Raw genomic sequence first — 71266 nt, 5'->3', positions numbered from 1 at the left:
TTGGGTTGGCTTAACTCCTTGTCCCCGGCTGCTAAACTGCGTTCAGAGCAGATTAAAAAGACATTAGAGATGTTCCTTGTGTTACTCTCCATATAAACAATGGCTTTTCCAGTTCAGTAGTGAGAAGCACAAGATTGGTAGAGGGGCAAGCTCTGAAGAAAGGCAATCCTCTTTTGTAGAGGACTCAGACCTCCAACTGGGCTTTGTTGTGAGCTGTGGGAGCTGGAAAGCTCCAATTTGGAGCAAAATCACATAGATTTTTACATTTCTCACACCGGATGGTGGAGGTGAAGACCCCTGGAAGCCCTATGGCTGCATTTCTCCAGTATTGTCCCCAGTTTCTATTACGACTCTGTTGAAACCTAACTTTTCCCAAATGGTCTGATTAGGAAATTCCAGGGGAAATTCCAGTTCAACAATTTTTTTTCCTGAGTAGAACTAATAAACTATATTGAGGATTTCTGTGCTACCCTGGGCAATGTGAATTGCTGTCTTAGTATGCCTCAAAGCAAACAGAACGTTATGCAGTGATTTGGAAAGTAATGAACACAGAGGGGGCGGAAAGGAAATGTGGACAAATCTTAGAGAATGAATAATATTGTTGTGGGAAGTAGCAAACCTTAACAGAAATTATGGCTAATTGAGCACCAGCTCCAATGTGACAAAGTGGCAGAAAGTCTAATGGGCCTCTTAAATGTATAAACAGGGAGGTCAGAGCGTGGAGAGAAGTAGTTTATGATACCAGTGGACACAAAAGGGGAAATTGGCCCAGTTCTGTTCTTCTCATTTAAAGAAGACTTGGAAAAATGATAGGACAGAAAAATGCCTATGAAATTATTCCTGCAGCTGAGGGGGTTAAACTAGAAGTTGGGAAAACATTTCTTCTGAGCTGATTTGATCATTCACTGGGAAAACTGCTAATGGCAGAGAGAGGTATCTCATTTCTGGACGGCTTCGTAAAAAGATAGGCTATCTTTTAGGAAATAAATGTAGACCAATTTTCCTTTAGTCAGGTTCAGAGTGGGTTTGCTTGAGGAATATATACCTGACTCTGAAAGACCTATGATGGGTTGCAAGGCAGTGTAAATGAGCAGATGGTTTCTTTAGTCTTAAATTCTAAAAATTGTGAGATGCAATCATGATGGATGAAGGAAGTTCTGAGGCAATATTCCAGTAAGATTACTTGCCATGACAATATCTGATAGATGTCACTCTGGGAAATAAAATGGTAGAAAAATAATACAAAGCTTTTGCTGAAGAATAGGGATCAGAGAACATTTTCCAAAGGATTTCCTGCTTTAAGAGTCCTTATGTGACTGGTAAGAGGTGGAACTCAAGTTCTCACTCTGCCTTGGGAATGAGATGTGGATGCCAGAGGGATTGGCAGTGTTGTTCCTGTGATACGGATCCTGATGTGGCATGGTGCTGAGCAGCCTCATTTTGGCATCAGCAAGTGGCCACTTTTAAAGCAATGTGAACATAACTTATTCTTGTCTAGCCTTTGTACCAGGCAGTTTTTGCTGGTAAACTTCCATGCCCGAATCACTGCTGGTTAAACAGTGAGTGGTGAGACAGATTGAGGTTAGACAGTAATGGGTGATGGAGATTTATCCACAGTGACCTTGAAACTCACAAATAAGCCATTACAGAAAGTCAGGAAAAGTGCTCTTGCCTTTTGTTGTGAGGACACAAATGACATTGCTTTATGTCTCTTGATAACTTGCCAATGATTTTTTATTAACATCAGCTTCACAATGAGGTCAATCAATCAATCAGTTTCCATATTTGCAGCATATTTACAAGAAATGCCTTAAAGCACTTTCCAAAAATACAGATGTGCCTGTGAAATATTTATTAAAAGGGGAGGAAAAAAAAAAAAAAAGGAAGAGGAGGGCTCAGGAGGGAGGAACCAATACAATTTTAGCATATTTATGTTTCAGATTATATATTAGTTGTAAACACATGCAGTCAATTTTTTTATATTATCACTATTCTATATTATTATATATTAAATTTTTCTGTTATATTGATATTAATATTAAATTTATATTATTTATTATAATATAGAACATATATAAACATATGGTTATGATGCAATCCTCCACTTACTCTTTCTTTTTCATCTGCTGAAAGTTCATTATGTAAATGCTGAACTGCACAAATTACACTTTCTCCTGGATTGAGAAAGCAGTGAAACTCTTTCTTTGTAAGCCTCCTGATAATGGAGTAGTAAAACAGCTATTAAATTCAAAAAATGCTATTCAAATAGATGAACCAAGGTGTCAGACTAATATGCAGTAGAAACCTTTAAGCTTTAATTATCTGCAGAGTGGTGCTATGCTTGGTCTTTAACCAAAACAAAACAGTATTCGGAGAAATCAGCCAACTGAGGCTCGCAATAATTCTGACATATATTAAAAAAAAAAAAAAAAAAAGTTGAACAGTCTTAAAGAAACGAAACAAGAAAGAAAAGGGAGAGGACTGGATTCAGACACAGTATGACTGTTTTTTATGAGGTCTTGATAGTATCTATCATCAAACATACCCAGAGTTCTGAAAAAAACAGTAAATGATAATTAAGCCATGTGCAATATTAGCAGGGAGCTGAATAATAAATTCTATGCTCACTCAACCATTGCTTAGTTTCTGTTTGAGTTTCATTTCCAGCAATTGCTAGACAGTCAAGATTGAACTCCAGACAAGAAGAGGTAGGACCTGGATTACATCAAGAATTCTGTGTTAGTCATGAGAATTACAGTGTGGTCTATTATTAGTGCATCAGAAAATAGCCTTGTGAAGTATGGCAGAGACTGAAAAGCAGAGAAATGAGACCTGAGAGGGATCTCACCATGTCAAAATTAAAGGAAAATAGCTATTTTCCCTACTGGTGAATAAATACTGCCTCGCTAATAGGAAGACTGCCATACATCCAGGTTTCTCTACATTGGATGCTGTCTCCTGTGGGTGTGCTGGCCCTGAGCTTCCACCATTCTAGTGGTGTGACTGCAGGAGCACAGTTCTCTAAACCTGGAGCAGGCTGTTGGAGAACCTGAGCTAACCCATATAGTTCTAGCTGGAACCCTCAACTCCCTTCCCTTGGAAACACCTCCTCATTTGGTCATGGATATAAGTCAAAGGCAGTCTTGGCTGCAGGGACCATGAGATGGTGGGGTTCAGGGCCCTGAGAGGAGGAACCAAGATGTAAAGAAGGACCACGGCCTTGAATTTCAGGATAACAGACTTCAACCTTCTAAGAGACTTTTCAGCCTGGAGAAGAGAAGGTTCAGGGGTGATCTTAGCGATGTGAATGCATACCTGATGGGAAGGAATGAAAATGAGTGAACTAGGCACTTCTCAGCAGAGCTCACTGACAGGAGAAGCAGTAATGGGCACAAATTATAAACCAGAAAATTCCATCTGAATACAGAAAGCCAATGTTTTACTTTCAGAGTAATTCAGTACTGGAACAGATTGCTCAAAGAGATTGTGGAGTCTCCATCCTTGAGGATATTTAAAACTCAACAGGATGTGGGCCTGGGCATCCTGATGTTGCTGACCCTACCTGAGCTCAGAGCTTGGCCTAGTTGATCTCCAGAGGTATTTTCCAACCTAAACAATTCAATGTGAATAAATATACCCTGTGTAGATTTTGCAGAGGAAGAACTTCTCAGTCCATATTACACCAGTCAGCAGCAACGATGAATTAAAAAGGTAGTTTTCTAAAGCCGTGATACTAATTGCAATGAAGTCATTAAAAAATCCTATTGATTTCAAAGGACTTTGGCTTAGTTCCAATAGTCCTTATTTAAACAACTAAATGGCCTGATTTTCGCAAATATAGGGAATGCAGCTGCTCCAGGGGACTTTGCTTGGCTTTGATCAGGCTGTAATTAGTTGTACTTGTTTAAAATGTTTCTAAAAAGTTTGAAAAATTGATTTTTTTTTTTTTCTGCTCCTCACAGTCAATAAACAGAGTAAGTCCTGTAGGGGTATGATAAACTTTCCCTAGAGCTCAGCCTTTTATATAAAATAACTTCAGACAAAATGTTATTGCAACTTACAGCTTCTAGTAGGAAAAATCATCAGCGTGGTCGAGAGATTCTTCTGCAGTCACAGAATCATTAAGGTTGGAAAAGACCTCTAAGATCGTCGTGTCCAATTATCCACCTACCACCAATATTGCCCATCATCATGGGAATAGGCCAAGGGTTTTAACATCTTGGGCTTACAAGGGTGAAATTCTGGGACAAAGTGGGTTGAATTGTGCCATCCAGCAGATGGGAATCCTGAAGACTGGGAAAAAAGCACTGGATTCCACTTTCCTACAAGAGACAGCTATGGGAGAGACTACAACTACAGTGACCAATAGTCTTGCCTTCTGCTTAGTAGGTGCAGGGTGTGTGAATGATGATATTTCTGAAGAAGACTAGCAATATAACATCCTAAGCTGACTAAAGATCTAAGATTCAGCATTCCCATTTTATTTTCTTTTTTTTTAAACAACGAAACTGTTTTCTGAAAGCTGCAATGCCAGAGGGAAAGTGATAGTAATGATTCTCTAATTAAATGTTCCTCATCAGCTATTGTCATACTGTATTAAAATCAATGAATTATGAACAATTACGCCATTGTTTTTAACAGCCTATGAATGTGTAAATGTAATCCTTAAAAGAAGGTCACCTGGGCAGTACTTCCTATTCTGCTACCAAAATGTGCATATTTTCTGGATTAATTATACTGCTTTTTTTACTGAAATTATCTATTGGTTAAATGGTTATGAGAAAAAGCAGTCCTTTGGCTCTCAGGGATATATTAATAGCACCAGCAGAGGTTCAGGTTGGATATTAGGAAGATTTTCTTCTCAGGAGTGGTGAAGGATTGGACCAGGCTGCCCATGGAGGTGGTGAAGTCACCATCCCTGGAGGTGCTCCAGAACCATGGAGATGTGGTACTAAGGGACAGGGGTCAGTGGTAGATGGTAGGTGATGATCTTAGAGGTCTTATCCAGCCTTAATGGTTCTACTACTCTATATTATTTTCAGCCATATTGTAGTTCCTACTAAGAGCCCAACTGTTTGTGGTTTTTTGTTTGTTCTTTTAAACAATTTCAGTATGTTATTATTCTATTTTTTATTATTATTTCACTTTCTAAGCCCTGTATTCTATTTCAAATGGCCATGATATCTTTAGGTGGATGTAGCTATGAAACCTTTTATAGTGTAGCTTTCTTCATCAAAAGTAATAACCACGACTTCCTATATATTTCTCCCCTTTCTGTCATAAAAGCAAGAAAAAAACTCTGATTGATGTGGATGACTATGGGGAAAGACAAAGGGAAATATCCAGCCTGGTGAAGTGCAAACTGGAAATATCAAACTAGACAGCTAGCTAATCAGATAGCTAGGTAAAAATGTATAGGGATGACTACAGAAATATACTGAGAATTATGCTTAACTCAACTTCCCTTCAACAGCAAAAAGGCACTGAAGAAGTGATGTCCCTCCTGAAGATACCTGAATATGAAATGAAAATAAGATAAATGATGGAAAGGCATATGTGCCCACTGTTACTTCTTTACTAGTGAATGTTCAGGGTATAAAGATGACTTTAAAATAATTGCTGTTAATCTGCTGTAGCAATAAGTGGAAGTACTAGCAAGTGCCAGACGAGGAGATGGTTGGTTCTTTACATGGTCAATATAGACTACAGCTGTGGTCAGAAGTCACCTGCTACAAGGGGTGTGAGTGACACTGAGCACTTCTCCTTCTGGGGCAGCCCGCTGTCATGGCAGAGCCATGCTCAGAGCCCACTCTAAACCTGTGTACAGCAGCACAGTGAGCCAGAGCAGTTTGCTGGCATAGCTTTATAAATAAATTCTAATTCTCCTCTTGTGACAGCGTGTTACTCTGTGACACGGTTCACTCTTCTCAGATGGAGAAGACAAAACTCCAGTGTTCATCATTTCCACCTCCAGTTTTAGATGTTTTTAATTTGCATGAATGTAAAAGAGGGGAAAATTCAGACCACAAACCTCACATTTTTGGCTTACAAACCTTAAGCTTGTTATGAAGGTGCAGATAAAGCTGAAGCCTACGCTTTCTTGCTTTTCTGTGCAGGAGAGGAAGTGGCTTTTCATGTAAAAGGCAATACCACAAAGAACTAACTTTTTCCATGTCTGAGTTGTACAATGTTCTTTGTAGCTAGATTCTTGGCACCCTTCAAAACATGACTAATAAAAAGACTGCACTTGAAGACGTGTGCAGGATCCAGCTACCAAAATGAAGTCACCTTCCTCGTAGCATGAGAATTTGTTATCAGAGGGCTTCCTGATTTCTCAATATGAAGTGCCATTTATTGTCTACGCCTGGCTCTCACTGTTCTTGTGCTGTGGCAATTGAGATACTGCTACATATGGCCGCTGTCATTACCTTTAACTGAAATGAAAGTCTAATCCTTGGGGTACAAACCTTCTGCTGTATGTCTCCATACTTCACTGCACCTGCTCAGATTTGCAACTGTCAGTCTCTTCTTTCGGAAGCAATTGGGAGGTCTTACAGAGTGAAGCTCTTGGACTGGGAATTGGAGTAGGCAACCTTTAGAGGTCCCTTCCAACTGAAACAGTTCTATGATTCTATGGTTTAAGAAGAAAGTTAGTGATGTTTCTGCTGTGATTGTGTACCCGAAAGCAGTAGTGTATGGAGGAAAATTTCCCGGGAAGGATGGACTTGAGAGGTGGACAGAATCTTTCCTTCTGCCCTTTCACTTCAGGAATAACTTGGGGTTGCATGCAGTTTGTGGAGGGACTGCAGATCAATCCCCTGATGCTTCTCATCCTACTTGGGTGATGCCCTCTTGGCATACAGTGTGATGGGCTGAAGGAATTGTGCTCTTTCAGCTTCTGGTTGGACACTGTCCCTTACAAGCACCACGAATAAACTGTGGGGCAGAAATGCTCTGCAGGCGCCTTCTGGCTTAACACGATTTGTGCTCTGCCACATGCAAACAGGAGTGTTGAGAAAGTGAGGGACAGAAAATCCTGCAGTCTGACACAAATGTGGGTCGTCTGTAGCCCTGCAGGCTCCCGAGCCCCACAGTTTAGATGAGGCCAAAGGGAAGATAATGTTTAAATCTTTCATCGGATTTTATGTAGCTCCTGAAAACCTATTAAATTTGACTTTAATTGCAGTAAGGCCTCATAGCACTGTCTGAAAGGGTAAAGGTACCTCTTAATGGTATAAATTAGTTAGTTTCAATTCTAAAGCACTGCTTTAATTCATTCTGCAGTGCTAGAGAGTGAAGAATAATTGTGTTGGCTCCTTGTTATCACTACTTGATGCATTCAGACCATTTATGCGCGTGCCAGTGCATCTTGGCAGTGGCTGGAGTGAATTAGCACATGCAGCAGCACTGTGAAGCAGGCTTCCAGAGGGCACTAGAAATAGGGTTTTGGCTGTCAACGTTGTTTAAATTATCTTTTAATTGATGTTTTAAAAGAGGAAATTTTGAAATGCAAATGGAAACTTTCTAAAAGCAAAAATCCCCCGAAGCCCCCCACGCTTTTCCAGGATGGCTGGATTCTTTCTTGCTCTAAACCAGCCAGATGAAACAAGGCCTTTTAAGAATGCTCTCTCCTTGTTTCCTTCTCCAGCTCTTACAGTGGTGGTGGTGTACGATGTTTTAAAGTGATTTAAGATCCACAGTGAAAGGGATTTATAGGTGCACCTCCTTTACATGGAAAAAGTACAGTCTGCCAGGACTGTAATTTTCTGCCTTACTTATGTATTTTATGCCCTTGGCTGCCCTTCAAGGATGTAAGAAAAAGTGATTTTCCACCTGTGCCTCGGGGAAGGGCTGGGAGAGCAGGTCCAGCCGTATTGCCACACCTGTTTGTGTGACAGAAAGAGCAAAAAGCCTCTTCCAGGTGCAGAGTTTGTACATATAGGTGACTTTGTATGCTCAAGCAAAGTGAAATGAAGGATTGTAGCAGTCTTGTACCTGATCTATTGCCTTATGACGCGTTACTGTTTGCTTCAGCTTTGTCTGAGTGCCATGGGTTGACCCCCTACTGTGCGTTGATGTATCACCAGCTTGTTTTGAAACTGGTCTGCCATATCATCAGGACCATTCCAGCACTGTGAAAAAGAAATGGTTGAAATCTCACATATTTGAGACATACAGTGCTAACTGGAAACATCCCGATGGACAGGCTGAGGCCAAACAACCTCAGTGCGTGCCTTGCAGACTTCACACTTCATCAGAGAATAACTTTGAGATGACGAGAACAAGCAAAACTGAGGAGGATGGGCTAATTGTTTGGGCTCTTTTCTTATCCTTGAGTTTCTATAATCAAGAGACACAACATTTTGTAAATATTTTACTTTGAGGATGTCAGATTAGTGGGATGCTTAAAGGACTGCATATCTTCCAAATGCTCTGGGTTGAGTATCACAGAATCGTAGGGGTTGGAAGGGACCTCCAGAGATCATCAAGTCCAACCCCCAATGTATGTTCATACAGCCATGGAAAGTCCACGCTCCAAGGACGTAAAGTGTGTGAAATACACCTATTTGCATGCAAGAAGTTTTCACATCAGACTTTTCTAGCTGTGTCCCAGATTTCAGATCATTGTAGATATGAGCATAGGAAAGAAGCCATCAAGCCTAGGTGAGAAGCAGAGAGAGAATGAATGTGGATTTAGGAGATAGACTACGCCCTGCATTACGGTTAGCCATGCCAGTGAGTGAGAAGTCTTTGTGCCTGTATTATCAGCAAGATCGTGCATAGCATCCCTCTCGATAAAGCATGTGTCACTGAGCACACTTTCTGTTTCAGTCTGAGTCCCCGAGCGGGACTTTGATTTCTCCAGAGTCCCTTGGTTTTGGGTGCTCTGATAATTTCACTGTTTGCTAACTTGTGTGCCCTTGATCCAAAAGATTATAAGGACTGTTTAATGTGCTGTGCATACTGTGCAGGCATTGTTTGCTTTTCTACGCTGAAAGCAGCCTTTTGTTAGGGCAGAGGGAATGTTACTTAATAGCCCACAGAAATACATACAGTAGGTGGAAAATAAGTAAATACATGAAGGAAAGCAAAGCTGCTTCAACTACTGAAGAGGCAGGACTGTTATTTAACAGGGTTGCATCATGTCCTTGAGGATACTCCCACAGGGTCTTCTGAAACTGGGTTAGCCTCTCTGCTTTAACAAAGGCTGGATGGACTCCAGTGTGGTAAGTCCCTGAGAGAGTTAACAAATGCCACACAGGCACGTCAAGGGAGAGATCATAGCATGTTCAGCTGTACTGCCTGATTCCTTTCAAGCAGGGAACACACCTGTACAATGGAGAGAGAATCAGACAGCTATACTTGCACTTCCTTCTGATACATCAATACGTTTTGTTAGGAACAGTCACTTACAATTTTTATATGACAGCTGCAGTTTCTCCTTCAGCCTTGCACACTGTGCCATTATAAATAGATTGTCATACTCCTCAGTTCTGAATTGCTCTCTGCATTCCCAGTCCCTGGGTGGACTGATTGACTTGGGAAACCTGCCATTTTGGTTGTCCTCCAGAAAAAGTGATTACTTATTTCTGCTTCCATTGCCAAACCTGTATAAGTAGGTTACCATTAAAAAGTCAATATTTAACCACAATTACCATAAAGTGGCATTTGATACGGCAGTTATTTCCTGCTGTGTTCTGTTTCTCTGTATGCAAAGAACAAATGGATGGTTTTAATTAGAGGAGGGGGCCTCCCTTGCAATATCTATGCTGCTTTAAACACAAAGTACTTTCTTTTTTCTTTAACCAGTTCAGCAGTTAAGGATTTAAAAGTGAAGCTCACAAAAAAGTATACTTGTTGTAGGGAGCTCATCAGCAAAGGGAAATATTTGAGGGTATCAAATGTTCACTGCCTAAGGGTGATGCTGAAAGAGGAATGACTGTGTGGCTGTGGGATACTTTACTGGAAGAATGGCAATGTTGATAGCTTTTGCCTTTGCTATGGCCTAATATAGAAGTATGTGTGGCAGTGTGCTGGGCTCTCCAGAATCAGGGATGCATCTTGAATACAACAAAATCTGTTGCCAGTATGGCCTGACTCATCCTCAGTGAATCAGTAAAAAGCTTCCCATTGAGGTGAATGGACTTTGATCATACATAACTCTTAAAAAAGCATTCCAGGACAATGTGCCTTGTGCTTTGCAGGGTGCTTTGGGCTGCATGGTTCTTAATAAGGCAACGTGTGCTGCATTTTAATAGCATCCTCTTAGGCATTAACCCAGATTGGAACTGCTTCTGTATCTGTTTATACACTTTACATTGAATGCTCATTGATTAAAACCCAAACACAACCTCAGGAAGAGAGGCAAGACCATTCCAGCCTGGTTCCAGACTGATGTCCCCTCCATGCTTCTTCTCTCCCTATCTAGTCCTATAAACAGCGAATTTTTGCTGCATGTGACAGTGCTCCAAAGGGAGATGTTCTTGTCTCAGCTTCCATTCTTTACTAACTCTCTTCCTAATCTGTACAACTGAACAATGAAATGCTCCATGAGAAGACAGGAGATGGGTTCGGAAAGGTGCTAAATCTCCCCTTCCTGCTATAGAAATGAAATCAATACACAAAGGATTGGGGGAAGAAACTCTACCCCTTCAGTTTCGTTTTTGAGACATGATCACCACAGGAGAGGATTTGCCCTGCTGGATTTGTTCCTCGAGGAGAGTGGAAGATGGAAGACATGTCTAATTTATAGCTGGGGCTGAGGGTGGATCAGGTTCCCCTGGGCAGCTCTCATCATGCAGAGGCTTTCCGATGAACCTGATATACGTGCGGTCTAACAGAGATGTCATAAACTTAGGTTCCTTCAGGGCTTGGTGGTACGTGTGGCTTGTTCTCACTCAGTTTGGGATCATATCTTTAAACATGGATCCTTCACATCTGCTGGAATACTTTATGAATACTTTATTAAAGCAATAGCAAAATCTTCAGAGTCTTCAGAATGCTTTTTGAAATGGGTAAATGTAATTGTTTAATCATTTTGGAGGGGGGCAGGATTTATAAAGATAGCCATACATCCAGCATCAGAAAAGGAAGCTTCTGGGATTGTTTTTTCTCCCAGTGATTAAATGAGTAGGTGCTTGAAGATTTCAATGAAGATTAACCTGAATCCCACTGAGTGTTTATCTGTACCTTCAGGTGTCTGACTAATCTGAAAATACAGCTTTGGGGGATTTGCCCAAAGCCCAACAGAAGGCAGGTTTCAGATCTGATAACAGAATATGGATTTCCTGATCCCTCATCTGCTGCTCTCTCCGTGGGCACTGATGGGCTCTGCTCTGCTGCTTCTTTTGTCCCTTTTGCAAGAGGTCCTGTGTGACATGTCTTTCAGTGTTGGATTATAGACAGTGGTCTGATGCCTTGTGACAAAAGGCAGACGAGTAAGGGGCTGAAATCATTTGTTGTAAATACCTAAAAATAGGTATAGATAAACAAAATTCTATTGATTTGATATAAATAAGAAATTAAAGCTACTTAATAGTGTGTCTAAATACTATTTTACATCAGGTCTGTGAGACGCTTTAGCAGACTCACTGTATTTAAATTTAGTAGACGCGTATCTCAGACTAATCAAAATACTGATTTAGCACTTTTAATGTTTTTCATCCAGTTAATACGAACCTTGTTAGTTGTTTTTTCCCTCCATAAATAGTTTTCCTAATGTGCAGTGCTCTTTTTTAATATTCAAGTCCTCTCTCCTGAATCTGAAGAGCAAGGTTAAATAGGATGCTTATGATATCATGTATAGATAAATAGCTCTACACTATTAAGAGCAGCTGGCTAGTAGGTACTGTAAAATCAGCAGCTTCTTGTACTTTGAACCATAGCATAATTGAACTTCAAAACATGGTATGCCATCAAATGTAGGTCTCTGATAATGTAAGTGCAGAGCTTGTTCCAAAAGCACGAAAAGTAAAAGATTACAAACCATTACACATCTACTGCATTTTTCCTGTGCTGCCTTACTGCTGAGTTGCAGCACCTTATCAGCACTTCATTCTTATTAAATCATTTCTTATTGTCAGGCACCTACAAATGACTGCAAAGCCTTCAATGCGAAGGAGGAAAGATGATGTCTGTCTCCAAGTTTCGAGGATTGTTTATAATCCAAACATTTGAAGATGTTGCTAGTTATATGGTAACCAGAACCTCTAACTCAGTGCTTTAATTAAAGGTTTCTGTTCACTGAAGCGTGGATGATAACTGATTTGAAAGCTATTGCTGTAGCTAGCGTTTATCGTCTTCTGTAGCCCACACCAGAAAACATGTAATTCAGAGTAAATATGAATGTAAAAAAAAGAAAAAAAGGCTAGCTGATGGCTGGTTGCTGTGCAAATGCAATCAACGATTGGCAGCCTGGCATGACAGGAAGAATATCTACAACTGGATGGAAAACTGCACCCACCAGGAAAGCTTGCTTCTTGTACTTCCTTCCATTTTCGTGACTCCAAATGGTTTTAATCTCCCCAAGACTCTCTTTTCATAGAAAATGCCATCTGAACAACTTTCTGTGTACTCTTCACAGTTGCTGACCTCCTCTGTGGTTTGGCAAACGTTGTCGTTAGTGGTATTGGATTTGTAGATTTGGTTATTCGTGTTAGTGAGAACCAGTGTGAGCAAATGGGTAATGAAGGGCTGGAGTTGGCAGTGCAGGGGAAGGAATTCAGTCCTGACCATCTTCCTTGTTCCTAATAACATGAGTGGAAATGTCCCAGGATGGAGACTTTTCGAAAGGCATCAGCTGCTCTGGAGTGGTAACCAAACCTCTGGGCCTTTGAGGTTTGCTCATCACTTCTTACAATCAGCGAAGAAATGCATGACTCTGTGAGGAAGGTATTTCAAGCTTATTTTCTTTAATCTTCTGGGTTTTGTGGTTGTGACTCCCCTGAGGTCATGCAGATATTTTTAAATGAATTCTCACTGCTTGAATAACAGAGAAATAATGTCTTGTTTGAACTTCTCTATTCTCCACCTTCATAACTCTGGGCGCTCCTCAAGCGAAGCTGAAGTTGCCGGGCTGTTTCAAGAGTACTTTTGTATTTGCATTAACAACAACCCTTCCCCTGTGAAGAACATTTGCAACCCTTGAAATGTTTGTTGTTCAGCTGGGCTAGCTAACAGCTGTATTGAGCAAAGCACCATGTGACAACCAGTGCATTCCTGAGCGATTATCATATACTGCCAACGACTGCTCCTTGTGTACGTTGCTGTAGTATGTGAATTGCCCAGAGCACAGAAAGGAGAAAAAAAAAGCATGCAGTCTGAGTAGAATCACAAAAGCATTAATGTTGGAATTGACCGCTAAGATCATTATGTCCAACCACAAACCCATCCCTACTATGCCCACGAACCCATGTCCCTCAGTACCACACCGCTACAGTTCTTGTCTGTTTGAAATTGTTACGGAGGGTACAAAGCAAGGAAGAGAGAGTTCTTCTTTCTCCCCACATATTGAGTCTGTACCTACTTTCTGACAGGAGAGCCTTCGGTTTGTGTAGGTGTGTGTGGTGCTGTGGAGGTATTAGAGCTTTTCTCACAGAAATGATTTGGAGAAAATTGAGCCATTTTTTTCATTGGTTAATGGACTCTGCCAAATGTTCTGTGGGAGCACTGCAGTATTAGAGGATGGAAGGAGGGATGTGTGCTGCTTCAGCATCCTCTGCTTGCTCTGGTCAGTGCCAGACTACCTTGTTTCGGTGAGTTGAAGACATTTCATTTCAGCCTGCCACGTTCCTGATACTTTTCACTTGGTTTACACTGATGGTAGTGTTAATAGTAAACCCCACCAAGGGTAGTAGCAACTTACTGTATGATATCATTGGAGAAGTGAGGTATTTTCACAACTGTGAGTTTATCCATGGTATTTAGTGGTACAGCAGTGATGGGTTGCTAGCTGGTCTAGATGATCTTGGTGGTCTTTCCAACTTAATGATTCCATGACTGTATGATGGTTCAGACTGACTGGATGGTGCTCCCTGTTTAATACAGCACTCTGCCCTGCTATGAGCTTCTTTCTTACTAATGTCAGACACACAGGGAGGAATGAATTACTGCAATTTGTTAATAAAAATAGTTTTAGCCCTTGGGATTGTCTCAGTTATGTTCTGTTTCAGTGTTGTGTGTTTTTTTTTTTTTTTTTGTACTAATAGCAGTGTTTCTTCCTGACTCCCAAACTTCTAAAACAAAAGAAATGGCTATGTAGCCATCAACTGTCATGTAGCAGCTCACAAAAAAAAAGGGAAGGAAATTATATTGATGCAGACCATTAAGATCTGTTCTGGAATTTCACCCCCCAGAGCCTTCTGTTTGCTGACTCTCTGTGGCAGCGCAGCCTGGCTATTCTCAGGTAGACAAACAATAACCTCAGATGTGGATTAAGCTGACAATTGGCTTGCTATAAAAAGTCTTCATTTAATGGTTGTAGGAGACTGAACATTTCCATCAAGTCCACAGAATATTAGAGGAAAATTGGATCTGTAATTAGATCCTTCTGATTAACTTGCGTGCAGCATGCTATCGCAGTGCCACCTAGATCCTTCCTCTTAATAAGGCTTATTGAAGAGTCAGAATAATTATGGACTTGCAAAAAAGCCTAGTTTTGCAGGATTGTCAGTATTATTTTGGTGACTCGGAATGATCTCACAGGATTCTTTTGAATGAAACTTGGTCACTAACTGCTATGATATCTTTGCAGCAATTTAAAGATTTTAAACATTTTCATGAGAGTGTTTTTGTTAGGAAATGGGAAACAAAGCTTTGTGGGCTTCGCACAGCACAGAAATACGGTGCAGGTTTTGGGTTCCTTTTGTTTTTTTTTCTCACGCTGCTTTCTACAGTGTTCAAAATATTATTTAAGAGAGTGTTTTAATTCATTGAACAGTAAGAAAGGTTTATGTTGGGAGAGAATAATTTACCCAATCTGTAAATTACATTGGGTCTAATCAACTTAAAGAAGTGTTTTTGTTCAGCAGCAATTACATCCAATCAGGTTCTCCAGGGTTCATATTCATGAGATGGAGAAACTGAGAACAGAGGTGCTTCCCTTGGTGCTTCCTGGCTCCCAAGCTCAGGAGGAAAGAAAAAGTCAAACAGCTGAATACAAAATTGCACTTTATGCATTTTGCTCAGGAAGGGATTTCAGACCCTTCCCTGACTGAAATTGTGTTGATATCAATGAGTCCATCAGCCTTTTGGCTGCCAGTCAGAGAAATGCTCTGTGGCCATCAGGGAGCAGGGTCACGTCTGTGGGAGCCTGGTGTCCCTCACGTCTTACCAGAGGCAGAGTTCCTGCCCCAGGGATGCTGCAGTTTGCGTGTATCTTCTGTCTGTACTATTTAGGGGGAAGTGTGGTGTGCTGATAGGAAGTGAATGAAATGTGCTTGCTAACTCTGCTTGGACCTGCAGTATATTTCAACTGTAACCTTCAATACCTCTTGCTATGCCCATCTCCTGTCTTTCTTTATCAGAGACTTTCAAGTTCACGTCAATTGAAGATGTAGGTGTTGGGCCTCAGGCAAATGTTCACTGGAGATTAGGAGGAGACTGTTACAAACGCAGTGTAACAGAAGTGCTTGCAAGACAGCAGCTTTTGAAAAACCTTTCCCAAGGCAGTTGCAGCAAATCTGGGGCACGCCATGCTTTCCGTCACTTGAGATTCCAGCTGCAAGGCATGTTGTTCTGTGTGGAGTTTCTTTTGCATTTCACCCACTCAAGATGCCTGTCCTGCAACTGCTGGAGGCTTGAAGTGAATTAGGGACTGCATCCAAAAAACAGGTGTGTTTTGTGGGTGAAAGCCAGTGGAGGAAAATTCCTGTCCAGAAAGAGGATGCAAGAAGAGATGATCCCAGTGTGTGCCCTAGCCAGTGCCAGGACAGAGAGATGCAAAGAGGAAGGGAGGAGTCATTTCCACAGGGTGCATCAAGATGCTGACCCAGATTCGTGGTGGTGGCTTTAACACAGAGCTGGCGGCACATGAGGGAGCTCAGCAGGAAGCAGCTTGTGCTGCACTGACATTTCATCCTATCCCGCACATGGGGAAAGGGCAGCCTCCAAGTTCCTGCAGCTTGCTGGCTGTGCTGGGGATTGTTACCCCTTCCCCCACTCTCAAGATTAGGTAAAACTCAGTAGAAATGCTGAGCAGTGGGGATCTGGCTTTGAGTGTATCCCTTTTATCCACATCCTAATTAGTTGCTAAATGACCAGTAAGTGGTTGTTGCTTAATATTAGATTTTCTGCATGATCGGTCGTGTAAAATTATCAGTGTTGTCTCATTCCCAATACAATTAATCAGTTAAATGAAAAGGTGCTGATCAAGGACCTATATGATGCAGAATGTGGTCTGACCCAGAGCTTATTGAATAAAAGCTTTGTCTGACACGTGTTAGCCTCCTCTTTTTGCTTGTGTTACAGGACCACAGCGTCCTTTCATTTTCGCTTTCCTTAGGAGTTCCAATCTCAGATCTGCAGGAAGCACAAGAGAAAAGAGGAAGGCTGGACTTGCTGCTGAAGCAGAGGATTGAACTCAAACACTCTGGGTCATATTGCTGGCTGTGCCCACTGACTGACATGGATTTATGCTTGACATTTTTGTCCCATCTTTTTCCCTCTAGAAAGCAGGAATTATTGTAAGAACTCATCAAAGCATTTGGGCACCTTAGCTACTTGATGCTCTGAGAGTGCTCTGAGAGTAACAGATGAAGTACAAAATGTGGTAGTGCCGTGCAGGCCTCAAAAATTCCATGTCCCCTCGATCACACAGCAAAGCTGCTGGGAAGGTCTTGGTCAAAGCAGGATGGCAGTTTGGATTCTTGCTCCAAAACCTTTGCTTTGCTACCCCAGAATTTGGGGAGAGACTGTCCTGCAGCTGCTCTTCGCACAGCCTCTCTTGTGTCTGTGGCTCTGACTGCACGTGTCCATGGGACAGCAATCGTTTGGTTCTCTATTATTGTGGGTTTTTTTTTAGTTTTAAGTTCTGATGAGTATGGGAGTAAATCTGATGATTGGCCAAGATTTTAGAATTCTATTACAGCTGCATTTTACTGACGTGCACTAAGCGAGATATATTTGATGGAGAATCTAACATTTTATGTAAGTGGCTAACACTGGGTAGCCAGGTTGTAGCAGCAAGAATCACTACAGCTGTCATGGGGAGGCATCTCACTGTAGGAGTGTTTGATCCCTCAGTTTTTAATGACTCACAGCTCATTGGACAGAGGGCTGTGGTCAGGAGGACCTCTGAGCATTGTCTGATGCTGAGTTACCACTTCTCACCCTTCTCCTGCCCACCTGCATATCTGCCCAAGCACCAAAACATCACCACTGCTCTGGATCGGATGAATGAGTCATGGTTGATTGTGTCCTCAGTGAAAAACTGTCAGGACCTGTAGTTATCCTTGAGGTTTGCTGGAAGTTTTTTAAAGCTGCCATGGCCTATGGATGACCATGGGGCTTCACCTGGTGGCCACAGCTATGAGGTCACGCAAGATGGACTTCATCAACTCAAGCCTCAGAGGGCAGCCATGTCTGCAGCTTGGGCTGTTTCCTTTAATTTTCCTACTTGCTGCTTCTTCAGTCTGATCTTCCTCTGACCCTTGTAGGACAATAAATGCCAGCTGAGGTGTATCTAATTCTTCCCTGTCTTCCTCAGCCTGTACTTCTTTCCTTATCTGAGCACCCAGAAATAACCTCTGCCTCTTCTCCTTTTCAAACGCTGTTCATGCAAGATTGACCTCATAGTACACACGTACAAGAGTAAAGCACTTAGCTCAAGTTTTGTCCATAGACAAAAAGAATTGAACTGCAACAAGCAGGGGTTTTCCAGAGGTGGGATTCATCTTCAGCTAGTGGGGATTTTCCAAGAGAGATGATCCAAAGCAGAAGCCGTGTGGATGTTTTACAGCATCTCTTTGGTTAGGTTGTATTGCATCAGAAGGCATTCCAGGAAAAGTGTTTTGGATTTAGAGGTGCATAATTGCATAAAGCCATGACCAAGGAGGATGGTTTTTCTTTTTCTCTCCTCTGCAATGATTTTTTTTTTTTTATTGCTTTCTTATTCAGGTGTGTTTATTATTGCTGGATGTGAGCATGAAGAAGGAGACTGAAGTACTGGTATGAAAATACCTAGTGTAAAAGCAGAGATCATGCTATGGAGGAAAAGGAAAAGGCACAGGCCAGATCCTCACTGGGAGATAAATGTGTGCAGAGCCTCTTGACTGCAAATACAGCCATTCCCTGCAAAGCTGAACCCTTCTGAGGCAAACATTCAGGCCAGGGCAGCTCAGGCAGGTACATCCCATGACTGTGAATGCATCGGGGAGGTGCTGAGGGAGCGGCAGGGCTTTTGCTCCAGTCAGTGCTCTGAGCACACAGCAGATGATATTGCAAGAGCCTCCCTGATGCAAGCACTGCACTCTTCTTGCATGTCTGGTGCATGAGGTATGAGGAAACACAGGGAAAATTCTTGTGCTTTGCAGGCAGCTTTACTTGTATCATCCAAATAAACACGAACTGCAGTGGTGCTTATAGATAAAACTCTCCCCCAGGAATGATTGGGAGCCCTTGCCACACTCCTTGTGTCCACAACAGCTGAAAACTTAAATGGGGCAGATGTGCCCTGTGGACATCACACTGGGTCTTTGCACAGCAGGGAGCTCTGCCCTCTAAGCCTGAAATGTCCCCACACTGACCAGCTGTATGCAGGAGGTGGTGGGAGGTCTGGAGGAGTGAAAAGGCTGTTCCTTTTGAGCTGTAAGCACTTAAGAAAACTTTATAATTAGCAAAAGAACAAAACCTCAGCTATGTACCCTGTTAGTTTGTGTGTGTCCATGCATGTTTGCATCTGCATACAAAAAGACGTTTTAGAAGGCTGTTCAGTTGTCTCCCATTGTCATTTCTTGTTCATTCAGAAGAGCACTGCAGTTTCTGGTGCATCAGTAACTGATAATGCAGATCACATCTGAGGGCTCACAGAAGCGTTTCTAGAAAGTCAGAGTTGTAGCCAACATTTTGACATAGTGATCTCCCAGCATGATGCTTGTGCATGGTCCATGCAAGTGATGTGTCTGGGGAGGGGGAAGTACCATCCTGGGGCCACCAACACCCAGCGAACATCAATGCCCTGAGGATAACAGATGAGTTTAGCAGTGTCAGAGCTACTTGCTTCTCTAAGGCAACAAAACATATGAGCATTTGGTCCATCAGAAATGTGGAGCTTATGTGGAGCAGGGCCTTGATCAGTAGGTTGTTACTACGGGGTCTAGTAGGAAAGGCCAAGCACATGCCCTTCTCTGGGACTGGTAAAGGGATTCTTGACACCTTCTGCCATCCCTTTGTAAGGAAGAGCATGAACCATAAGCAGACAGAATGCTCTTGGTGTCACTGAAGCTGCTCTGACACACATGACAGCAGACATTGGCCTCATTGTTACCATGGGCCTCAGTTACTCATTTTTTCAGTTTTCCACTCAGCATTACTCATACTAGTTTTTCAAATGGACTGTCTGGTGACTAAATCTGGGTTGACTGAGTCTAACATAGTTCTTTATATCTTATGCTAACCTGTGTTGCTATTATTTTTAATTTCCTGATTTATGAAAAGTATATATGTCAGAGGAGAATAAGTATTTTACTGTATATGGCGACGTCCCCTTGTAATATCAAAGCAACTTTGAGGCAGCCAATGCTAACTGTTCTGCATGCAGCTGTGTTGTATTGGATTCAGTGCTCCAGGGCTCTGTGCAGAATGACGCACCAATGGAACCGGGAGGCAAAAAAGCTTTCAAATGCACTGGAAAATTTAGCTTCCATTGTGTGTGTAGGCAGGAGCAGTCTGACACATTTGGTAACAGTTTCCCACATCTATCCCAAGCAATAATACCCTGGTCTTCTTACTTTATGGAGGGTGTGCAGTACTGTAAGGATGTCACATTACTGATGGGTTACTGTGCTCCTTCAACTGTGTAGGACCTGGAATACAAGTGTCTGGCTTGAAAGCCTTTTTGATAACTGCTGTCTGTTGTCTGTTTGGCTCTGAGATCCTGCAAATCTGGAAAACATTGTTCATAAGCACAGGAAATAAAATGAGTGGGTCCTTTGCTTTTTTAATCAACCAAGAGGTATCTTCAGAGAAACCTGAAAATAAACAGGCTGATTTGGTCAAGCAGATTTGACTCAAAAGGTTTAGTGGCCGGTATCCTGCCTGTGAATTCCAATTTCTGCATAGTTTGTTCTCTGATCTTCTCTCAAAGGAGCTGGCTAGGGGGATTATGGAGCTGTGGTACTGCACAACTGAGGAAGGTGTTCTGCAGCCCTAGGGATCTTGTTCTTCAAATCCCCTGAGATGGTTGAGACAGCTCCTTTCCGTAGGATAAGGCTGTGCTTTGTAATATCCACCTGACTGCTGTTAAACTGTGACAGCATGAAACCCCTGGGTATGTGTACTACCTTCTCCTATTGCTTGTATTTCAGCAAAACCACTCTTCCCCCTGGCAATGGTTGCATCTAATTATCTTAGAAAAGAAAATTCTGTCTGGGTCTCTGCAGGGTGTGAACTGTGTGAGAGTTGGATGATAGTCACTGAAAGAATTCAATTCAGCAGGCTTGAATGGTGGGCCCAAGAGAACCTCGTGAGAGTCAACAAATCCAAGTGCAAGGTCTTGCACCTGGGTCGTGGCAATCCTCACTGTCATTACAACCTGAGGGATGTAAGGATGGAGCACTGCCCTGCTGAAAAGGGCTTGGAGGTATAGGTGAGCTGGACATGAGCCAGCAGTGTGCTCTCACAGCACAGAAAGCCAACTGTATCCTGGGCTGTATCGAAAGAAGTGTGGCCAGGAGGTGATCCTGCCCCTCTATTTTGTTCTGGTGAGACCTCACCTGGAGTATTCCAGATGTGGAATCCTCAGTACAGGAGGGACATGGACCTGTTGGAGTGTGTCCAGAAGAAGGGTATAAAAATGACCCAAGGAATGGAACACCTCCCCTCTGAGGACAGGCTGAGAGAGTTGGGTCTGTTCAGCCTGAAGAAGAGAAGGCTCCAGGAGACCTGAGAGCAGCCTGTCAGTATCTAAAGGGAGGCTGTAAGAAAGAAGGGGACAGACTCTTTAGCAGGGTCTGTTGTGACAGGACAAGGGGAAATGGTTTCAAACTATTTAGTTTAGAGATTTAGATGATACAAGGAAGAAGGTTTTTACACTAAGGGTGGTAAGGCACTGGCACAGGTTGCCCAGACAGGTAGTGGATGCTCCATCCCTGGAGACATCCAAGGTCAGGCTGGATGGGGCTCTGAGCAACCTGGTCTGCTGTAGATGTCCCTGTTCATTGCAGGGGAGTTTGACTGGGTGGCCTTTAAAAGTTCCTTTCAACTCAAAAGATTCTATGGTTCTTTTTTTTTTTTTTGGTGCTTCACCACCTTTCCAGCTCAATTACCACCTGTGTCAGTTTGGATTTCTATGTGTGTAAACTTCATGAATCACCTCTTATTTCTGTAGTTTGATAACAAATGTTCTTCCTTTAAAGTGTTCCCTGTATTACAAATATTTGACCATGACTGGTCAGCTCTGGCCATTGCTATAGTGAATGACTACAAGTTGTGCAATGTTGTCCCTTGTTGAAGATGAGTGAGCTCATTATTGGAAATCAGAACGTGACTCTTCTCACAGGCATTTTTCATCAGCAGAGGAATAAAGTCACTGGTGCATAGGAAGGTTCCCATAAAATGAGAAAGATCAAAACGGAAGATTAGGAGCAGTTCCCTGAAACTGAGTAGGATTATCACAGCCCTTTCTCCTCAGGTAACCAACAAATGAATTGGAGAAATTACATCACGGGGTTCTGATGGTGTCTCTCAGTGTGAGGGAGTATCCCAGAAAGTGCAGGAGGCAGCAGATGTAGAAGTGCTAATGCTGTTTTACACATGACATAATTAACACATGCAAACACCTCTCAGAGAGAGCCCTGGGGTCAAGAGGCATGCAGGAATAAAAGACTGAATGAAACAATTACAGGGCTAATGAGACTGCTCGTAGCTAGTATGTTAGAAAGCACTGAGAGCACCAACAATTCTCACCTCTGGGAACAGTTAGCAGTGTTTGAACAATGTCATTGTTCCTCAGTTGTCCATCGAGAGGTTCACGAATATCAAAACTCTTGAAAGTGAACAGATTCAGCAAAAAATTCAGATTAAGTGGATCACAGGAATAACCCACAGCAGCAATTTGTTTGTGTAACATGGAGGGAATCACGGAAAGCTTGTTGTATGTGTAAATATACATATGCACGCTATGTAAATTGAAACTATTTAGTATGCATAGTTGGTCTGACCTCAGTAGGCTTTGTGGATGGAAAATCTGGAGGCATGACACTTTCAAGGAGAAAAGTTGCATTTATCACCTTTTTGCTTGCAGGCTCCATTTTACGCACTGACCTCAGCAAATGTAGCAATGAAGACAGCAATATCGAGAAGAAGTATCAAAACACTGCCTCCCAACTGCTTACCTATGCATGTTCCCAAATCCTGCACCGAGCTAGGTTTGAATTTTGCAAATCTTTTCCTTTATAATGGGCTGAACAAGCAGTCGTGTTAAAACAACCTCCTTTCCCCTTCCTCTCCCTGTTTTTTCACTGAATGTGCCCTGTTTAAAATCCTCACACCAAAGTTTGGAGGTCGAACTAAAATCTCCAAGCTCTGTTCAGTTTCCCTGGAACATGTTGCTGAAGTTGTGAGTCCCAGGGTCTGAGCAGTGCCTCGCAGACCTGACCATTCCCTGCTGCAGGAAGATGTTCCAGCCCAGATGACCAAATGCTTGGAAGCCCCCATTGCTCCACTGAGCTTGAGCTGAAGTTTTATTTAGGCAGTTTGCCAGAAGAATGTTAGTCATGAATGAAGCATCCATAAGATCACACAACTGTCTTCCTAAGCTTTTACTTAATCTATTTTGAAAGGATGTGAAATTTTATAATACAATGCAGTCTTTTGAGAAGTGCTGTGAGTGGGGGATGAGCGTGCTGTACTTGGAGCAGATGAAAAGACCTGTTGTTTATCGGTCCGTCACGCCAGTTGCATACATCCTTCACCTGATGAAGCAATTCCTTATTTTTGCATCAAACACTAATGGTTTGTGTGCGCTCCGTGTTTAATGCAGAGGACGTTGCTCATTCCTGTGGCATTTACAATTAGTGCTAATCACAGGCAGTGCAGTCAGACAAATATGTGGTATCTAAATGAAAAGCTGAAGGGGTGTTGATTGTGTTAAACCTTTAGGCCCACAAGATCTCAGGATGAGCCCTGTGCTGATCTCCTCATGATTCTCAGGAGTGATTGGCCGGCTGCAAGCAGCGTGGTGCCATGGGGCAGCTGGGACCCAAGGTCCCCATGCTTGTTTCTTACCTGGGATGAGGGCTGAGCTCATGTCTCACACTGCCAGGGGCACGCTGTAGTGTCCCAGCTCCACCATGTTGCATAGCTGGGATCCAAGGGCTGGAGGGGCCCATCAGTGGGCAAGACTGAGGTTCTTGGTCCTCACATTTTGATACGCCACTGAGGGCAGAGAGAAGCAGAGCTTGGGTTGTGCTAGGGATAGAAATGTATTCCTTTGGCAGAGCGAGCTTTGGTGATTCATTATTGGAGCCTCTGTGGATCTGAAACAATTTTTCTGCACATTTCTCAATCCCTGTTCTGCTCATCCTGCAGATAACCAGGTGACAGGCAAAGACTCTTCTGAGAAAAGAAGATGTTAGAAGTGAGCAACAGCATCGTAGCAGCAGCCAACAGAGCTGCTGCAGATAAGGGCTTGTGAGAATTTCTATTACTCTGTTGTTTGAGTGCTTAAGGTTCAGCCATTAAAATTAGTTTGGAGCTAAAAACTGACATGGAGTTACTCATCTCAGCAATGTTGGACACACTCAGAGTACACTTTTCAAGCATAGGTTCCAGTCCCTATTCTTGGCAAAATTTGTTGTAAATAGATTTCTCCACACCTGTTAGCACAGACTATGTGTGCATTTTAGAAGTATGGAGCACAGAGAGAAATTATTGAGGTGTGTATCCAGAGGGTTCTGTGTCCTCAAAATGGAAAAGCTGCAATATGACAGAGCACAAAATATAGCCTAGAGCTTCTTCCCGTACGCCAGTGAGAATGATTTTGGACATGAGGCTTGTCTGAGTTGTGACATTTGCTAGCCATGTTTGGCCATGATGCCAGAAAGAAACTTCGTTGTTTTCTTTTTTTAAGGTTGTTTTCTTTTTTAATGTAATACGAAGCATCAAACCATACTTTAAAGCACTTATATTTTTATTTTTGGAACTCATGTAGTCTGTGATCTGTGCCTCTAAGTGGGTAATAAAAGTCCAGTTCCCAACTCCTGCACTGCAGCAGCCCCTGGGCAGAGCTGCTGGATGCTGGCCATGATGCAAGGCTGCTCATGTCGGCAGGGAAATATATCTTCAGTAATGTCATGGGGAAAGTCTGTCGGGAGTGCTCCTTCCTGACGTGGTCATTCTGCACGGAGGAAGTAAAGAAATAGAGAAGATAAATCTCCCTGAACATGTGTTGTGCCTGCACAGGCACGCAGCGTTCCAGTGGCTGCTGTTGTCTATGTATACGTCTACTGCAGTGCTGCTGGAAACATCTCTTAGTGATTTTCTGTGGTGTTTCCAAAACACGTGCATGCCTGACAGCTGGGTATTGAGTGGATTTCCCCCGGCCAAGAGGTGAAGCAGAATGGGACCGAGATGTGTAAAGGAACCAGGATTTCTTCCATGAGATGAGGGGTGTAATCCCCCCTGTGGCGAGGGAGGGGGCCAAAAGGGACCAGGGAGATGCTGAGTTTTGTCTCCCAGGATGAGTAGACCCGTGTCTGCCACCCCACCTGAGAGCTGGAGTCCAGAGCCTCCTTATGGCTCCAGAAGGGCTTTGTGACCATGACTTAATTACCACTCGTCAAGGAAGAATCTCTCCCTCACAATGACATCATCGCTTTTTATTTTTACACTCCTTCGATTAAAGAAGTGAGTAACGACTCGCTCTGTTGACTTTGGCATCTCCTGGCTGATCCCCTCCGATAAGGCGGTCGGGGGCCTGCGGGTGACTCAGCGCTGCTATGGGGGCAGCCGGCTGGGTGCCTCATCCAGATGGCATGGCTGCATGGGAAGAAAGGGGGCCAGGGCCTGAGTGGAAGTTGCCTGACAGAAACCAGAGCGGGGCCACGTGCGACAGGGAGTGACAGTGCTTACTGGGCTATCTGATGGAAAAGGAGCGGTTATTTGCTTTTTCCTTGGCCAGATCAGATTAGTCGTGATTGAAAACTACTTTAATCAGACTAATAGTAAACATACTTGCTGCACTAGAAAAAAATCCTTTCGGTTTTTGATGAAATTCACTTGACTTTCCCGATGAGAGCATGAGCGATGGGCACAGGGCAGGAACATTTGCACAGCCCCATGTCCTGGTGTGGAGGTGATTGTTTTACTTGAGTTCTCCATAGAAACCCTTCTCTCCAGCTAGGTTACAGCTACTTACACTGGCTTCTGCCATGTTTTAAGCCTGAGTCACCACCTCATATATAACATACACAGTCCTGCAAGTTTACCGTATCGTTATTATTAGATCTCTGTAATTAATGGCCTTTTTTTGGAAGAGAGAGGGGGGAAGCAGTGTTCTCAAAGCATGTTTATAAAAGTGAAATTTAGCAGGGCTTTAGGAAGATGAGCAGGATTAAGAAACGGTGGTGAGAAGATGCAGGTGCTATTTATTCCATCAGCCCCAGCATTTTGATTCTGCTGCAGGATTTGCGTAGAACTGAAATTCTGATGTGTCTTGACACGCTCCTACTGGTTTGATGTTGGGGCTGGAGGCATTTGCCTTGGGTTCTTCCTTCTGGATCTGCTCCCGACCCTTTTATGTCCTAAACCTCCTGTTATTGAATCCCCTGGGATCCCTAAGCTACCACACTGCCTTTCGGATCTTGCTCAGACTGCCACTGGAGCCTGTAGAGCCACTGCTGGTGCAGTTTTGTCCTGGTGGGTGGCATGGGATACAATGGTTTTGCTGCTGAGGATGGATACTACCACTGTTTTCATCTTCAGTGGCTCTTTCCAGCCAAAGCTGAAAAGGTGGCTCATGCATCAGAGACCACTTGGGAAAGCAGAGGCCACTGCATTGAAGTGACAGAACAACATGGTGTTGCACAGGAATAACACAGTACTGACAGCAGTTCTACACCTCCCTGCACACCACATGCATGTCCATTCAGGTGCTGCTTTGAGAATGAGAAGGGGGCTGCAAATAGAGCTTGTCCATCCTGTTCCCAGTTCTGCGGCATGCTGCTGAACAGAGAAATGGGTTAAATTAGCCCAGATCACCAGCAGACACTGGAGTGAAGCTACAGCTGTGCTTCTTGAGATGACCACAGGCAGAGCCAAGCCATGTAACCCAAAACTATGGCACAAATGTCTCACCAGGGGATCTCCCTCCAATACCACGCACCTGCTATAGCAAAGTGCTTCTAGGATCTGGAGCCAGGGCAACTACTTGCTGGTAGGGATTTTATAGTCAGCTAAGCAGCAGTCATGTGGCTGCCTAATGAGAGTAGTATTTCTTGTAAACTCATTAGAAGCCAGGAGGGCTACAGGAATTGGACTGGAGTGAGAAATAGAACTGGTCAACTGTTGGCTGCGTGCCGAATTGCTTTCAGCGCGTAGCAGGCAGAAAAATGATTGTTGGTCCAAGCAATGAAACAATCTCTCAAGGAGGTGTCTGAGTAGATAGTAGGTGTGGTGATAATCCTCAGTGGGCTGGGGAAGCAAGCCCATAGTTTGTAATCTCTGCTGCTGACATCTGTTTTGTGAGTCCCTTCACTGTGGTTTCACAATCCATCAGCATGGAATCATCAGTGTGGGAAAACAAAAGTTGTAAGAAACATCTAGGACATTAATATTAACCATAAATGAACTTGGTTTTATTTTTTTGTGACTTGCTATAAAAGACAAGGGCTCCGAGATTTTCTATTGGCAACAGTTAGTCTAATTCAAATGTGGGCAATCTACATTCTATGTAAGTGTGGGCATTTTGTATAAAATCTGTACTTCTGGCCAAGTAGTTTGCTGTACTCAGAAACAGACATAGAGGAGCCAGCTTCCTCATCTCTCTAGACTGCATTTGGTTGTTTCACTTGTACCAAGAGCAGCAGAAATCCCTTAGGACGTCAGTCCTATGAGTCAAGGGAGCAGGATTTGCCTTAAAAGATTTAACAGGCATTGGTTATACTGATTAGCTGTTGGCCCTGCCTAAGAAGAATCATCTTCTTGAGAAAGTCAAAGTACTATTTTCCATTTTAGCTCACCACTTGGCTTTGTTATCTGAATGTCTTGCACCAGTGTATTTGGTAAGAGCACGGGCACTTCCCTGCATGCTTGAAGTTTGGTGGTAAGCCGCTGAGACATGCACACCCAGTGGAGAGCCAAACTGATCTTTAGCTTTCTCTTAACATGTTAAACCTCAGTGTCCTTCCTCAAACTCCTGGTGGCTTTCATATGTTCACCTCCCAAAGGACTAGGGGACACTTGAACCGCAATGGGGACATCGCTGTTCCTCTTCAAGCAACACCGTTTGTAGAGGCTCCGCAATGCTGGTGCAGCTCATCAAGCTGGAAGCAGCGGTGAGCTCTCAACGAAAGAACTTGGGATGAGCAACCTGTGGGCTGCTGTCCCCTGCCTAGTGTCACCTTGTGTCACCTGCAGAGACCAGCAGGGGCACACCACTAGCACCATTGAAGATGGGGAAAATTAAAGGCATATACAGGTGCGTTGTGAGACCAGCTGGCAGCTGTGGGAGCAGAGGGAGGTGAGGGTGGTTTTTGGGTGGGGGAGTGGCTCTATGAAGGCAGAAGATGCTCTTGGCTATCATCCCATTTAAAGGTGAAATCTTTTAGATAAAAGCTGAACAAGCCGGTATGGGGCTCAACTGCCTTTGGTACAACAGACTGGCAAGGGAAGATCTCTCTTGTTAAACTGGTTTGTCATATCAGTGTAAGGAAGATGGTGAGCCTAATTATTGCTCGGGGAGCAGGGAAAGATGGCAAACAAGCTTGTTCTATGACCCAGAGCACTTTGCTCGTTGACTAATGCTATCAAAATTTGGAACCCATTAATGTGAATTCTACTTTTGCCATTGCCTGATATTGGCTGTGCAGAGGTGACTGCTGGTGGCTTGCTTATAGTCCCATACAGGGCAGGAGCCCTGGGTGAGGGGCTGAGGCTGAGCCGTGCTACATCAGGGTAAAGCAAGCCGGGGCTCGCACTGAGGTAGGCGGGAGCAGAACAAGGCCAACTGCCTGTCTCAGTCAGTGTGACAGAAATAGAGTTGATCTCAATAAGATCCCAGCTCTTTCTTCCTGCTAAGTTCTCACTTCCAATTTTAGGGTTGCTGTAACCAAACTGAGGAAGAGGTGGTTTATCCTATGGAAGGGATGTGCCTGAAGCCCAGGTGGGAGGAGAGGGGTTGCTTGAAAATGAGCATAACTCAACAATCTGCAGTGCAGGGAGGGCCCATGCAGCTCAGGAGCTGTTCCGTCACACCAGCCACGCATGAGGCAAGTGAACGAAACAAGGATCAGCTCCCTCTGTGTCTAATGGCTGCTTGTACCAGAGGAGGCTGGGCTCGACCACTTGGTCTGGCTGAGCAAACATCTCCAGGCCCACAGGCCTGCACATCCACGAGAATGTTAAAGTGCTTGCTGTGTGCAGAGCTTCCCCTGCCTGCTGCCAAGGAATACTGATGCTCTTTTTGACAGAGGTGAGATGCTGACAGTTCCATCTAGTACAGATGGAAACAGGGTGTGGTGGAAACTGGCCCTGAAAGCTAGTAGACAAGCAGCAGCTTACCATGCAAAGCCTCCACCATCAACAAATAGGTTAAGATGTTCTCTTAGGACAAACATTCAGAGTGACTTTATGATGGTTCTATTAGTTTCCCCTGCAGCACCAGCGAGCATAGGAGTACAGCAGGGCTGGTGGATGTGTTTCACTTTACAGCCTCAGTCTTGCAGGACTGGGAGCCTACACATGAACCATGGCATGCACAGCCCTGAGGCCAGATGCTGCTTGCTTTTGGGCAAAGGAACAAAGCTATGGCTTCCCCATAGGAATGGTGCTTGCAGTGAGGGTTTGGGTTTGCCCAGTCTGTACCTGCAGTATTTCTCACTGGGAGCCTGCTGGGCTCTCCAAAGCACTGTCCTGTGCTGCTAGACATGCCTCTCATGCATGTCTCTCTGCAGATCCCAGGCCAGCACAGTTGGATATTTGCTTCTGGGAAGGACACCGTGTGAAAGCAGGGTTTGCTCTTAGAGGATCAATAGGCTCTCTGGGCACAGGGTAGAGTGGATCTCACCCAGCTGAATGCTAATAACGGTGGCCTCCTCTCTCAGGGCTGCTGTTATCTATGCAGTTACCTTCCAATAGGGCTGATTTAAGTAATTCATCTTCCTGGTCTCTTTTTCAAGATAGGAGGACCAGTCTTTATCACCCCAAACTATGAAGCACTGCTGTGGCAGTGACTTCTACTGGGGTCTCTTCAAGCCTCTGGCTCACCAGCTCAGTTCCCCGCCATGGGGCCCTTCCTTTGGCTGCACCAAGGATGGGCAGAGTGAGGAATCTCACCCAGACCCTAGGAAATGGAACTACAGTCAAGTCTGAGCTGAGCATGGCTTGTAAAGGTCCTAGTGCAGCCACATTTAGAGTGCTGTGTCAGTTCTGGGCTCCTCAGTTCAAGAAAGACAAGATATCCTGGAGAGAGTCCAGTGGAGGGACGCAGAGATGATGAAAACCTGGAGCATCTTTTGGACAAGGAAAGGCTGAGAGACCTGGGGCTGTTCAGCCTGGAGGAGACTGAGAGGGGATTCTCATTGCTGTTTATAAATATCTAATGGGAGGAAGTCTAGAAGATGGAGCCAGGCTCTGTTTGGTGATACCCAGAGGCAGAACAAGGGGCAATGGATACAAACTGGAGCATACAAAGTTCCACATGAATATGGAGAAAACTTCTTTGCTATGAGGGTGACGGAGCACAGGAACAGGATGCCCACAGGGGCTGCAGACTCTCCTCTGGAGATACTCAAGACTCATCTGAATGCCTACCTGTGCAACCTGCTGTGGGGAGCTGCTGTAGGAGGGGTTTGGACCAGATGATCCCCAGAGGTCCCTTCCAACCCCTAGGAGGTGGCCTATCCTGCCAGGTATGTAGAAGTACATCTGTTTCGAAGCACCGTGTCAACGTCCTGTAGAGGAATTGAAATGTTGCTCTGTGTTGCCTTTGTTTAATGGTGTGAACCACGCTGTGGCTGCCTTGCCCAGCATCGCGGAGCACCTCGTGGTTATCTGACAGCAGCTCCCCGCTGCGGGGCAGGATGAATGGAGCACCTGTCTGCGGGCAGCGCGGGGTCTGTCACTCACAGTCAGCCTTCCTACAAAAACGCAAAGTCGCACGTGGCTTCCCTTCACTTTTCTGCAAAGAGCATCTCGTGCGGGCTCACGGTGGTTAGAACGGGACCATTGGCAGACGCATCCAGCAGAAGCCTCTTAGGCTCAACTCCACTCTACGTCATCGCCCCCCTTGAGATGTGCGGTTCCCGCTTCCCTCCGCCGCTCTGACAGCGCCGGGGCGCGAGAGGGGCGCGCGCCGCACGTCCGCGAGGAGCAACTGCCGCCGCGGGGCGCGAGCCGGCGCCGCGCCCTTCCGATTGGCTGCCAATGACATCACCCGCCCCGCCCCCTCCCCCGCCCCGCTGCTCGCCGATTGGTCGCCGGGGCCGCCCGTCACCTCCCGCCCCGCCCCCGCAAAGCCGTACATTTACGCGGTAGCAAAAGAGAAAGTAACGAGGATGGTGCGGGTGGCGCGCGGGGCGGCGGGCGCGAGAAACAGCGGCGCGGGGCCGCCAAGAAGCGGGACGCACCGGAGCGCGCCGCGCCGGTGAGTGCGGGCGGGCGGATAGCGGCGCGGGGCCGCCGAGACACGAGGGGTGGAGGTGCCGGGCCGGAGAATGAAAGTTTGGTTCTGCGCTGCTTCGGTTCGCTGCGGTTATTGTATGTTTTCTCCCCTTTCTTTAGGGAGATGAGCTGTTTGCCCTTTTATTGTTGTTTTTCTAAAGCGTGTCGGGCGGAGAGGCTCCGCTCTCGGTTATCCTTTTTCTGAACAGCGAAAGCATGAGGGATTTTCCTCTTTTTTTTTTTTTTTTTTTTTTTTTTAGGATTGCCCCCGGTCCGCCCGCTGCCCGGCTCCGTGCGTGGGGACGCGCGCAGAGTGGGGGGAGCCCCGCGGGCGGCGGGAGCGCTTGCGTTCCGCCAGGCTGCTCTGAACCCGGCGTTTCCTGCTTTCGGCGAGATTTTGTTCTTGTTTAACTCGGTGTTCAAGTTTGCAGCTGTCTCTGCGCGTTGAATCAAAAGCCGATTTCATTCCGGCTCGCTGGAAAAGTTGCACGTTGCCGCCGACTCGTCGGGCTGCGGGGGCTGTCGGCCCTTCGCTCGCTGCGGAGCGCGGTGCCGCCCGCCTCGCGCCGGGGTGTCCGAACCGCCCCGCACCGCCTGCGTGCTGACCGCGGCCTCCTCCCGGCGTGCTGCTCCGCTTGCTCTTCGCGTACGTGCACGTAGCGTTGCTGAGGGGTTGGGAAAGGTTGTTCAGCGAGCGGGCCGGGAGCCGTCAGCGTGGGTTGTGACCCGTGGGTGATGGGTGTCGGGGTAGCGATCCGTAGGTTTATGCGATGCGCTGATCTGTTTTCATCGCCTTTCTCCCCCCGCCGCTCTCCCCTCCCTTTCTTCTTTTGCAGGGGGATCTTGAGTTCTTCTTAATTTGCTAGCTCTCAGCCTCCTCATGCCTCCGTCTCCCTTAGACGACAGGGTAGTGGTGGCACTCTCGAGGCCGGTGAGACCTCAGGATCTCAACCTGTGTTTAGACTCTAGCTATCTGGAACCCGCCTCCTCCGCCGGCGAGAGCCGCCCCGGTCTGCTCGGCGCAGCCGTCGTGTCCCTCAAGACTGCGAATCTCACGTATATGCCCTCATCCAACGGCTCTGCCCGCTCCCTGAGTTGTGGATGCAGCAGTGCCAGTTGCTGCACTGTGGCAACGTACGACAAGGACGCTCAGGCCCAAGCCCACACCAGCACCAGCAGCGCAGCGGCCTCCCCGTCCTGCCCCGCCAACCAAATGGTCAACAGCAATGAGAGCGCCGGTGGCCTGAGCCCCTTGGGCGGGGTGGGCAGCCCGGTGTCGGGTGGCGGCAAGCAGCTAGCCAGCATCAAGATCATCTACCCCAACGACCTGGCCAAGAAGATGACGAAATGCAGCAAGAGCCACGCGCAGAACCAAGGGCCTGTCATCATCGACTGCAGGCCGTTCATGGAGTATAATAAGAGCCACATCCAAGGGGCTGTCCACATCAACTGCGCAGACAAGATCAGCCGGAGGAGGCTCCAGCAGGGCAAGATCACTGTCTTGGACTTGATCTCTTGCCGGGAAGGCAAGGACTCCTTCAAGAGGATCTTTTCCAAAGAAATCATAGTTTATGATGAGAATACCAATGAGCCGAGCAGAGTAATGCCTTCTCAGCCCCTCCACATAGTGTTGGAGTCCCTCAAGAGAGAAGGCAAGGAACCCCTAGTCCTAAAAGGTAATATTCCTCTTTGCTCCCCATGTGCTGTGCGAGCGTTGTGCCACACACCTTGCTGATGGTTGAGCTTCCAGCATGGCTGTGCACTTCTAGGAATGTCACTGTGCCTCAAAATACAGATGGCAAAGCATGTCTTCCATGGGCAGGTGGTGGAATGGGCCACTTGGCAGTGGTGGGGTGATTGCCTTCCTCTGATGGTTGTCCTTGAGTAGTGGTGGGGTGGGAGTTGAACGAAGGAGGAAGCGTGCTTCCTGGTGGCTGGCTGTATAGACAAAGAATTTCCCCCAGTGTTTTCTCAAGGTATTTATAGCCTGAGGGGCAAAGGTCCAGGAGAGTATACTTCACTTTTAGCTTGCCAGACTGACCTTTACTTAGCAGCTTTATTTTAGTCTATGTTAAACTCAGCTTCTAGGTGCTGGAGATAAGCAGAGGGAGAGCAAATGAAGAACGGTAAAGGAGACATTGCATCATTGACCAGCTGACAAAACTCAAGAATCAGTCCAGTCTTGCTTTAATGAAACAGGGTTAGAGTAATGGACAGAGGGAGCTGCCCCTTTAGAAAGTGGTCTGAAAGGGTAGTGATTATATGTGTGTGTGGATGCGTACTTTCTGTGTTGTTTTTTTTTTCCTTCTTTAAAGGCTGATTTTTAAATGTATTTTTACCCTATTCTTTAATATTCTGGGGAGGAACAGTCCCACTTGCCCTGAGGTAGCATCCAAGGAAGCTTCCCTTTCTTCCCTTTATTTTGTAGCTCCTATTAATAACTATGCTGCCCTCTATAAATCTCTTTGCCCCTGGGTATTTATGCCATTTAGAGGCATGGTTGATAGAGATTGGCTATGGTACCGCGAAACTACTGGAGGATTTGTCTGTACTTAATTCACTTGAAAACAGTAACTTCATAAATTGTACAGGAAAAACCAGCCTCCATGGTGTGGTGAATGTATGGGTTGGTCTGATAGTTTAGTTCATTTTCTCCCTTTATGTTCGTGGCCATCTAGGAGCTACAAGTCCAGTGCAATACTCCTCTTAGCATATGCTGTGGAAACTTAAAATTCTTCTAGCTCCAGAAAGCATGTAGTTGCAGTGCTGCAGGCTCCCAGTGTGCTGTTAGTGCCTGTCCTGTCATGATGATGCCCTGTACCTGCTCAAAAGGGAGAGGTGCTCAGTAGGGTAAGGTTACCTCTGAGGTTCTCTCTCTCTGATGGCAGTTATTCTGTTGCTCAGTCCTTACAGCTAGCCCTACAGCTTATACTGTGTGGTCTGCAGGTCTTCCTACCTTTAGAAAAGGGAGATGCTGAAGGTGTCTGTCTTCCATGTTTCTCTGTATCACTGAAGCTTCTACCACTTCAGGCTATACCTGGAGCGGGAGGCTGTGGGGCTGCTGGGCCCTGTGGGCAGTCTGTGGGCAGCCCTCTCTGGCCACCATTTCCTGGGTGCTGCACGGGGCTTGGCTGGGTGCTTGTGGGATTACTTGGGCTATTTTTGGTTTTCAGTTACTGAGAAATGTGAGCATCTGTTTCGAAGACCTGCTTAGGAGAAATCCCCTCCCTGAACTTCTTCTGCCAACAGATCTGGGACTCTGCAAGTAGACTCTGCAAGTACACAAAGGAAGCATAAATCCCTTTTGGTTTTTTGGGTGTAAGAATTGGCTGGACCAGGGCAAGCCTCACCTGGGGAAATAAGTGCTCCTGCCATCACCTCACTTTCCTCCCTTCTCAGAGGAGGCTCTAATGGAGCTCCCTTCCAGCCTAGGCCACTCTATGGATCTGCGAGTTCACTGTGTAGTAGAGCAGTGCTTAGGAAGTCTCTGCCTCACTTTCTGAGCCTGAGGAGCAGTGCTGGCCATGCAGTTGTTCATTTTCCCCCTGTCAGATAGCATTTTTTCCATCACGCCCCGGCAGGCCAAACACTAACGCCATATGTGCATGCAGGCCCGTGGCTGCAGACACCAGAATGAAACCAGAGATAGCTCTTTGCCACTTCTTTTTTTTCTTCTTTCCCCTCCTTTTTCGAGTGGTTTTTCTTGCTTGCTGTAATCCACTCCTAATTTATGGCCAACCCATCTGATGCCTGTGTTGTGTTTGCAAACACTGGTTGCTAACCTAGCCGGCCAAGTTTATGTCCCCCTGATCCGGTGCCACGTTCTCCATCTTTGGTGCTGCCTGTCAGCCCGCGCTGCTCTTTGCGCGCTGCGGTGTCACGTTGTGGGGCGAACCCGATCGGCAAACCCAGGGTTGGGTTACGGCCCCGGCTTACTGCTGTCCGGCAGCAGCGTGGCCCTCGGTGTATTTAGGGTTAGGTGCCCTACTCTTTTTAAGCACTGTTTCCAAAGGCCACACGGCTCTATAGATAAATGTATGGACGGAGTGCCTGACTAGGCTCAAGTTAAAAAGAGGTTGTCTGATTTATTTTTAATGTAACAGACTGACATAAACTGATGCTGACAAGGGAGCACTGGGCTTTACAGGGATTTTGAGAGCTGTGTGCCTCCCTTTGTGTCTCCTTGCTACTTCCTTTAATATGGAGTGTCATTTTCAATTAAGCTCTTCAGAAGCAAAGATTTGCTCTGTTCTTTGTTCAGAAGGCACAGCAGCATTTAGAAGACTGACATGACTATTTCATTTCTTACCAAAAAGGTATCGTGTTCTTCACGTTGCTGTTACATGGGCTTTAGCAGCCTAAGCGATCAAGGGCTGAAGCTGCTGCTCGGTTGTATACAAAATATGAAGAATTCCTGTTTCTCCCCGTGTGCTCACAGCTGTTCTTGTTAGACCACGGTGTTCCATCCCTACTGAAACCTAAAGGCTTCTTTGTGTGGATGTGTCTTTTTTTGTCCAGTACTGGGATGAGGAGGTACAAACAGTGATCACATTCGCCCTTCCTGCTTGATGATGGCAAAGCTGCGTTTCTTCCCAAGTTGGCTCAAAGGCCCAGTGCGCACTTTGCTACCCAAAGCCCAGCAGCACGTTGTGGTGGGACAGTCGTGGGGTAGCAGCAGTGTATTTCTGCCTTACTGGAAGAATTTGCCATCCATGGGTGCATTAGCTCATAGTGAAAGTGGCTTGCAGTTTTGGGCTTTTTGCATGCTTTAGTTTGCTCCTGGGACATAAAAATAGGAAGTGGGGAATGCTTTGGCATTCAAATGAAAAGTATTATTTTACACAGAGTGAAGTGTTTAGGTTTGGAGTTGAGTGTCTCCTTTCAAGTTAAATTAAATCTACAAATGAACCAAAAATGAGAAAGTGTAGTGTCTGTGCCAAAACATTTCAACAGTTTTTTCTTTTTTTTTTTTAAATGAAAAGAGCTGCCTTTGTCTCCCTAGCCAGTCTCTGGTGGTATTGGCTTCACCTTACCCATCTTCCTCTGCCTTGGAGACCCAGCTGTAGGAGCCTCATGAACCCACAGTTGCCTTGGGCTCAGTTTTTTTAAAAACTCTTCTGTTTGATTGAGGGAAAACCAATCCAGATCAAAGGTCTGATGTGAAAATTTGCTAATAATCCCAGTTTTCCTCTGTGCTGTGAAGTGGTGACTGGAGCGCTGTACGGGGCTTGGGGAGGAGCGGAACAGTGGTGATAACGCGTAGTTACTTCTCTGTTCTTGTTCCTGATTTGAGGAGCTTTTTTAAAATCTGGTTTGCAGTCTTCTCATTGCTTGTCTAACAGGGACGTAAATTAAGTGGCTGGGTCTCGTTATAGCAAGGAGCACAGAACCTGCCAGCAAACCACTTCGTGCTCACTGCTGTGGTCTAAGAATAGCTTCAGATCTCTTACCAGCGCTGAAGTCACCTATCAGAGAAGTTGAAACAACTACAAAGGGACTGAGAGACCTATAAAAGGAATAAGCTCCTGCTTTACGTTGTCTCGTGTTAACTCAAAGGGCTGTGATCAACTGCCTTTGGAATACCTGATGTTTTCATAATCTGTTGCAAACACATGATTTATTATTATTATGTAATCCAGCAGTGCCAGTGTTACTTTAAGCCCTAATTGAATTACACTGCAGAAGCACATTGAAGAGTAGAACTTGACACAACGGTCAAAAAATCCAGCTGTCCAGCAAATATGTGCCTGGCGCTTATTTCCACTGGAGATCTCCACTGAATAATTATTAGGTCATGGTTGAAATAGGGAAATGTGTATTTTTAAGTGTTAAGTAATGCGTGAGATGCATCCAGTGTGTTTAAAATGTGTTCCCTGTGTGCTGCAGAGGAAATCTGGCCTCATCAGTCACTGGGGGAAAAACTGCTGCTGCTTCTTCATGGACAAAGATTTCACCTTTGGTTTTCAGAATCTGATTGCAGGAGCTCAAATATGTTTGTCAGTAGTAGTGTTTGAGGTTTCAGAAGTTGTCAACTAATGCACATAGGCCTCTATCTTTTTAGGATCTATTCATGCCTTTTTGTTTTTTTTTCCTCTTAAACAACAGCTGATGTTTGTTCTTTTTTACTATGCTTAGGAGCCTAAACGTTTTTAAATTATCTTTGATTTGCAGCACCTCTGAAGTGGGGGATCAGTCACTTGTCTTTAGGCTACGACTGTTTCTTTACTCTATGGAAAACCATATTACAATTTCTTATTTACACCAGCAACGCTAAAGTTACAAAATGACACGAATGGGAGCAGCATTCCCATAGTCTTACAGAATTTTTTCTTAAATATTTAGTGTAAGCTTGCAGAGCTGTAGAAGTCATGCTCTGTGAAGAAAAAGAACACTGTTAATCTACTTAAAAGACCTAATGCTTTGTCACTCTGTGCAAAAATAAGACCACGCGTGGTGCCTTGGCCTTGTTGGGAAGTTGCTGGTGGGCTTGGGGAACATTGGCTGCAGAGAATACAAGACTGACCTCAATATGACAACTGACTGTTGCCTGAAGCTTGGTGTCTAGCTGTTCAGCTGGATGTGATGAGAGCAAGCTGGGGAGAGGTGACCTCTTGAGCACTGCACCTGCTTGCTTTAGCTGGCAGGGCCTTCAGGGGTTTTCACTGTGAGCTATGGTCTTAGCGTGATGAATGTGTTGACAGTAGTTGGAGTGGTAGAGCTCTAGTGTGCACCAGTGCCTTTGAGACTTGGCTGGGATGGAAAGCCAGCCAGCAGTCCTGGCAGTGCCCCTGCATCCCCTATGTGGAGGCAGGGAGGGATGCTGTTAGGACAGGCTCACCTGGAAGACCACTGCCCCTGCTTTCAAAATGTCTCAGTGTGGTTATTTCTGCAGCTGGAACGTCCCGGGGCAGTCACGGTCTGTGCTGCATGTTCAGCTGATGCTTTATGCCCCAGCAGCTTCAGCAGTGAATCTGTGGGGATTTTTAATGCCTTGTGACTTTTCAGTACAGGAAACTGCTTCAATTAATATCTGTGATGAAGGCAACCTCGTGCCTGGAAGCATCACAGTCCACTGGAGATGGTTGCAGTGCATCCTCCTACTGCTGTGAAAGCTGCTGGTTCCCCAGGAGCATGCGACCTCCAGCAGGTGGTCTCAGCATGGCTCTGGACTTGTACAGCATAGATTCACAGAGTAGTAGGGGTTGGAAGGGACCTCTGGAGATCATCTAGCCCAACCCCCTGCTAAAGAAGGTTCCTGATAGGAGATAGCAGCTTTTTAAGTGCTTAAAGGACAGAGGAAGATAAGCAAATTCCTTTCCTGCGTGGTGCAGAAAAGGGGATGACTAGATACCAGGGCAGTCTCAGGGCAAGGCGAGCTCTGGCCAAGGCCACACAGTGGTCATTCTCTCACTTTTTCCTCACACAATAGGCTTGCTGTGAGACCTTGGACGAGTCATTTTAATCTGTCTCGTTATTCTGTTCCCTGCACCATTTGTAACACTGAGCTCATCTCTTACTTAGATCACCAATTAAGTGTAGTGGACCCAGATCCATCCACAGTCACAGCAGTGCTCTGAAACAACGCATCTCTCTTGTGCAGAAAGTGGGAGAAAGAATAACAGGCACCCTTTTTGCTTCCTCCCTTAGCAGCACATCCTTTCTAATGTACATTGTAGGTTCTGATTTGCCTGTTGACATTTTTGTTGATTTAAAAACCTCAAGGTTCAGTTTTATTTCTCTGTTCTGGTGAACAGATTATCTCCTTGCTAAAAGGAGCCACCGTGAGCAGCTTAAGGTCTGGAAGGAGCACAAGCTTGTCGTCTCCTTCCACTTGTTTTTAGTGGTGCCCCTAAGAACACATCACTACTCCCACATTGACCTGAGCCGGCAAGTCTGCAAGGAGCCACCAGTGCCTTGTAGGAAAGGAGTATATAAACAGGAGGGAGAATTAGTGCTTACGAGGGTGGATAGGGGGAGGATGGGGGGAATGGTTTTAAACTAAGACAGTTTAGGTTAGATATTAGGAGGAGGTTTTTCACACAGAGGGTGGTGACGCACTGGAGCAGGTTGCCCAAGGAGGCTGTGGATGCCCCATCCCTGCAGGCATCCAGGGCCAGGCTGGATGTGGCTCTGGGCAGCCTGGTCTGGTGGTTGACTTTCAACACCCTGCACGTAGCAGGGGGGTTGAAAGTACATGATCATTGTGGTCCTTTTCAACCCAGGCCATTCTATGATTCTCCCGGAGGAAGAGCCTCCTATTGCTGCCGCTGCTTGTCCCTACATGAATTACTACTATATTTATTAAAAAGAAATACATACTTTTTTTTTCCTCCCCATATATATATTTGCAGTGGTTTTAAGAGATTAGGAAAGTAAGTGAGAGAAGCTTGCTAGTTGAATTGATTGTTGCCAGTTTATGATGCCAGAGTGAGATATTGGGGCTTAAGTAAAGCAAGTGGCCAGTAATGTTTTAAAGCAAAAGCTCTTGGTAAAGCAGTTGACTTGTATTATGCTAGTGATGGACTCTAATTCATCTTGGCCATCGTAAGATACTTGAGTTTTGTCTGTAAACACTCAATGTGATTAACCTCAAGGCAAAGGAGGTGGTGGAGTCTCCTTCTCTGGAGATGTTCAAGACCTGCCTGGATGCCTACCTGTGCAACCTGGTGCAGGGAACCTGCTTTGGCAGGGGGTTGGACTCGATGATCTCTGGAGGTCCCTTCCAACCCCTACAATTCTATGATTCTGTGAAACCATTGTATTTTTTTCAGTATTTTCCTCTTAGTTCTGTAAGGCAGTATTACGTCTCTATCAAGGAATAATATACTACTTTTGCCTCCTGTAAAGTACTGTTGTTTATTTATGTGTAGAGGCAAGACATAAGTTAGTTTTGATCTAGCTGAACACATTCCTTGTTTGATCGCTGTTTAATTCTGGCTTTTCTAAGTATAAGTTTTCTCCTTCCCTTGATGCTGGAGTGTAGGTTCTAGCCATGCTTCCTTGTCTATTAGGACTGTTGTGCAATGCTGGGTATCCTGATGGCCAGGATGGAGTGAGCTGCCAGGTGCTCAACCTTGTAGCACTGGCTTAGGTGCCAGTTGGGCTGGCCCTGGTGTTGGTGGCAGTGTGGGGACTGCCTTGCATCTCACTGCTTCTGGTAGTTGGCTGTTCTGGAGAGTGTGGCACTAGGATATTTCAAGGCAGCTTCCTTTACTGGATATGAAGAAAACTTCATATGCTTTGAAGCAGATTGCTGGAAAGTGTCAAATCAGTGCCAGATACAATTTGTACTCAAAAGGAAGGATTTTTTTTTTTTTTAAGAGGTTTTAGATCCAGCAGGAATGGATGGCATTCATTGGTGTGTTGTAGCAGAACCCTGCTTTCCTTTCACACTGTTGCAATGTGTTGCTGGTGTTTCTGATGCAGAGGAGCAGTGGTTTGGGCTGGAAAGGAGCCTGCATTCATTCTCAACAGAAACAGAGCAGCTTGCTCGGTTGCTGGAGTGAAGCTGTCCTGAAGAGGTTGCCCTTAAAAGGGTAAAATGAATAAACAGATGACTGAACCATGAAAATGTCAGCCTTCTCTAAAACTTGCTAATTAAACAGAAACGTCCACTCATACACACCCAGGATTACAGACGTCTGAAACTGTGCTGAGGCCCTTCTCCCTCTTTGGATGCACCGAGCCTGCTGTGCTGTCTTGGTCCTCATGCATCCCAGAGCCTGGAGGTCCCATCCATTCTGCCTCTGTGAAAGCAGACTTGTAACTCTTTGTCAATATAAAACCATTTGTGGTATCTTTATAGCATGAATAGTTTCTGTTCCCTCCCCCATCACTTCCCCTGCCTCCTTTATACATAGCTTTAGCATTTCTTGATGACCTTTTTGTTAATATGATTTCCAGTGGGAGCATTTCGCAGTAGAAGTATGTATTCCTTCAGGGCTTATGCTGACATTTCCAGTGATTATTTAATTGGACTTCATGTTAGTTTAAATCCCCATGGGAGAGCATACTTTTGCTATGAGAAGTTGTAAAGTGTCTAATTTTGAGTTTCTGCTATAAATGTTTGCCCTCCAGGGAGGGCAAGTCCAAACCTCATCTGTCACAGCAAAATTGTCACAGTTTGGGATGTAGGACTTAATTTCTTGTTCCAAGTTACACTCTTGTATAGCTTGAGCTCCTCCTCTTACCTTTCTGATCACTCTCTGAGAATAACAGAATGCTTTGAAGGATGCTGTCCTGTGATGTGTCCCTCTCTCCTGTGAGTGTTCTTTTTTATATTTTATTCTAAATGGACAAACTCGATGCTTACTCAATGCATAGGGGACTTCCAGTTGCAAAACTGGAACTTCTTCTTCAGTTCATATGTGTGGTGACTTTAGGAAGGGCTGGTAAGTTGTCCAGAAGCACTAGTGGCATCTCTTAGGAGAACTGGCATGGAAGGTATGTTGCTTTCATAGGTGGCTTGGGTGTCCAACTTCTGTTTGAAACAAAGCTGTTTAAGACAAAGAAACAAAACAAAACCAACCCTCAAGCTGAAATCCCAAGAAACATTCCCCAGTAGCAGTTTATATTTATATATCATACATATATATATATATATATATATATATATATATATACACACCACTATACATATAGCTTGTTTCTAATTAGAACTAGTATGGATGACCTTGTGCTTTCTCACAAGAGAAAAAGCAATGGGACAGCTAGCAATGTGAAGAAGCAAGTCATATGTTCAGGTGTGGATTGTATTGTGGATGAAAATGTGGTGCAGAGTGAGTGGTAGGCATGATGGAAGGAAATGAGTGGAGCTGGGCAGAGCCTTTGTCTTTTGGCAGAGGGCAGTGCCTTCGGTGACCTCTCTCCTGCACACCTGGAATGTGTCCTTCAGGGCAGTGAGTTGCTCTGTTCCTGGTGTGAGGTACTAGAGCAAAGTAGGTGAGAGCAGGTGCTGCAAGAGGCCAGCAGGAGAGGATATATGGTGGGTGTGAGCCACAGCAAGTTGAAATTAGAAATAATACGCAAATGCATGCACGTGTGCCTCGATGCTGGGAGACAGGTAATTCTTTTTATCTGGTCAGACTCTCAACCTTTCAAGGGGGTCTCAACGCAGTTGGGTCAGGGATGTGTTTGTAACTTCTCTGGGTTGGAACTCATCAATGAAACAGCATCTCAGGGTTGTTCCCACATGGAAAAAAACTGCCCTCACAAGTTCTCTGGAATGCCAGGGCTTGCTTTTTTTGGGTATTTTTGTTTTGCTTTGTTTTGAAGTCCCATTGGCAGCTTGATTAGAGGGAGAGACTAGATTAGATTGAGTGTATCAAAGTGGAAGCTGTCCTTTGTGAACTATGTTTACTTTCACTTTTTTGTTGTTTGTTTAAAGTTTAATCTTTTGCAGCAAGGCTGATGCCAAATGCCATGTGGGTGATGGGGAAAGAAGCCCTGCAATGGGTGGTATGAACCTCCTGCAGACAGGCAAGAAGCCTGCCTGTAGGTCTGGAAGGGAGACGTAACTCGCGTGTTGGTGACCACATGAATGCAAAAATCTTTAGTTATTTATATCTATGTGTTCTCCCACCCTCAGTTCTCCAAAATCAATGTTGATTCTTGAGACCATTGAGGATGCTTACATTGCGAAAGGATGGTGAATGAGGTTTCTGTTCTGAATAGCTAAGTATGGTTGCAGTTATGTTTTGTTTTGTTTTTCTTTCTATTATTTAACAGCAGAAAAGTACGGGAACAGTCTTAGCATCATTGTATCTCCTTGTACCTTGACTAAATTGAGATGTCAAGTGGGCTTGATGCCTCAGTCTCCATCCAGTCTTTTTTATGAAAACAAGCAAAACTCCCATAGTTTTCTTGAAGTCAAAGGAGCTAGTTCTAATTTTGTTTGAATGTGGTTTGACAGGTCCCCACTAGTTATGAGAGAAGAGAATCATCCTGTCATCTCTTCCTGCTGAGTGGGCTGAATACAGCATCTTCAACCACAGCACAACCCTTGAGCTCTCCCCAGCAATGAGCGTGAACCTGGCCATGCTGAGGGGAAGGATGTCTGTCTTGGATAACAGGAGCACTCCTGCCATGCTAGAGTTAGCCCTGTTGCTCCAAGAGGTGTGGGATGTGCTGTTCTCAATAGTGTCCTGAGCACTGCACACCATGTAGGCTTAGCCCTGCTTGAGGCAAAAGCAGAGGAAGGCTGAGGGAGTACTGCAGGAGAAATGTGGAGAGAGAGCATAAGGGAAGTCCCCTTCTGTGTCATGTGATGGAGGTAGGACTGATGGAGCTCTGGTTGGGTTAAAGCCCAGGTTCAAGGCCATACATTTCTGCAGGGCACGGGTTGGTATTGTGAAGACATGGTCCCGGCGGTTGTCCCATCTTGAGAGTAGTTTTGGCCACGACTGGCAGAGAGCTCTGCTTCAACCTGTAAAGCTGCTTTTCCCTTGGGGAAGGAAGCGAGCTGTGATAGATTCGGTGCTGAAAGCGCACCCAAGCATGCAGAGAGGATACGCAACAGCACGACCCAGATGAGCTCATGCTTGCTAGCAGGTGCCTCAGCACACCCTGCACATGCAGTGAGAGTGGGGGGGGTGGGCCAGGGCCAGACTCTGCTGCCCACCTGGGGTGGCACAGGCTGGGCACCCCCAACCCACAGCACACCTCTGTTTGTATGAGCTCAAGTCACGTTTGCTTAACCTTGAGGCATCCTGCACTTTGAGTTGACTTGACACAAAGTCATCTGTTCATTAATAACACAGAAGCAGTTTAATTGTTGTCTTAGTGGAAAAATACATGAGACTGTCATCAGCTGTTGCTTCTGGCAATGGTTTCTGCAGTAATGTAAATAAATGAGGTCACAGGTTTAAAGGAACAGGCTGTACTTGCACAAATTCAAGGCGTCATCTTAAACAGATACGCACCAATTGCCCGAATGTCTTATATTGTGGTGCTGTGCTCGTGCCACAAACGTTAGCTGCTTAAAACAGTAAGATTTTGACCTCAAACACATTTAGCTGTAGGACTCAGTTTGTTGTGTAGGTCCTGTCACTGTCACACAGAGCAGAGCTCAGCGCTGCCCTCCGCTCCCCGTGAGGAGCTGCAGCCACCATGAGGCCTCCCCTCAGCTCCTCTGAGCAAACCCAGCGGCCTCAGCTTTTGTCACACACCTTGTCCTCCAGGCCCTTCTCCATTTTTCTAGGCCTCCTTTGGACACTCTCTGATACATCTTTTTCTGATAATTCACAGCCCTATGGGATTTCTGCTTTTGTTGCATGTGAATTTTGGTTTGGTGGTTTTGTTATGTTTGTGGTTTTTTTTTTTAGGTTGCTTTGTGGTGTTGTAATTGAGGATGAGTGGATCCAAAAATCCATCTGAATAGCTTTCAAAGCTGTATAAAAGGTCTGTTTGTCTGTGGGGATCACGTGTTCTGTCTAAATGTGGATCCCGCATCTGCAATCTGTCATGTATAAAAAAATGTTCCTGCTGTAACTGCAACAGGTATTGCTCTGTCAGGGCTTTTTGTGCTGCTTGACTTTGCCTAAGCTGTCCCTACTGTGGGAGAGGAATCAAGGTAACTTTACTATGGGGTACGAATCTCTTTTGAGGTAGGAAATATGTTAGCTCTACTGAAATGTATCACAAAGCAAACCCTCGCTTATATAGAATTACAGAATATCCTTGTGGAAGGTATCCACAAGGATAGAGTCCAGCCCCTCACTCTAGACAGAACCACTGATAAAGAGGTATTGCAAAACATGGAGAAGGAAGGTGGGTGTTAATGTACTCCTTGCCTATTTTTTTCCAGTTTTCTTCCCTTATAAATCCCTTGCACAGAACGTGTATAGATAAAATATGTTGGTTTTGCTTTCTGTAAAGATGGCTGTTCCTATTATGAGGTCACAGTCTTTGCAAAACTGGTAACCATGTTTCTACCACACATTTTGTGTCTGCTTTGAATTATGCGCTCCTTTTCATGATGGCAAATGACAGCTGCTACTTGGCATGACTTCTGTGCTGTTTGCCACTGCTTGATTTGCTCTGAGCTCTGGCTCCTGCCCAGCTGCTCACCTGGCCTCGAGAGCACAGGGTGGCTTCAGAGCTGGGAATATGCCCACAGCTGCTGCGTGGCGGGGGTCCGGGAGGCATCATGCAAAATGTCTGTGGGCAGGTGGTTGCAAAAGGCCTGAGCAAACAAGTATGAATAGCTGGAGTGTATACAGTGCTGATTTGAAGCTTCCTAAAAGTTATGACATCTCAGACAATCCCTAGCCTGTGGTCATTCACTAACTGTTCTGGCAGGACAGAACGGTGGAATATTTCACACAGCTCATGCAGTGATAACTGCAAACATCTCTGGCCCTTCACATCAGTGGTGAGCAGAAGCACTGCCTGCTGATGCCTTCGCTATATTGCAGGGCAGACTGTCTGCTTCAGAGGTCCTGCTTCCTTCATTCCTTTCCTTATAGGAAAAAAGACTGAATATCCAAGTGTGCTGGACATCCTTGCATGCCTGTTGCTTTGTTTGGGTGTGGGTAGGTTCAGGCTCCCTGACAACCTGCTCAGCAGCTGTTTTGGAGCAGCATGTGGGATGTTCTCTGTATCCGTGTGAGGACTGTCAAACTGGCTGGATGGTTCAGGCTTTTTACCACACTCTGGTTATTAAAGCTATGTGATATCTTTGAAGATGGAGAAGATGGTTTACAAGCATAGCATTCTGTAATGGTGTAGCTGGCATGTCTGCTAGCATTTTGCTTAGTCAGTGTGTTGCGCCCAAGAATTTGAATGGAGGTGTGCACACAGCTGCTTGTGAGCCCCATGGCTGGAGCTCAGCACTACCGTGCATGCCACTGGTTCTTCCCAGTGGATGTATTGCCTGTCTGCTGCAGCTGCAGTGGTGAAGGCTTTCTGTATTACAGTTAGCAGCTGAAAATCCGCTTTTAAAACTCAGCTTGCTTGTGTGCTGGTGAGAGGCTTCTCACCGTGTGTTGTGCCACAGCCCATTTTTACATTTCTTTTCCCCTCTATGTCTACATCTTGTTGCATCCTTTCTGGATGCCCGTTCTTGTCCATTACTCCATTGGTTGGGTGTCTGAGGCAGTTCAGGTTAGTGATCTTATTTATATAACTGGTGTCCTGGGAGGGAGCTTATTGTAAGTTCTCCAACTCTGCTGTGTGCTTAGGGTGGCTGGTGAAGGGTGATGTCATGAGTGCAGCTCTGAAGAGTGCTGAAGCAGTGTGGTCCTACATCCACCTGTGGCTGCTGGCTCCCAGAAGGCTGTGGCGGAGGTGGAAAGTGAGAACTGACCCCAGGGCCACTGGAGCTGCTTATTCTTAGGACTGGTTCTTGGGGATCCCCACGAGTTCTGGGTGTTGTTTGAACAGTTATTTAAGCTGAATGGATTGCTTGCCTGTGCAAAAGTGGTGTAAGTGTTGGAGTAGGGTTGGGTTAACTGGAATGTGGTCAGGGTTCAGCCGTTTGCTTAGGCTGTTGGTTTGGGTGAGCTGGCAGATGGCATCATCACGGTGACCCTGGTCTTCTTTGTTGTTCTTGAGCAGCCTGCAAAGACTTTTCAGCCTCCATAAAGACTGGGTGGTGTAGTTTGCAGTTGAGCTCAGACTTTTGTCCTTGCCTTTTCTTCTGTGCTGTGCCCTGTTATAACAGCTTTGTGAACAGAGATTGCTAAGGCAGATGTTTTTGTGCTTTGTCCGGTAAACTGCAGAAACAGCTGAAGATGAGCATGTTTTTGAGGCATGGGAAATATTCTGCATTTTGAGAGTAATTCATGGGTTTCTGGGAAAGTTAGTTACTAGCAGTATGTGAAGGACAGGAGGAAGGTGAGCTCAGACAGGCCCAAGGACTTCTGTAGCATGCTGCATGCATCCTGGTGTCCATCCAGAAGTGCCCCATGTGGAGGCAGTCAGACCTGTCAGGGTTTGGTTTGTGCTTCCTTGTCCCATCTTCTGGTGTGTGGCCATCATCTGGTTTTGGTGCTGTCTGAACGATGGGAACTCACCTGCCATTGTGCAGAGGAGGGGACTGAGTTGGGGGATTGCTTGAGAAGCGGAGAATACAGGAAAGGAAGCAATAAACCTCCTTTGTGCAAAGGGTGGAAGGCGTTACGGCCACCTGCCTTCAGCAGAAGGACCCAGGGCTGCCTGCATATTGTGAGCCTCCAAAGAAAGGTTTGGGATTTAGAATTCACCCCTGTCATAGAAGTGAGGTCTAACTGTGCTTGTTTCCCTCTTGTTGGCCAATTGCAGGAATATAGATAGTGTACATGGGTTGTAGCTGGGCTTCTCCCTTCTCAAAGCTGACTGTGGCCTGGTGGGGGGCACTAGTGCTATCAGATACAAAGATGGGTGTCTTTCTGAACCAAAGCCTGCGTGATGGCTTTAAAGTCTTCCTTCTGCTAGATCACTGTGAAAGAGCATGGAAAAGGCGAATAACCTTTTAGAAGGAGGGGGAAAAAAATAGCAGGATGGTGACATTCAGCATTTGTTTTGGCTGGTGTAACTCTTTCTAGTAATCTACATGTAGCTTTCCCCTTCCTGGAATTTTTTGGCTTTTATTTAACAAAGTGCAGTTGAGCCCAAGCACTTGGCTGGTCTCAGCACAACATGTGGCCCCATGTATCCTGCTCCAGCAGAAACCCACATGTCTGTGGGTGGCAGGGGGGTATGGCTGCCCTTCTCCTCCTGCCCCTCTCTTCCCAGGCGCGGAGGCGAGCCACCTGTTAACATTACATCATTGGCTCCCAAGAACGCCGTCGTACCAAAGGCCCCAAACAAAGTGGTTCTTCTTGTATTGTTTGCGCTCAAAGAGCTGATGTCATGCCAGCTGATGTCATTGTGTGCTTTGTGTAATTGCTATGGAAACTGGGCAGGTGGGGAGCCCAAGGCTGATGTAATTGCCGAATGAGGTGTAGAAAGAAGCTCTGCTTTTCTTCCTAGTTCTGCAGAGCTGCCCTCCTGGACGGGGGGCGGAAGGGGAAGAAAAAAGAGGGAAATTGCTGCTTGAAAAAGCCAGCAGTGTGACTTGCAGTAGAGCTAGGGGAACATGAGCCAAAAAAGTGACTTCTCCCTTCCCCCTCAAGCCCATTTCCCAATCCATATTAATGTCCTAAAAATAACCTGCTAGATATATTCAAGCAACTGGGACAGAAAAGGCAGAGCTGTTTGCCCCATGTTAGGCAGGCACCTTGGTTGTTGTTACATTTCAGGGTTTGGCATTGCTTTGTCAGACTACGCGGGCATGTGCTGTTCTCAGGAGTAAAGGCTGTGAGGCTGCATGCTGTCCCCGAGAGCTGCGGTTGCCCCCTTAGAGGTCTCTAACCAAAATATCTGCTTGGTCTCTCTTCCCAGGAGGACTCAGCGGTTTCAAGCAGAACCATGAAAACCTCTGCGATAACTCCCTCCAGCTGCAAGAGTGCCAGGAGGGGGGAGGCAGCGGTGCATCCGCAGTGCCCCCCACACTACCTCAGTCCATCCCCACCACGCCAGACATTGAGAATGCCGAGCTCACCCCCATCCTGCCCTTCCTCTTCCTCGGAAATGAGCATGATGCTCAGGACTTGGAGAAAATGCAGAGGATGAACATAGGCTATGTAATCAACGTGACCACCCACCTGCCCCTGTACCATTACGAGAAAGGCATGTTCAACTACAAGCGGCTCCCAGCCACTGACAGCAACAAGCAGAATCTCAGGCAGTATTTTGAAGAGGCTTTTGAGTTCATTGGTAATTATCCTTCACTGGAACTACTTTCTCCCCACTCCCCCCCTCCCCTCACCTATTACAAGAATCTGGAATGAATTTTATGCTTTGCTAACTACCCTGAAGGCTGTGTAAGGTCACATTTACTTTTGTTTAGATTGTCAGAAATACTGAGCACCTCATGTTTCTGCTGATTCTCATTTCTGGCACATCTGACTAAGTAGCCCAGAGGTACAATTTTATCCATTGATAGCTATGCCTACCTCTAACCCTCCAAATTTGGGTCTTTTCCACCCCTGCTTCTCCCAGCTGAGATTTTTGTCATTCCCTCTTTGTGATTCCTTTGCATTTCCTAGTCTTCACAGTGGCTTCTAGCCAAATTTTTATAGTAACTATTTTTAATGACAGCTGAGTCTTCCCTAACTCAGTTTTATGAGAGAAATGACAAACTTTCACACTCCGCTTATTTTATCATTAGATTTGTAACTTCAGTGTATGTGTGGGTGAGTGGGTAGCAGTGAAAACTAGTATTAATAAGCTTCAAATTCCTGTAGGCTGTGAGACAGTTCACTGTGAAAATGCAGCTCCATCTGAAATTGGGGATGTAGCTGAGGAAATGAAATTACTGTGTCAATCTGAACCTCGCTGTGATTTACACAGCATATACCTCATCCAGTTTGGTTGGGGGGGCTGTGCCTTCAGCTCTGGTCATCTCTATTAAGCCCAGACAGTCGTTTTAAGTGGAGCTGGTCATTGAGAACATTAAGTAATACTGAAAGCTTGTGAGGACCTTTCCTTGTTCTTCTCTGTATATTCATGGGCACAGCTTCCTGCAGTGTACACACAGAGCTCAGCCTTTTGCAGCACTGTGGATGTCTGCTGGTGTTTATCCAGTAGCAGTTCACGTGTTTAGACGTTTCCTGAAACATCCTGGTGTTGGGGAGGAACCATGGCTGTGATTTTTTTTATTTTTTATTTTTTTCCTCTTGCTGATGCTGGGCTAATCTTATTATCAATAGTTTGGGTTTGGTAGTGGAAGCCACGATGACAAAAGCTTACTTCTTTGCCACATCACAGCTTAGGTCCTTAGCTGACCTCATGGACTTATTGAAGTGGACTCGGGGCTGTCTTCCTTGGTTCCTGCTTTCAAAAATAGACTGTTTATGGCTCCTGGATGAGAGCATCTGCACAGCTCCTGTGGAAATTGAGCCTGCTTGAGCTGGCTCTGTGGGGTGCGCTTGAGCTCACCAAGGATCCAGCCCTGGTCATGCAGCTGGGGCCTAGGGTGAGAAACCCAGGCTTAGCATATTCTGGTCCCATCTGCCTTGGTGCTGGGTCTCGGTGCTTTTGGCTGCTGCTGGTTGTGGCTGTGTTCTGGTTAGCAGGAGATCATCATGCAGTGTACGTTATTTCAGTGAAGGTGAGTAAGCAGAACACTGCTTGTACTGTAGTTTTGATGGCAGGCAGCGTTAGTACTCAAATACAACTCAATGTTAGAACTCAACAACTCAAACTCTTAAGTTACAGACTGTATGTTTTTTTTAATTGGTTTGATGACCTTACTAAGGGCAGAGAAAACAGACTCACTCTGAAAACATTTAGAAAGTGTTTTGAATCCCATTTTGCTTTCCTCTTCAATAATTATAGCTTGAGGGGCTAGCTTTGTTTTTAATAAACAAATATTTCTCCATTGAGGTTTTTCTCCATAGCAAATTCAGCTAGCTGGGAGAGTAACTAGTCAAAGTTTTGCCTCCCTCAGGGTAAGCTTTTTAAATTTCATTTGAGACAATAGGGAAATACGTAAACAGTAGATCATTGGCATGTATCTATTTAAACAAATTAGAAAACGAACATAAGTTTAGTTAAGATTAAGGGCATAGGAAGTGCAGCTCAAAACGTGTGTTTAAAAAGTGTTTGGAGTTTTGAGTTTCTTAAATACTGGCTGATAGAAACATAGAATCAGCTTCCTTTAAGTTTCCGTAATACAGGTGTAACTTGTAAAATAAGATGCACTTTACTCTCTGTGGGATTGGATTCACACCAAAACCTGTAAGCTAAATTCATCTTCTCCTCCAGATTAATAAAAGGAAGTAGTACACTGAAATGTCACATCTTGAAAGCTTTAACTTCCATTTTCAAAGTAAGCTGTGGGAAATGAAGATGCCATGGCAGTGACTTCCTCCTCTTTCCTGGGTCCTGTGCTTCCAGGAGCTTTTTTTGCTCTTGCATCTGTCTGTGTAGATGATATGTTTTGATGGAGAGCACATGTACATCTGACTGCACGTGTGTGCTGTCCTTTTCCTCTTTCCCCTCGTTCTTTCCTCACTGCTCCTAGAGAGATGTTTGGGAAAGGTAACCTTCGGCAGAATGAGGTGCTCCAGTTGTTAAGGGGCAGAGATGATGACAGTAGCCTTTTCACACAATGAAAGTGATTAAAATTGGGCTGGGAGGCAAAGATTCAGTTGAAACAGCCAGAGTTTGCTGTGTAAACTGGCCTGTGTGCTTCACGTGAAATACTTTGATTCCCTAAAGGAGGGTGGACTAGAGAGGAAGAGGAGGAGATGCTGCTGTGCTTCTAGCCAAATAGAGTAACTTTTCACATCGAGTTACTTTTCACTGCACTGAGCTTTGCTAATTTACTAAATAGCAGAAATCTTACTTTCTTCTGTTGTTCTTGTTTTCAGAGGAAGCCCATCAGTGTGGAAAAGGTCTCCTCATTCACTGCCAGGCCGGAGTGTCCCGATCTGCCACCATAGTTATTGCGTACTTGATGAAGCACACACGCATGACCATGACGGATGCCTATAAATTTGTAAAAGGCAAACGACCAATCATTTCCCCTAACCTTAACTTTATGGGGCAGTTACTGGAGTTTGAGGAAGACCTAAACAATGGCGTCACACCGCGAATCCTCACACCAAAGCTGATCGGTGTAGAAACTGTTGTGTGATGGTGAAGCTGCAAAGAGGTGGTCAATGAAGGGGTTAGCCTGTTCTTCACCTGATTTAGGGCAGTGAGGGGTGGGCTGTGGGGTTTTTTTGTTTGTTTTTTTTTTTTTTTTTTTTAGCTTTTGGGTGGGGAGGGAGTTGCAGCAAACTTTTTGTGAATTAAAAACCTTTTTTTGTAAGGAAAGGTTTTTAAAAGAGATCCAAGAACTTGGCCATGTTTGGGATGCGGTTGTGATTTCCTTCCCGGGCACTGATAGAGCAGAGAAGCTTTGGAGCAAAAGGAGTACTTTTTAAAATCCAAAAGCCAAGAAGAAATATTGGGCTTTTCTTTTGTTGTTGTTTGTTGGTTGGTTGGTTTTTTCCTCCTCCTCCTCTCCAGCTACTCGTAGAGTTTATGGCTAAGTAGTCTGTGCAGGTTCATAGACTGAAGAAACCTAAGTTGAAGACAAAACACAAACAGCCAAAATAAAGCGGAAAAAACTTGCTGAAGCATGAGGGCCTTCGTTCCGCAAAGGCGTTGCTACAGATCACCTAGCAAATGGCTCACTGACGCAGAGGAGATCAGAGCAGCTTAAAAAGTCTGCAGGCACTTTTCACACTCCTGACTCAAACTAAAGAAGATGGAAAAAAAAAAAGTTTATTTGGCGTGTTTCATGTTCCAGTTCTATTTTTCTATTTTGGGGTGTAAGGTTTTAACAGAAAGGGACTTTGATCATTCTATGCCATATGCCTTCACTGGCTTCTTGTGCAATAATAATTTGGGATTTGTTTTGAGTGTTCAATCCAATTAGAGTTGGCTGCCCACTAATAAGAAGATAATTTTTAAAATCTAATAGTGCTACGGCAGCTGGCTTGGTTCAGAAGGGATAAGTGAAAGCAATTATTTTGTTCCTTTATATGATTTTGATCCTAGTTACAGTGCCATAAACCTTGTTACATATGTATATCAGAATGTACAAAAATCGAGAACGAGCAAAGTTTATTTAAAAATATTTTTCGCACAAAATATTGGTGTGTTTCAGTTGTCTATGTAAAAGAAATTTGATTATAAAAGCAAAAAATCCTTTGGGAAATGTGTGTCCTTTTATTTCTTTAGCAGTTTTCCATTTGCTTCTGTCGGATGGGCTTTTGGTTGTGCTTGATTTTTTTTGGGGGGGGGGAGGGAATTGTTTTTGTTTGCTTCTTCTTTTGCAGTGTACAATGCCCATTGACAAAGCTGATACCTGTTGTTTGACATCCCTTCTTCAGTGTCCTGTTCCTGTCCTCTGCTGGTGGAATGTGTTTTCTTTATTTCTTGCTGTACTCTTGCATCCCTTGCTTTCAGTAGCCATGTTTTTATCTCCTGGAAATACATTGAACTTGGAGCTGTTCAGATGAATTTGCATGACTGGGGTGGGCTTTCTGGGACAGACCTACAGCTCAACAGTTATTAAAAAAAATAAGAAATAAACATTTTTCCAATGATTCCTTTTCATCTTCCTGCAATTAGCTTACCTTCTGTGTTTCAGAACTAGTTTCTAGAGAGAGATGAGTATCCTTCTATTTGTTTGTTTGTTTTTTTTCCCCTGGCATCTCCAAACCCTGCTCCTTTAGCAGTTCCATGATCCCTGGTCCTGCTGGAATTTTTCCTTCTCTTTGCCCGCTTTTCTTTCATCCTTTCCCTTTTCCAGTTGTGTCACTGTTAAGTGTGGTGTGTATCGCAAGGCTTCTGCCCAGCAATGTCCCTTAGGCGGCTGACTTCTTTTGCTTTCATTGTTTGTCTTTTATTTTTTGTTTAAATTAATGGTATGGTATAAACTGATCTCCTCCAGACTGTTACCAATTTAAAATTTGTTTTAGCCTATAATGAGCTAAAAAAAAATTTCTCGTACGATTCTGTTGTGCAAGCTGATATATCCCAGGAAACCTCGTAGCTGTGAAGGTTTTTCCTAGGTGAAAACCAGCGTGGACTGAACCAAGATTAAAACAGGACCTGTCAGAAAACTTATGTATAATCACATTAGACATGTATATTTTTGTGGACATTTTACTTAAAATGTTGTTACTATACCGATATTTTCTTGAAACGTATCCCTTTATTAAATTATTTTTCTACTGGAACTGATTTTTTTTCTTTCCTATGGTTGGTCCCTTCAGTGAGATGCCCTTGGCAGGGAGCATTACCCAGACTTCAGGCTCCAGCTGCTGTGAGTTGAGGAGAGCATGCTGCAGTAGAAGACATCCCTCCCTAAAGATGGGCTCCTTGCTTTGCTGTTGGGCTCAGCCTTTTTCAGCTGTTCTGCATGAACTGCAGATGGCTGCACCTGGGTCAAGTTGTGAGCGGGCAGAGAGGAGGTTAAGAAAGCTCCTTGCTGCTTGCAGCTCTGTGATTCAGAGGAAGGGAAAGAGCAGCAGGGCTAGCTGAGATTGTAGCTGCCTGCATTACTGGCAGTAGGATCTGCATAATGATGCTGGGGTTCTACAGAGCAAGTGGAGTACACAATGTAGGATGTGGCAGTCTTAAGCCTAAGGGGAGCAAAGAAAGACTTAAATTCAAGATGAGTCTTCAAGGCCTTTTGTTTGCTGGTGCCTTGATCCTGCCCTCCATTTCCTTTGGGGAAAAGACAAGTCTGAAGTCCTTGTCCCACCCACTTGGCAGATACAGGCTACGAGTGCTTCAAGATGGAACAGTCATGGAGGCAGCATCTTGTATGGTCACAAGGTCTGCCAGCCAGTGGTTGTGGGAAGGTTCAAAAGCACTCCCAGGAGCTAATGGGGCTGAGGCAGGAGCTGTGAGGGGTGTAGGAAGGCACCCAGCAGGCTGGGAGCACATAGGGCTCAAGGCCTGACTTGGTGCAGCAGGGCTGGCTCTGGGCCATGTGCTCCCAGCAGACTTCTGAGGAAAGGGAGATTCAGTGGGGAGGGCAGAAATAAATTACCTCTTGGCAGAGTTAAGGAGGCAGTCAAAATTATGAGTGGCTGATGGCTGGCTCATTAGCAGATGTCTATTTTCGTGTAGCCTGTTTGCCCTCTTATAGGTGCACAGGTGTTGACCAACATCGGGTTTACAACAGTGGGAGCACAGCCTGACACGAAGGGCTGATGGGAGAGCCAGGGATTGCACAGAGTACAGCTGGGCATTCTGCTGGCAGTGGAAGAAGATGGCGCAAATCATGCTGCGGTCTCATGCTCTCTTGCTGCCAGCCCGCAGGTCCTCTTGCTGGTGAAGGCAATGTTGGCCAGTCTGCTCAGCTGAGCACCACGGCTGCTGAGGGGCTGCCTTCCTCTTAACAGCCACTGCGTTTCTTCAGGCACCCTGAAGGGCTCCTGGTTTGATTTGATCATTGTCCAGGCAGCATTTCTCTCCAAAAGGCCAGAGACAAAAGCTTGCAGCCAACCCGTGCTTAGAGCTATTCTGTTACTGGGCAGGAGACGTTGGGAGGTGAAGCAATTACACATCACAAACACCTGCTGAGCAGCATGCAGGTCTCTCCAACTCATGTTCTCTAGGGTGGGGAGGCCTAGCAGGTGTGTAATGAGCTGCAGCTGAACCTAATCAGTGTGAGATGCAGAAAACCCGCTGGTGAGTCAGCACTGATCATTTTGGGCTTTTGTGGAGACAGCGTGCTGGAGTCTACAGAAAGATAGCCTTTTGTCTTAGGAAGTCTGAGCTTATGTTGAGTTTTGTTGGGCTTAAACCCATCATCAGGAGTTGCTCTCCTGCATGTTCCTTTCCCAGGCAAGCAACGTTGGATTGTTGCAGTGAATTCCTGCTTTAAGATTGGCTTCATCTCGAGGATAAGGGAAGATGACCTCAAGGTAAGTGCCTGCGGATAACTGCTGCTGTATCTGTGATAGGGGGAGTTTGGTACAGCAAGAAATACTTCAGGGAACTACTATTAATTAAAGAGTAAAATTAAAACACTGTAATGCAAACTAGATCTACTAGTTGAAGGCACTAAGCCAGAGGTTAAATGTAATTTGACTCATGTACTTTGACTTTATATTTCTTGCTGTACCCTACCTCTTTTGATTGTCTATATATAAGATGTGATGTAAGAGAGTATGGGTTTATCGTGAAGATTTATTTGTGGTGGAGAGGTGAAGGAGTTGTCTGGCACTTGAGGTTTTTGTATCGGGTTGCGCCTTTGGCTCACAGTGGAGCATTTGGAGAGGATCACATCATAGAGTGCAGTGGTCAGCTGCTGTAAGGATGAACAGAGGTTGTGTGTGTGATGCAAGGGCTCTAAGTAGAGAGCCACTGGGTTTGGAAGGTCTTGCTGTACTACAAGGCATGTTTAGGTGTAGAGCTTCTAGCAGAGCTATAGTAGAAGCTGCCCTGAGAACATGTTGTGATTACTGGTAAAATTCATTGATGTGATGGAAGAGGATGCTGGAATGAGAAATGGTGAGGTATTGGCAGACTGAGGAATTACCTAAAGCTGTTTGCTTTCAAAGGTCTATCCAACAGTCCTGTACGGAGCTTTGGCCCTGGTAGTAACTGCCTGAGAGCTCTTTTTAATGCATGCAGGTCAGGTGTAGAGTTGTGCATGTGCCTCAGATTGCTTGGCCCTGTCTCCTAAGCCTCTGACACCTGAGGCCATCTTGTAGTGATTGGCTTTCAGTGGGAGTTAGGAAGGTGCTGAGAAATGTTCTACCTGTGCTGTTCTTTAGCTGCTCTGGGCTGCTGGGGTCCCTGATGTTGTCAGTGGGAATTTGCAGGCAGCAGATAGACTGCTACTAGCTGAATCAGCTGAGCTCCTGCCTGTGTAGAGCTATTAAAAATCTCTGAAAGCTTACAACGAGAGCTCAGTTGTTCCTATGCATTTTCTGATGTCTGATGGTACGCAGTTGCAAATATATAGCCTTTCTAGTTTAGACAGATAAAATGATTACAGCTCTGTATAGAGCATGGTGTGGCTGCAATACATGGCATTAGGATTCTGCAGGAGCTCTTCTCTGACCTTAAGGTTTGCTCATGTGTGTAAATTACCCTGTGGAAGCAGAAGGTGAGTACCCAACCTCTACAGAGGTGGTGTTCCTCTTGTTTTGTGGGTCAGAGATGTGTTTAGTCACACACAGAGTGGAATGAGGAACAGAGAGCCAAGGACTCAGGGTTTCTCTTGCTTTACTGATGCTACTAATCTGTTTCTTAAAACTTCCACTGTTGGCTGAAAAGTGTTTCAGTTGGCTGAAATTTTGCTAGCTGAGCTCCTCTTTGGAGTTAGGCAAACTTGGTCCGCAATGTACCTATTTCTCCTGTATGCACTGAGCGATTTTTGAGTCAATTACGTGATACAGAAATCTTAGTAGTGCCTTTTTCTAAACTGCCTTTGCTGCTGTGTGAGCACCTGCGGATGGCCCTTTGCACCTTAGCTCTAGGCACAGTGCAGTGTGTGCCAACAGCATTGCTGCCACTTTGCCATCCTATGTTTAATGTAGCTGCAATTACACAGAGATACATAAGGAGATGGTGTTGATAAGCAGCCGAAGTTCTCAGCAGAGAAATGGCACCAGAATAGCTGTAGTGTTGTTTCTAATTGCAACGGATGAGCAGCCTGGCTCATTAATCCTCCCTATCAGCAGCACATAGCTTGTCTGCACCAGAATAGCCCTGATCTCAGCAAACCTACATCCCGCCCTGGGCTCCTGTTTTTGACGTATTTGGACAAGATGAGATCTAGCACCGCCTGGCAGGGACTCTGGCTGGACTGCCTTGGACAGCAGGGATGGCCCAGGACTTGCAAGGCTGTGTGCTTTAGGAGATGTCTGGGGTGTGAGCCCAACAGGTGCTGGCAGGGCTTTGCTGTGCAAAGAGTCTGTGCTGTGTTGTTCTTTTCTCTCTTTAGCTTTCTTCTTGGGCACCTGCACAAAGTGTTTCTGGAGGCTACAGCTAGCGCTGCTAATGAGCAAAACCTGTTTTCTTGCTGTCCTCAGTGACTCCAGTTAAAGCTGTGTTTGCAGAAATTTTCTCTCAGGAGACTGTGTAAACTTCTGAAAACCCTCAGCAGCACTCAGTACTGCTGCTGCCTCCCCAGATCCTTGTGGCAGGAGCAAGGCTAGGTCACCTGATGGTGGGTTCTATGTGGTGGAGGGAAGCTGTTCAAGGACAAGGATTGCGGAGACGGGGCCAGTATAGGTGCAGTAGTGCTGATGTTTTGACTGCTAAGTGATAATTCTCCCTAAATCACTACATATTGTGCAGACAGATTGGTTTCTGGGACAGGCTGATGCCTGCTGAAGGCTTAGAATATTTTTATCTGTTTTCTTCATTTTAATTGCATACATCCTATTAGCTTTGAATGCTGAGGAAGACAGCAGCATCTTCTATTACACTCATCTGGGTGGGGGTGAGCCAGCTGCAGCTCACTGTGGGCTTCTGCAGAGCCAGGCCTTTTCCCACCCAATACATTGGGAGGAGCTGCTTCTGGCAAGCCAGGGCTCTTATGTCCCTCTCAGCTGCATTCCCAGGATGACTGGACTGGATTTGACTGGATAAGCTGCTGGGGAATTAATAAGCTCCTGCTACCTTTGCCTTGCTTTCACTAAGATGACTGTGCATTGTATGTGAGGAAGTGGAGGAATCATGACATACTGTAATCTGTCAGAGCAAGGGTCATGTATGGGGAAACTGGGCAAAAGGAATTCTGGATTACTGTGAGATCCAAAAGAGATATTCTATAGAAATTTATCTTCTTTAGCCTCTCTTATTCTATACATTTGGCTGAAAGGTGCTTTAGGAGCACTAGGGGCACGTGTCCTGTAATCACAGAATAGCAACATTCTACCTATTAAAATTCTCCTTTCAATTTCAGCTGGAGATAATACTCCTTTTTGCTTCTTTTTTTGCCTTTAAAGGTGAAAAAACTTAAATGCTTTTAATGATTGGAGGGTGGAGAGATGCTGAGAAGCAGGAGAAATGCAGGGAAAACTGGATGCAGAAGTGAGGAAATAACTCCCTTGGGCTTGGCTATGATGCAGGGCCTCTGCTGTGTGGTGAGATGTCAAGAGTTGATAGCTGGGCTTCTCAGGATGAGCTGCTAGCCAGGCAAAGAAAAGGGTGGTGTGAGCCAGGTACAGCAAGATGATAATTTTTCTTCACACGTGGGTTTGATATCATTGGCCTGTTCCAGAGTGACTCAGATAGAAAGTTCCTACATAGCTAAAGTTCCACTCCAGTCCTTGAGCAGTGGAGAGAGCTGGGTGGCTGAAGATCAGTGGAGAGGCCTGAAATAAGTTGGTGTGCAGGGGCTCACCTTGGGGTGGGAAAAAAAAAAGTATTGTGAAACACAGCTGCCCCTCATTATCCTGCTGGTAGAGCTGAGGAAAAAATAATGAAGTCTCCTAAGCCCTAGTGCTGATATGATACATACCAGCAGAGAGCTCTGGAGATGTTTTGTGTGCATCCAAGGGTTTGAGATCCTCCTGAAACTTTCATCTTGCCAGTGAGACCAAAGTTGTTACTGTTGGTCAGACAGTTGGGCCCAGTAGGCATCCTAGTACTGAACTTCCAACCCATCTGCAGCGTTGCTCACCTGGAAACTTTCTATAGTTCCCTGTAACCCTTTTGCCACGAAGGTTTGGTTCTGTTGCCTCCAGGAGGGGCCATGGGCACTTCATCATTATCCTGCTGACTTCATCAGTCTCATTGCATTCTCAGTGCACTCATGAGAGAGCTCAGGTTTCAGTTCCCCACAACTTTGCTGAACTTCAGCTATTTTGGACTAAAATTTTCCATGCCAGGTGGGTGTCTAGGCTAAGTACCCCTTTGTGTTCAGCTGAGGCAGATTGACTCTATTTTCCTTCTGTTTGTAGGTAATGCTCTTTTAACTTCATCTGATGAAAAAACTTTGGAATAACGTTTCAATTTTTTTTCCCATTTCTTTAGGAAAATGATAATAATTACTTTTTTTTAGGAAAAATATCCATTTCATTAGCAGCACGGGAATTACTGAAATACATAATCCTAATAAAGTTTTGTATAGAAAATAACTGAAAAGCCCTTTTGATAAGGTCAGAGTACTTCACTTTGACCTTTTCAGCAATGAAACCTTTCAGTCCTTCATTCCAGGAAAGGACTTGATGTTCTGGATATATATCTAAAATGAAATAAAGTTGCTGTTGGAAAGAAACACTTCAGCTTTGCAAGCTGACAGTTTTTGATGTGGCTTGATGCTGGCAGTTTTTGAAAGGAAGATGTTTCTTCCAGTGGGTAGCATCAATATCTTCTGGTGGATAATACTCTCAGATAGCAACTATTGCAAGCTGTATGTCTGAGTGGAGGGAGGAGCTTTGCACAGCTGTCTTATTTGTTTTACAGATTTCTAAGTGGTTGAAGCCAGCTCAGAGAAGGATCTGGCCCAGTCTGACTTTAGTAGCAGCAAGGAGGCACCTGTGCCCTGTTGGGGGAGCTTGTCTTTGGGCAGCTGGCTCTATAGCAGGGGTGATAGTTACAGGAAGCCTGTACTTTTGTGAAAGGGAAATGTCAGCCATAAGCACAGACGACACTTGCAGGACTGCTGTCACTGTCCCTGGAGGGTAGATGTTGACAACAGTTTCACTAAGACTACATGTCTGCAAAGAGACCAAACGAATGTGTGTCTGTGGCTTGGCTCTAAGCGTGAGCATGAAAGTCTACTCATATATGTGAGACCATCAGAAATACTGACACATGCTTTGATATCGACTCCTGGCACATCTCTTGGCTGCATCTGAAGGTACAGCTCAGCTGGGTCCTTGGAGCTCATCAACTCCAAGCCAACACCAAGAACATACCATGCTTCCAAGGGCAATTTTGTGGCAGTAGCAACGCTGTGTTCCTGCTCTGAGGGCCACGCGCTCCTCCAATGCCTTTCCTCCAGCTTCAGTATGTTGAAGTTGGTTCCTCTGTGATAATAGGGAACAAGCAGGAAGATCTGGCACAAAAACTTGCAATGCGTGATGTTGGAAAATTAGCTGAAAATGTGTTGAAAAGAACAAAATGGTTTCTAACTATGATTAAACTCTTCCTGTGGAGAAGTAAAAATGATGTGCCAAAAAGGGATTTAAAAGCTTGGTGATTTGTGTACATATGCTTTATTTCTTTAAAGAGTGCTTATATGTTTTTTTCAGGGTAGCTACTAAGGAAATTCTCACTTCACTGAGGAAGTAAAAAGTATAACTTATTTTCCAGTAAGATTTCTCTTAAAATGTGAATTTCAGAACGTAATGTCTTGTTTGCTAGAAGTACACTCCCCTAGTTTTGGTGTTGCATGAATGAAGCTAAGATTGCCTCCTTTTAATTATTTTATAGGCATTTATTGCTTGTTCTTGGAAGTTGCTATCAACAGTTCTACAGACCTATGATCACAATGTTGACAACCTGATTTCCTCAAGGCTATCCTTACAATTAGCAGCTTGAATAATTCTTTTAAGAAAGTGGAAGATGAACAGCCTTTGTTACCTGGTATTTTCCATGCATTTTAAAACAGTAACCTCAAGAAGGTTTTACGTATATGGTTTATCAGAAAACTTCCTTTAGGCCTTATCTGAATATTTAACGTGGCATAGTGTAGTTACTGAGAAAGAGTGATGCTTTTATAGCATCTGTCCTCTACTAACATTCAGGTGTTGAAGTTTGCAAACTTCCTTTTAAGCATCCTATTTTCTTTTTACTGTCTTGGGATGGACGTGGAAAGGAAATTTGGAGAAAATCTGTAAGGAAAAATACCTTTTCCTTTTTTTCCCCCCACAGAACTCCCTCTGTTCCCTGCCTTCTAACTTTTGAATACTCAATTATCTGTTCCAGACAGAATGCAGTATTTCTCAGAAAAGATGGCCCTTTTTCACTTTCTTATCAGCCCCACTTTAACCCAGAAAATAAATCAGCGAAAGTTCAAATTCCAGTCTAGTTATCGAAACCACACTGTTGGAATGATTACAGAACAAGTTTGTATCTCTGTACCCATGCTTTTAAAATTACTCACAATTTTGGCAGTTCAAGCCAAAATTTGTGTACATATTTAAGTGTCTACTTATGACACAACTTAAAATCTGGATTTATGTTTAGCACCAGGTTTTTTTATCACTTGCTCTCTCCATTCCTGTCTCCACAGATGGTGCTGACCGTGGCTCATGCTTACAGTCTGATCCACCTCAGTCCACCAACAGCATTGTTTTTTCCCTCTGCTGGTACTTCATACTGTTTATCTTGCTCAGTTTTACTCCATCATCTTCCCCTTAGCTGACCCTGAGGCTGAATACCACAGCAGTAACCTTCCACAAACAATTTGCTAGCCTGCTTTCTGTCATCTAAGCTACATACTTGCTGCCTGATTGACTAACTTTATTTCAAGCTTACTTTGTAATCCTTCAAAGGATTTTTTTGAATCCAAAGAAGGGGATATTATTTAATGTAGTTATTTTATTAATACACTTCCTTTTTAACTTTCATTGTATTGAGATTTTTATATTCAAACTATATTGCAATCCTGATAGCAACTCTGAGTTTTGAAGTTTCAATGAATAATTTAACTTCAAAGATGCAAAGAAATAATTTTAATTCCTTACTTGCATGATTATGACCTGAATTTTTCCATCCCTGAAGATCCACATTCCTGTGCACTCTTCCCTTCCAAACGGACAGAATGATCTTTAAGTTTGTACTTCAGAAACTGATTTGGCTTTGAGTGATGACTCCAGCTTCTGGAGCTCAGTGAAAGGGTGATGAGATAAGCCCATCTGCATTGCTATAGAATCCTGGGGGTTGGAAAAGATGCTAAGATTCATGTCCAACCACCACCTCATCCCCACCATGTCCCTCCACTTCTTTCTGAGAATAAATATTTCCTAATCACTGTCAGGTCACTTATTCAAACCCAGTTCTGACAAGTAGGTTCCAGAAGCTGAGAGACAGCTGTGAAATGCATCAGTTGCTTGTGAATGGATTTCAGCATCAGGAAAATGCAGTCGTAGGTTGAAGACTGTGGTTCTCCATTTAGAACAAAACAAATCATTCTTTAATATGTGAGCAATGCCATGAGTGGAGGATCTGCATATCTTTCATCTAAAGACATTGTTGTTCCTAGTTTGTGTGCGTGGGCAGGGAAACTGAGCTACCTTTCCTTTTATTTATTCTAAAGTAATATAATGCTGTTGCCAACCTGGTGGAAATTCTTTGGCAATAACGCCCTCAGTGATCATTTGCACTCTGAGTGTTATATAAAAATAACAAACACATTTGCTGCCAAAATCTATAGAAGCATTTTCATGAATCCTAGAACAAACCCAGACCACAGTAATTGCCTCCAGGCAGGGCTGTGTGGCATAAAATTTGGGTGAGAAAGGTAAAGTAAATATCTTGAATGAAGCAAACTGCTTTAAAAGTATCTTTCTGGATAGTAAGAACTGCATCCCTTCTCCACATCTGTCCGTGGTGATTGTGAAGAGGCAGAATTGGTCAGGAGGCCGTGGATTAGAGCTGGGCTTGCACAAGAGGGAGCAGTATAATTGCTAACAGTGAGGGTGAGCAATTGGGATTGAGAATTTCTACCAGAAGAGATGAAGTGTTGATGCAGTTATTCAGCACTGGTGAATCAGCTTGAGCCCAGGATGTCTGCACCTTACCCAAAAACATCTGCACTAAGCACTGTGATAATTGTTCTGGCTCACACTGATGTAACAGTGAGCTTTTGCCCACAGGATGCTACCAATAATGTGTTTTTCTGAGGCGATAACATTTGGAAACCTGCTGGTAGATATTTCTGTTTTGGCTTGTTCAGTGGGAATGTTTGTTTAGGACTACTGATAGCAAGGGAGAACTGGAATCTTGTAGGGTCCAATTAAGGAGGAATGAGACATCCATTGTCACTGGGAGTTTCAAATAACATGATGATATGCTTGAGGAACTTCAAACTTAGTGGATGTTACCAGGTGGCCTTGAGAATGATGTGTCTATGAATGAAAAAAATCAGTTTTCACAGAATCTGTTCTTTTTAAGGAAGAGCCCCAAAAGCCAGCAGATGACATCACTGGGTCTGAGGGCAGTGTGGTTCCTGAGAAAGGTTTAGCAACTAATTAGTTTTCATTTCTTTTCTGCCTATGCAGATACTCCATTGGGTACTGCCAATGGATTATTAAAGCGCATCCATTGCCTCGTGAGGTGGAAGTTTGCCAAGTTCCTATGTATGACTCAGTTGACCTGATGTGTGGGGGTTATGTGGGCTCTCACTGATCCAGTGCACTCTGTGCATTCAGGCTCCCTTACCTCTGCAAAGATTCCTCTTAAAAGTATGGTCTCACAGCAGGCACGAGGCACCTGTAAGAAAACAGTGAGTGAATTACTTGATGCATCTGGAGTGCATGTGGATGGAGGGAGTGATGGAAAAGCAAAGGAGCTTGAGCTGTCTTTCCAATAGTAGTCAATGCATGGGGATGTGGATTCTTTACTTCTAAAATACACCAAAACACTACATGCTGATTTGTTGTGTTTTTTTTTTTTTTTTTTAAAAAAACAGTATTTGAGCTTCAACAATACAGGAAAAGAGATGTGATGCCTTCAGACAGTTAAGGAGCTTTTATTTCATTCTCCCCACTAAAATGTGTCATGCCAAAAAGATGCTGTGCCCCTAGATCTGTGTGTGCATAGGCATCCAGTTATATGTAGCAGCTATTGAAGATCAAAAGCTACTGTGCCTGGCTTTGTGCACTGTAGTAAACACTGTTGTATTGTAGAAAGTTATTGACACTTTACCAGTGAGAAATCAATGCTCTGTTTTGGCTGGAAAATAGTGATGTGCTGGCTTTTTTTTTCCCTCCAACCCTGTGCAAATTATGAGGTGAGTGGATTAGTGGCATAACAATGAGTGAGGTTTTTCTGCGTTTACTTACACAGTACGTGCACTTGGACTAAGTTCTAAGGGGATACAGGTTTTTCCTGACACTAAATCACAGCCTGTTATGGTAGTGGTTCTTCAGCCTTTCTGGTAGGCGAAGCTCCCTGGCCCACCTCACCAGAAATAAGTGCGATCTCAGTCCCATCTTCTCCTCAGTGCTGGTAAAGAGCCTCAGGAGAAGAATGTATCTATTTTATGTATGATTAGTAAATTCCACAAAGATGTAGTCCTGGTATTGCTTCAGGCAGCCCTATGGAAGTGCTGCTGCAGATAAATACAGATGCCTTATTTTTTTTAATGGAAAAACTGTTCATGCATTAGATGTGTACAAGCCCTAACACCACCCTCACCACTGCCCAGCAATAGAGGGACACAACCCTGCTCCCCAAACTTTGTTGGTTAACTCGATGCAGCTCAACAGACTCCAAAACAGTTCTAGATTTTGATTTCCTCAGGAAAGACCCAGGCAACCTGATTTACCCTGGATGTCATCTGCCAGTGAAGCTGCCAGTCAGGCCTCCAAGTCATCTGTGACCTATTCTGGAGAGAGGAGCATCTTAGAAACATAAAACAAAGGGCAACTAAATGTCTGTATCAGCAAAGGGAAGTGCAGTAGGAATGTCCTGCCTGGAACAGTAGGAACTTAGTGTTCTATGCTTGCCCAATGGTGTTGGTAGATGGAGCCCACATGGATGCAAGTGGAATTCTGGTAGCAGCTGGAGAAGTTTGTGGTAATCCACAGGGCAGCAAAGTCTAAGAAGAAACAATGTCAATAGAGTGTTAAAAGTTTTCCCTGCTGAAATTACCTGATTGTAGAAAGAACACATACAGAGTCCTTCTTCTGACAGGGGAAACATGTTGCTTGCGTTCCTCTGGATCAGTGGGCATCATCTAATGTGAAGAGTTTAGTTGGATTTTAAGGTGAAACATAACAGCACCGTGGGGAATCTCTGGAGACAAGAGGATGTCATGGTGGCGCAGCCAGTGGTATATGTCTTGTGACAAAAAAATGCTCAGCTATTCCTTCGCTGGTGTGTGGAAGTATATGTGGAGCATAGTGTAAAATTGTCCCATGTCCATGGGCAGAACTTTACCTTTGTTTTGTTGTGATCTCCCATGGCAAAGGAGATGCTAAAAAGGATGTAGCAATGGCCGCGGGATGAGGGCAATCTCATATAGACACAGGAAGAATGCTAGGGCTGGACAAGAGGTTGGAAGGGCACAAGCTGTAGCAAGACATGGCAGAAGCAGGTAAAAGCAAGCACTTGGGGCTAATCCAACTTGCCATGTGATGTCACACTGATGTGCACAGGTGCATCATTCAGAACATTGATCTGGCAGCTTTGGGTCTGCCTGGTGCACACGAAGTTCAGGTAGCTCAGAGCACTGTATTCCCCTGTTCCTCTTGCAGAACTGAAATATGTGTGTTTGTATTACTGGCTCTCTGGCATTGTCTGCCTGTTTACAAGCTGTGCACTCTTATTTTGTGTGTATTAACACTTGGCAGCTTACATAAATGGGCTTGTTGCTGATACACAAAAAGCAGTGAGCTCCAGCTTCCCAATCTGACTGCTCTGCTAACAGAAATAGAAAACGCTTTTTAAGTCCTTCTGACTCTGAGTGCTGCACTGTGAGCCAATCTTTTTTAATAAAAATAGCATTTCCTTACTGAGTCTTTTGGAGCGGCTCTGTATCTCTGCTTTTCCTTCCACTTATGTGCTTAAAAATAATAATAATAAAAACCAACACTGATTAATTAATCAGGCTTTTCTCTGCATAAACAACGAGCGTTTCTGGCAGCTGATCTGATATCCCTATCTTCACACTGTCAACTGACATTTAGGGAAATCAAGGTATTTGCGAAGGACTAATTCTGCTGGAGGAAGAAAGAGTAGGGAAAAGATGTGTCAAATATTAGATTCTCTTATTTGTACTGACCTGACTTTCTTTCTTTTTTTTTTTCTTTTTTTGACTGAGTAATTATGTGGTTGCTTGACATAATGGGAACTGATGATTTTCTTCCTTTCTCTAACCATGCACCAAGAGGTCAGCACATGGCATCATGTCTCGACACAAATATGAACATTCTCATCTGTGAGGCTAGGTTTTCTTTTTTCTTAATAATCTTTATTTTTCTGTGAGGATATGCAATGGTGCCTATGAGATGGGGTGCAGCGCAGCTCTATATCTGTCTATCCCAAAATGGGATTTTTGGTATCAAGGGGCAGGCTAGAAAGCAGGTAAGCCCAAAGAGGTACCTCTAACTGCTAGGGGAGCTGAACATGGATGGGATGGCTGATCCCACTGTGGGGAATGGGGAAGGCTGTGCATAGATCCCCTGCCTGCTCTGATTTCCAGTTTGCCTCTGGAAACTGAGTTTGTTGTTACCATGCAATGACAACCAGCTCAACTGGGCCATTGCTTCATGGAAGATCATGCCACGAGGCATAGGCATGGTCCTTTACATTCCCTTGTCCCTTTCTTGCTATTTGGAAGTTATTGTCTGGTCAGGGAACCCAGCTCAAGGAGGAGAAAGAAACTAAGAATCTGCAAATTGTATCTCCCATAGACTTTTTTCCTCAGTTAAAGGTAGGCTTGTGTATGAGGCTTTTCTGTGGACCAGATCCTGGATTCAGGTGATGCAGAGGCCATGTAGGTCCATCACAGGGATTCTGCACCATTTCATTTTTACTTATTTTCTTGGTTGGTCATTTTTATTTTTTTATACCTCCATATCAACTGCAATCTCTGTTTGAAGCTTTTCTTTCTGAATTTTTTTCTGAAAGCTTTGCCCGGGAAGATAAAGAGGTTTGTTTTGGTGTCTGTACAATAATCTAGATCCTCTATCAGTGTGACCTACTAGATAAGATCCTTGTTGGGTATCAGGAAATGAGTGCTATGTTCTCATTTCTATGCTGACGTATTATGCAGCTTAGCTAATCATTCTGCCTCCTCCTGCTTCTCCTTTCTCACTTGTACATTGAAGCTGATAATGCTTGCTGCCCTTTGTAATACACTTTAAACCTGCAGAAGGAGATAGCTAAGGATGATCAAAAGAAAGCTTGATTCTGCTGCTCAGTACATAAAAAATGTGATTTATTACATGAATTCTGCCAGTGGAAAGCTTGAATTTATATTTACAGTGGTACAAATCTGAAAGCTCATTGACATCAATGTAGGGCTTTACACTGATTTCAAAAGGCATTAAATGAAGCTTTATACAGAGACACAAGCTTTTTATTTTACCTTTTTTCCTGCTGACCGTTGTAGTTGCCATTTGCTGAAATGGCATTTAATTTTCTTGAACCATCAGAAAACATGCAGCAAATAAATATATATGGAGGTTGCTGTTTTATTTTCGTAGCAGAGGAATTCTGAGAAAACCAGAGGCCATCTGTAGTTGGGGTACGGGACTACCATATGTGTTCTCTGGCTCCTGACTTAATTGAATCCAGGCATTGTGCAACTGGAATTAAGTGTATCCTCCTTCTAGCGTCCCTTTCTCAGAGCTGCTCCAATTGTGGAGGACTGCTGATGAGCCTTTTCCCTCATGTATGGTACTTCATTTACCCCTTCTTTAGAACAACTGCAGTTAACAGCAGAGGCGGTTATTCATAAGGTTTGATAAGCATCTGTAGCATTTCCTCAGGCTCCAAAATGAAATGACTCTTTTCATCATCACCTGGGGGCATATAATAGATAAGGGACAACAATAAATATATTTGGCACCACAAGTTTCCCTCCAGAAGTCATACTGTTATATTATGGTCTGTTGCAAATCGCTCTTTCCGTATCTCGTGCATGTTTCTGACAAGATAATGTGGTCATCCTTTCCATCTCTCTGCCAGAATTTAACTCTGGCTTTTTTTTTATTTGCTAGTCTGGTCTCTTTAAATGAGACAACTTTTTCAATGAAAACTTATCTTGCTGTGGTATTTATCATGCAGGCTTTGCCTTTTATGTTCCAAAGAGGCCGTTGTTTCTAAGTTATTTCCATTTGAGCACTGTGTGCTTAAGTTTGAATGGCTGAGTCAATGAGGCAGTCAGAGATAAGGGTTTTCAGTAACTTCTTGATAATTCATGAGCTATGCAGCACATTTTAGAAACATTTGGGAGCAAACTCTGAACAGCTTAATAGCATGGTGTTAAGTGGCCAGCCCTCTGTAAAGAAAGAGGTGACAGCTCGGAGTGCTGTGACCAGCACAGTTCATGGCCTAATCTTAAGACCACCTGTAGACCATGATCTCACTTGAGAGGAGCTGTAAACATGCAGCTCTCTTCTTTTTCTGAAGTCTACTGTACTTCCAAAAACTTGTGCTGTGTATTCTCAGAACACGCCGAAGACTCATTGAAAGTCCATTGCTAGGGTCTGTAAGTTCATCATTTTCCTTTGCCCTGGCCTTTTCAGATGTTGCTAAGGTGGAGTTGTAACCAGCAGAAATGAACTTTGGAATTCAGTATTTGGTTCAAGAAAGGACTCTTTAAGCAATCAGCATAACAGACACACGAAGATGTACCCATAAGGAGATGTTGTGAAAACATGGCATAGTACAGAAACCTCAAAGTGGGATTGAAAGTGCATTTACTTGGGAATTTATCTTATGTTTCAATTTTAAATTGCAGTGTGAGCAGAATTTGTTGAGGGAACTCAAATGTGATCACCTCTTGTGTTGTAAATATCATGACAGTTCCCTAGGAGGACTGATAATGCCAAGTCCACTTTAACATTGCTCTGGAGTGTAGTTTTCAGATGATGCTTTTCATTTTTGCTCCAAGATTTCCAGGGGTGATCTAACATAAGGTATGGGATGTGTAATTTCAATGATTTGCTATTCTCTTCTTGCTTTGTCTTTTCTTTCTAGAGCGAGTTTTCCTAGCTTCCTCTTGCATCAGTTGGTTCCTGATGCACTTTTGGTTGCTAATTTTAAGAGTGATTAGTTATGGCAATTGTGAAAGCTGATGATTGAACTGTGATGAAAACATTTGTAATGTTCTTTTCCATAAATTAAATAGACTGAATGGCGTACATCCTTCATTTCCGCTCTGTTCATTATTCACTCATCCTGTTATGACTTTCACCTGCTTTCTAGACATGGACACCAGAGTGGAGCACAGTAGTAGCTGCAACAAAGCAAAGTGAGCAGTTGTTTGGCTTCTTGATATTCTCCTGTTTGCATACTTAAAATTTACTGGCCACAGTGTGTCACAGTGGCTTAATAATTGCCATAAACAAGTGTTTTCTAAAAACAGCTGGTTCCCAGGGGAATGTGGCCTGAATGAATTTCTCTTTTAAGAGTTTGGAACCAAATGGCTGGTTCTCCTGGAGCAGGAGCTACTTTCTTCTTCTTGGCAAACCATCAGTTCAGACCATCAAGAATTAAAGAATGTCCTCATTACTTGCTAGTCTTCAAACCCGTTTTGTTTTTAACTATTGATCCAGAGTGCTTATCTGTCCTTTGAGGTCAATGGCAGGAGCAGCCCAAGGAGTAAAAAATGGAAGGTGAGGGCTGATTCCTATAGAATCCCACCAAAATCACGTGTGTTTGGGAACAATCTGTTGTTTATGGCTGCAGCTAATGATCTGAGAAACTGCAGAAGAGGAAAAAAAACACTATCAACTCTGTTACAAAGTTAGGGTTTTGACTTCTCTGGTACAACATGGACATTCTTGTCCTCTCCTAGAACTTCCCCGACACTCAAAGAGCTGAAGATTCACTGTCAGCAATCTGAATAGTCCTTTGGACATCTCTCTTAGCTCTCAACTCTGCATTAGCTTCCGTTAAACACTCCTATTATTTAATAACACAGGGTATTTCATTTCCATGCATAATGCATACGTGTTCTTCTACCTATTTCTGTAGTACTAAAATATCTATTGAAGGAATTGCAGTACTCAATACTACTGGTTCTGTATCACTTTCTTTTCTTCTTTGCATGCTCAGAAATATCCAATTCTCTTTTTTTGTGCTAAATTCAGGGTTTTTCTTCAACCTCTTATTTTGTGCTTACATTTATATTTATTATTATATTTATTTATATTATTAACTTCACCCTTGGCAGTATTTTAGCTTGAATTTTTTGTTTTCTCTTTAAGCCAAATGCTTTTATAATCATTGAAGGTTTTCTTGGACTGTGGCATCTTCATTCCTAGGTTATCTAATGAAATGCTATTAAAAATGATAACTCATGTTTTTATGTTTATGGTTTTTTATCTTACTGTCAAATGTTCATGATTGGATGGAATGGCAGGACATAGAGTTAGTGATTTGGATTCTGCATTTGTGATGTTCAAAATGAATAGCCAAACCATGTTGTCATGCACTGAAAGCATTTGGTTTCTGTTCTAACTTTGTGTGTGCTAGCTATCTGCTAGATCAAGTCAAGATACAGTGTTTTTGAGTCAGGAAATAGTTGAAATTGCTGTTGATGATTTAAAATTATGGCCAACTTCTGGCAGGTTGACATCTTCCAAAATCAGTTCCTTGTGCTGAAATTCTGTCCACAATGCCTAATGAGAAAGCTGTGTTAGAGACAGATGCTTGGGGAGCTCATTGCCTTGTTCACTAGCATGGTTTGGAGATATGTAGGAGATGATGATAATTCATTAATCTGCCCTGTATTTTTCATAGTATTGACTCATGTGTTTGTGTTTGTTGCTGGGGTGTCAGTGACAACAAAGTTCTGTACTTGACAGAAAAAGTTACTACTTCCAATTAAGAC

General features: G+C 44.4%; 1 protein-coding gene across 2 annotated transcripts; it reads left to right on the top strand.

The window, feature by feature from the left end:
* Positions 1–30888: 30888 nt before the first annotated feature.
* Positions 30889–55121, top strand: DUSP10 (dual specificity phosphatase 10). 2 transcript variants are annotated; one of them, XM_048937945.1, is made up of 4 exons: positions 30889–31018; positions 31872–32711; positions 48397–48771; positions 51432–55121. In XM_048937945.1, the coding sequence occupies exons 2-4, from the start codon at positions 31916–31918 to the stop codon at positions 51695–51697; spliced, it is 1437 nt and encodes a 478-aa protein (XP_048793902.1). In that variant the 5' UTR covers positions 30889–31018; positions 31872–31915; the 3' UTR covers positions 51698–55121. The 2 variants fall into 2 exon arrangements, with proteins under 2 accessions (XP_048793902.1, XP_048793903.1); XM_048937946.1 differs by lacking the exon at positions 30889–31018 and adding an exon at positions 31419–31681.
* Positions 55122–71266: the final 16145 nt, after the last annotated feature.

Source organism: Lagopus muta, chromosome 2, assembly GCF_023343835.1.
Source record: "Lagopus muta isolate bLagMut1 chromosome 2, bLagMut1 primary, whole genome shotgun sequence".
NCBI lineage: Eukaryota > Metazoa > Chordata > Aves > Galliformes > Phasianidae > Lagopus > Lagopus muta.
Note: the sequence above shows the minus strand (reverse complement) of the source record. Positions and strands in the feature narration are given on the sequence as shown.

Excerpts from the sequence above, each read along its gene's own strand:
- DUSP10 (XM_048937945.1), top strand. The coding sequence starts at position 31,916 with ATGCCTCCGTCTCCCTTAGACGACAGGGTAGTGGTGGCACTCTCGAGG. Across the intron at positions 32,712-48,396 it reads GGAACCCCTAGTCCTAAAAG|GAGGACTCAGCGGTTTCAAG; the intron begins GTAATATTCCTC and ends CTCTCTTCCCAG. Across the intron at positions 48,772-51,431 it reads AGAGGCTTTTGAGTTCATTG|AGGAAGCCCATCAGTGTGGA; the intron begins GTAATTATCCTT and ends TCTTGTTTTCAG.